At 33.8% G+C, this 72089-nt stretch overlaps 3 protein-coding genes and 8 long non-coding RNA genes across 15 annotated transcripts; 4 read left to right on the top strand and 7 right to left on the bottom strand.

Annotated features, from left to right (window-relative positions):
* The first annotated feature begins 5606 nt into the window (after positions 1-5606).
* On the top strand, positions 5607-6792 carry LOC133843854 (procathepsin L-like). The gene has a single exon (XM_062277593.1). It carries the CDS (start codon positions 5649-5651, stop codon positions 6648-6650), a length of 1002 nt encoding a protein of 333 aa, XP_062133577.1. The 5' UTR covers positions 5607-5648; the 3' UTR covers positions 6651-6792.
* Positions 6793-14276: 7484 nt separating this feature from the next.
* On the bottom strand, positions 14277-14697 carry LOC133843927 (uncharacterized). Its single transcript, XR_009894554.1, has 2 exons — positions 14494-14697; positions 14277-14433 (listed from the first exon to the last, which is right to left on the bottom strand). It is a non-coding gene; the product is annotated as an uncharacterized LOC133843927 (long non-coding RNA).
* Positions 14698-15642: 945 nt separating this feature from the next.
* Positions 15643-17766, top strand: LOC133845431 (uncharacterized). Its single transcript, XR_009894770.1, has 3 exons — positions 15643-15660; positions 15734-16047; positions 16412-17766. It is a non-coding gene; the product is annotated as an uncharacterized LOC133845431 (long non-coding RNA).
* An 807-nt stretch (positions 17767-18573) lies between these two features.
* LOC133844777 (uncharacterized) lies at positions 18574-19562 on the bottom strand. The gene is made up of 3 exons (XR_009894631.1): positions 19536-19562; positions 18805-18942; positions 18574-18745 (listed from the first exon to the last, which is right to left on the bottom strand). It is a non-coding gene; the product is annotated as an uncharacterized LOC133844777 (long non-coding RNA).
* A 165-nt stretch (positions 19563-19727) lies between these two features.
* LOC133845496 (uncharacterized) lies at positions 19728-20043 on the top strand. The gene is made up of 2 exons (XR_009894786.1): positions 19728-19788; positions 19848-20043. It is a non-coding gene; the product is annotated as an uncharacterized LOC133845496 (long non-coding RNA).
* A 1421-nt stretch (positions 20044-21464) lies between these two features.
* LOC133842479 (uncharacterized) lies at positions 21465-21790 on the bottom strand. Its single transcript, XR_009894401.1, has 2 exons — positions 21676-21790; positions 21465-21611 (listed from the first exon to the last, which is right to left on the bottom strand). It is a non-coding gene; the product is annotated as an uncharacterized LOC133842479 (long non-coding RNA).
* Positions 21791-22310: 520 nt separating this feature from the next.
* Positions 22311-22625, bottom strand: LOC133842480 (uncharacterized). The gene is made up of 2 exons (XR_009894402.1): positions 22546-22625; positions 22311-22482 (listed from the first exon to the last, which is right to left on the bottom strand). It is a non-coding gene; the product is annotated as an uncharacterized LOC133842480 (long non-coding RNA).
* A 1168-nt stretch (positions 22626-23793) lies between these two features.
* Positions 23794-24142, top strand: LOC133845684 (uncharacterized). Its single transcript, XR_009894805.1, has 2 exons — positions 23794-23828; positions 23888-24142. It is a non-coding gene; the product is annotated as an uncharacterized LOC133845684 (long non-coding RNA).
* Positions 24143-31050: 6908 nt separating this feature from the next.
* Positions 31051-31799, bottom strand: LOC133842482 (uncharacterized). Its single transcript, XR_009894403.1, has 3 exons — positions 31715-31799; positions 31549-31656; positions 31051-31458 (listed from the first exon to the last, which is right to left on the bottom strand). It is a non-coding gene; the product is annotated as an uncharacterized LOC133842482 (long non-coding RNA).
* An 874-nt stretch (positions 31800-32673) lies between these two features.
* Positions 32674-35251, bottom strand: LOC133842478 (uncharacterized). 5 transcript variants are annotated; one of them, XM_062275578.1, is made up of 3 exons: positions 35142-35251; positions 34839-35078; positions 32674-32898 (listed from the first exon to the last, which is right to left on the bottom strand). In XM_062275578.1, exons 2-3 carry the CDS (start codon positions 35018-35020, stop codon positions 32886-32888), a joined length of 195 nt encoding a protein of 64 aa, XP_062131562.1. In that variant the 5' UTR covers positions 35021-35078; positions 35142-35251; the 3' UTR covers positions 32674-32885. The 5 variants fall into 5 exon arrangements, with proteins under 5 accessions (XP_062131562.1, XP_062131558.1, XP_062131559.1 ...); XM_062275574.1 differs by lacking the exon at positions 32674-32898 and adding an exon at positions 32919-33088 and having other exon boundaries at positions 34952-35078; XM_062275575.1 differs by lacking the exons at positions 32674-32898; positions 34839-35078; positions 35142-35251 and adding exons at positions 32919-33206; positions 34317-34455.
* A 362-nt stretch (positions 35252-35613) lies between these two features.
* On the bottom strand, positions 35614-36083 carry LOC133842477 (holotricin-3-like). The gene is made up of 2 exons (XM_062275573.1): positions 35982-36083; positions 35614-35918 (listed from the first exon to the last, which is right to left on the bottom strand). Exons 1-2 carry the CDS (start codon positions 35991-35993, stop codon positions 35652-35654), a joined length of 279 nt encoding a protein of 92 aa, XP_062131557.1. The 5' UTR covers positions 35994-36083; the 3' UTR covers positions 35614-35651.
* Positions 36084-72089: the final 36006 nt, after the last annotated feature.

Below are 72089 nucleotides of genomic sequence, written 5' to 3'. Positions count from 1 at the left end.
AGCAGCGCAGCAAAAATGCCAAAAAGTTTCCACAGCATTCAACACACAAAATGGCACAAAAAGCGAGCAACAACTGCACAGAAAAAAACAAAACGAAAAATGAAAAATAAAATGGCAAGAAAAATCTATGAAAATGAAAATTAAAGCAAAAAAGACAATGCAAATCTGACAGCGAGCTGCGACCTGAAGTGGGCGAGAATGGGAGTGGCAGTGGGCGTAAAAATACTTAAAATTGAGTAAGGATGAAGCACTCGCTGTCTGCTACTTTTTAAACATCAGCACAAAAGGGATAGAATAACGGGACGAATCTATTTTTGGAAACTAAAATAAATGCATGGCGACCAACTTACAGCTAAACTTGTTAACGAATAAGAAAGGCACTTAGTTCATATAATATTTGTGGAGAACTGTTCAACAATTTGAGAACTTGATAAATATATTGTACTAGTAATATATAAAACAAAATATATATATATATATATATAAATTAGATTTATAAAACAAAAAGAAAATAATTTGTCAATTTCTAAATAAATTCTGAAGCTAAAAACGATATTTAAATCTTATCTCTTTTTGTATGTGAATAATTTTAAAATTCTTAATATAATAATACATATAATTATTTTAAATTAGCGAAATTTTTGAATTATTATGATCATTTATAATAAAAAGATGACTCACAAATATAAAAAAAAAATATTATTTTGAAGTTTCTTTTCATGTCTAATACAAGTATATAATATTTCTTGGCGAAATTCGTATATTATAATTTTAATGACGAATTCATCCCTAATCGATACCAAAGGTTGGGGTCGGGTTTACTTTTTTGGAAGGCACTGTAGCCACTCTTGACGACATATAAGCGATGCTGTGTATAAGTAAGTTTGTTGTCGTTGTCTCGTTGCCGCGCTGCTGTAAATGTTCTCGATGTTGCCTGCCACAATGAAGCGACTTGTTGTTGTTGTTGTTGCCTTTGGTTGTTGCCTGTGTTGTTGCTGTTGTTGGGTCTGGAGTTTCGGTTTCTGTTGCTGCCGTTGCTCCTACGTTATCATTCAGCGTGCAAGCTGTTTGCTCATTGTCTATTTATGCAAACACATACACATAAAAGAGAAGGCATGAATGAAAGATACAGAGAGCCAAATAGAGAGAGAGAGAGAGAGAGAGAGAGAGAGAGATATGAGCACGTAAGCCAAACGCATTGAGGGCCAAACTGAAAATGGGTATTTCACAAGAAGGAGGAGTCGTGTCGAGGGCGGATGAGGGGAGGGGAGCACACACAATGCACGTGTGTTAAACAGACAGTTACAATTTGTATATCAACTGCGACACACACACACACACACGAGGGATATGCATGTGTTAGTGTATCGCAGTGGCCCAAAAGTGTCGGCGGTTTCTCCACACATACACACACACACAATGTTGATCTGTGTATGTGTGTCTGTGTGTTCGTCACGGTAAAACTGAAATTGACAATGCATTTGGTATGCCTTCCCATACCTTCCCCTTTCCCCTCTTCGCACTGCAATGCAACACAAATTTCGTATGCAAACGTTGAGAGGCAACTGAAACTGATTGAGAAACTGCGTTGATTTCTTCGTTTTCCATGGCTTTGCAACTAATGTGAATTATAGACTTGTTATAGAAATCTAAAATTTATTTTAACGTAATACAAATTTTGAGTATTGGAACTTAATAATCCTAAAAACAATTCTATGAGATATATATATTGAACGCTACAGTCGAGGAAATGTGCTCGACTGCGAGTCTCCCGGTATGAATTTGTAACAAGTAAAACATCTCAGTATTATTGCTAAAGTATAATATAATAATATAGCAAAAAATTACTAAACTATTTAATGGCTCAAATCATTTGAGTATATCTTGTTGTTGGGATCTATCCAATCCTTTTAAGTGGATATTAAATTAGTTACAGAGTACATTATACACTAGATTCGTTACACTAGTCCATATTTGGAATTTCTCAGTTATATATTTTGCATTTTTGTATTGCTAATGCTTTAAGATTATACATATCTATGTTATACTTAATCAAAAGTTTAATATTATATAATATAATGAAATATCATAAGCTGCTTAGCTGCTTTGATTCATAATCTGAATTATTTTTGAATTTATAATATATTTTGAATGTAAGAGTATATTGATATATCAAATATACTAATTTATAATATATTAAATTGGTATATTTTAGGAATAATACCGCGCAGTTTTGCTTTTATTGAAAATTGTTATAAGCAGAGACTCGGTACAAGATGCATAATGAAATAATTAACACCACCGATCCCCCCAAACATATATTCTGAACCAAAATCAAGTGCATAGCCGATTTAGCACATCAGCATCCATGGAATATAGCGACATCTATCAGACTGCATACATCTATTTAAGTCGCTATCTCATTTCTTTCTGGTTTTATTCAAATAAAATGAAAAGCATCGATTAATGTTCTTTCATCATTTATTACTGTTGCAGGATTAAATCATTTGGGTATATCGTGGCAACAATGTTGTTGGGATCTATCCCGGTCTCCCTGGGTGGGGTGGCATTGGTCTGGTTGGCCTTCGTCTCTTAGTTTTAGGCCTGCCTGGTCTTTTCCATCCACATTCTCCAGGCTGCACAAGAAGCAACATAAAGAACAAAGCAACAAGAATCAAGAAGTTAATACGCATCTTTACTGAAGAAAACTGTGTGCTGCACGTTGATTTTATAGTAAGCTAATTTACGTAAGATCTGATTTATGGAATAATTATATAAAGAATTTGATATGCCAATCTTTCCACTTGGATGTTAAATTATTTACACTCGATTCTCTACAGCACTTGAAATTTTGAATATCTCGGTTATATAGTTATTATTTGTACTGCGTATTGCCCTTAAATTATATGAGAGAAAGTTTCTTACCTGAAATTTAATAGAATAAAATAATATATTCTAAGCTACACATTTTATTCTGAAAATATACTGACAAAACACTGAAATATACCACATGATGTAAGATTATTTATTTCTATATTTTAAATATTTTTTACAATGTTATAGCTTAATTTTGGCAAATTTGAAATCTTCTTAAATGAACAACAAATTACTATAAAAGTTTGGTATTGATTTAAGGTTTTACCTTTTGGGTTCAACTTAAAGATGCTTCCAGCAAGACTCCAGATTTTATCTTCTTTGGTATTTTTTTTTGCCTTTTTAAACAAAAATTCATTTAAATTTCATAAATAAAAAAAAAAGAAATTATAAAATTAATACTTGTTTTTATATTTACATTTACATTTATTAAAACAAACATCAGAACATGTTAACTGGGCGTTAAAACACATCGACATTTGTAACACAATATTTAGCATCCTCAGCTACTCGAGCAGAGAGCATGGAGCAGTCCAGAGAGAGGGGGCAGGGAGGATGACAGAGGGGAGAGAGACTGTGGCATCTCGGGGTCAGCTTTTATTGCCATCATGACCCGCAAATCGCACACAAAATCCGCATACAAAACTCACAAAAGCCTTGTGGCATCCCAAAAACAGTCTGGGAACAATATGATGCCACCTATGCGATATACGACGAGTGTATATATATGTGTGTGTGTGTGTGTGTGCGTATGTGAGTGTAAGTGTGCGTGTGCGTGTGCGTGTCCTTTGCATGTCCTAACCAATACACATGTTGGTATCTGTGTAAGGATATGCTGCCCTTGTTGATCGCTTCTGTCGTTTCCTACAGCTTCGCTCGCTGTATCTGTCTCTTTCTCTCTCTTTCTCTCTCTCTCTCTCTGTCTCTGCCTCTATTTTTTCCTTCTGTCTCTGCTTGTGTGTGATTTACATTCTTTCGACTTCTGTGCGCCTGGCATTTTGTAAGCAAATTTTTAAAAATTCATTTCTCACATATGCACACACCCACAGGGGTGTGCATGTGTGTGTATGCCACACACACATGTGTTGTTCCTTTGCTGACACTCTGCTGTTGACTCTGTTGCCTTCTGCTGCCTTCTCTCTCTCTCCCTCTCTCCCTCTCTTTTGTTATATCTCTGATAAACCCGAAGCCAACGCAATTTATTCTCTTCGCACTTGCAACACTTGAACATGTGTGTATATGTGTGTGTGGTTGTGTGTGTGCGTGGCATTCTACCTAGCGTGCAGCTTATTAAGTTGTTGAATCTGAAGGCTTACTTCGAGTGTGCTTAGATTAACAATATTTATTCAAGTCTATTTAAATTTGTAATTTTTAAGCTCTTGGTATTGCTCTGAGCTCCTTGAATCCTGTTGAGCGCACTTTTGTGCACAACTTGGTCAGTCCACTGGTCACAAAATTGAGCACTTTTTATTTAAGAATTGTAAATTTATAAATATGTATATTTAATTAAAAATAACTGAAAATTCCATTTTGATAGTCAAAGGATTTAATTAGCTTATTGTAAATAAAATATTTATTTTGTTTCTTTATTTATTGTATAAATAAATGGCACAAGGCTAAAGAATTTGATAAATATTTGTTTGCTTTCTTTATTCTTAGTTTAAAGTATTTGTGATTCATGAGAATTTGACAGCAATCGGATAACAATTTTAGAAGTTAGCTAAGAATTAATTTTTTATGGCAAATAACGCTTACTGAAATCGGGTCTTATCTGCTTTGGCTGATAATCTGGTATATTTTGAGCTGCATGGTATGTGTAGTACTTTATTTATATACCAAATATGACTTTAGGTATATTTAAGTATTCTTGAGTTATAGCATTTGGTATATTTCAAGAATGCTACCGCACTGCACTTTATTGACATACCGAATATGGCGTTCGATATATTTTAGTATATTTGTGTTATATTATTTTGTATATTTTAAGAATATTACCGCACTGATTTTGCTTATTATATAGAAGGAAATGTATGTAACAGGTAGAAGGAGGCATCTCCGACCCTATAAAGTATATATATTCTTGATCAGCGTCAACAGCCGAGACGATATAGCCATGTCCGTCTGTCCGTCTGTGTGTCTGTCCGTCCGTCCGTATGAAACACTGGATCTCAGAGACTATAAGAGATAGAGCTATAATTTTTTTTCGACAGCATTTGTTATGTTTGCACGCAGATCAAGTTTGTTTCAAATTTTTGTCACGCCCACTTCCGCCCCGCAAATCAAAAAAATCAAATAACAAGCGTAATTTTATAACTAGAGTTACGAATTTTGGCATATACAATAATTAGTGTAGTAGTTATGATTTCTGAAAATTTGGTTACGATCAGATAAAAATTGTGGAAGTTATTAAAGAAATACTTTTGTATGGGCAAAAACGACTACTTACTAGGGCTTTTAGTTGCTTTGGCCGACAGTTTGGCACATTGTGCCGTCTATGGTATATTTTGAATGGTGTACTATATCGATATGCCAAACATACCATTTGGTATATTTTTAGTATTTTTAGTATTTTCGGTATATTTTGAAAATAATACCACAATATTTTGCCTTTATTAAAAATGGGTAGCGGGTATCTCACATTCGAGCACACTCGACTGTAACTTTCTTACTTGTTATCTGTGGTTTACGGAGTTTTTGATTAATTTTTTGAATAAATAGATCAAAAGTTGCTTTTGTCGGTGTCAGTTGCAATTCTCTACTCGCTGCAGTCAACCATGAAGAAACTAATATTATTTGTTGCTCTCGTTAGATACGCTCAGGCACTTTCCTACTCCGATGTACTGGAGGAGGAATGGAATCGTTTTCAACTCGATTACACTAAGTTGTATAAGACTGAAGATGAATTATTGCTGCGCAGACAGATTTTCGAAGATAACAAACGGATGATCGACAATCACAACAGAAGATTTATGGCCGGAAAGGAGAGCTACGAAATGGGCGTCAATCAGTTCACGGATTTACTACCTGAGGAGTTCGAAAGTCTAATGCTAAGTCCAATAAACATTACGGAGGCAGAAGGTCTCATCGACTCTAGATACACTGCTCCGAGAGACGTAGTTTCGCCGAGTAGCATTGATTGGCGCACCAAGGGCGCAGTAACGAGAGTGAAGGATCAGGGGAGATGTGGATCATGCTGGGCATTCGCGACAACGGGCACGCTAGAGGGTCAGACCTTTGTGAAGACAGGTCGGTTGGTCTCGCTTTCTGAACAGAATCTGATGGACTGCTCGAATCGTCATCCATACAACAATAAAGGCTGCGCCGGTGGCTCGAGATGGAGTGCTCTAAATTATATTAAGGATAATGGTGGCATCAATACGGAGTCGTCATATCCCTACCAGGCCACAATGAAGCAATGTCGATACGACAAACGGTACATTGGAGCCACTGTTAAAGGTCGTTCCCTGGTAGAAGGCAAGAGTGAAGCGAATCTGGCAGCTGTAACAGCATTACGTGGTCCCGTTTCAGTAGGTGTTGACAGCAAAGGCATGCAGAGTTATAAAAGCGGAGTTTACAATAATCCCAATTGTTCAAAAACAAAATTGAATCATGCGATAGTTGTTGTTGGCTATGGGCACGATAAAAGAGGTGGCGATTACTGGCTGGTTAAGAATTCCTGGGGCACAACTTGGGGTGAACGCGGTTACATTCGTATGGCTCGTAATAGAAACAATCTATGTGGGATTGTAAGCTTTGCTGTCTTTCCGTTGGTGTGAATTTAATCAGCTTTTTATACCTGCTATCTATAAGGTGTAAGGGTATAATCACTTTGTCTGTATGCAAACTTTAAATAAAGAGTGTCATTGGGCTTTCAGCTATTTGATTGTTTTAAATTTTTATTAAAATATGTCAACTCTTTAGGGAGCCGAAGGATCTGTGAACGGGTTAATGTCTTAAATTAAAAAATACAACATTTGAATAAATTAGCTAGTCTATCATACAGCTAAAATTTTATGAAATTTAATATGTTTAATTTTGTATTTAATTTGAAGTTGTAAAATATCTCATTTTTATTGAAAGCCTTCCTAGATTATTAGTATTTGTTTCATTTGTGTAACTCAAATTGATTTTATATTACAACATTTGTTCAATAATATTCATTATTTTCATTCAAGTCTAAGCAATGTTTATAACTTTGTGCCCGCAGGAAATGTATGTAACAGGTAGAAGGAGGCATCTCCGACCCTATAAAGTATATATATTCTTGATCAGCGTCAACATCCGAGACGATATGGCCATGTCCGTCTGTCCGTCTGTCCGTATGAAACACTGGATCTCAGAGACTATAAGAGATAGAGCTATAATTTTTTTTCGTCAGCATTTGTTATTTTTGCTCGCAGATCAAGTTTGTTTCAAATTTTTGCCACGCCCACTTCCGCCCCCGCAAATCAAAAAAATCGAATAACAAGCGTAACCAAACATACCATTTGGTATATTTTTAGTTATTTTCGGTATATTTTGAAAATGATACCGCAATATTTTGCCTTTATTAAAAATGGGTAGCGGGTATCTCACAGTCGAGTACACTCGACTGTAACTTCTTACTTGTTTCTAAAGTATATTTTATTCGATAATTTTTATGTTCTTGGAAGTACCTTCTCCCTTTTTTTTTTTATTCTTAGAGGACATCTCAAAGACTTTCTTTTGTCTTATCTTTTCATTTCTTTTTTTATTAGAAAAGTGATAAATGGAATATACAATATAGTACTTGGTTTGAAGAATTCGTAAATATTTCAAGCCACCTTTTATTTGATGTTGTCAATAATTTTCTGTCAATTTCACAATTCTCGAAGTGTTCTAATACATATATATAGCGATAGAGATGTATTTCTCTGAGTATTAAAAATTAATAACACAAAGTATTTTTTGGACTATCAAAATATTACATTTTATTTAGTTTTTTTTATTGTTTTTTGCTCAAGCGGTCTATAGTTATTTAAAGCCAATTAGTTTGAAGGGCATATCCCAAAAGAATTACCGATTTCGAATGAATGAATTAATTATCGGCATCATCGTTGGCTGCATCATCATCATTAGCATTAGCTGCGTCAGCTGCTCCCTTGTTGGCGAAAGCGGCGCCAATAATGCACAAGGTGACCAAGATTGCCTTTAAATAGAAGAATTATTTATTAGTTCAGATATTTTTTAGCAGTGAAGAGTCAAACTTACGAATAGTTTCATATTTAGATATTGACTGCAAACAATTGCTGACTGACTTTGCTTCGAATCTCGTCTCCTTTTATACGATCTCCGATTGTGCTGCATTTGATGCACTTATTTGTTCCATTTAGTTTTAATTAGCAATTTCATTACGTCGACAGCATTCGTCTCAGTTGTCTAGACAAATTAGGTCACGGGAATCATATATAACAATAATATATAATAAATATTTTGTTTTGTACTTTAAAGGTAACTTCAACTATCATAAAATGTATTCTAAATTGTTATTAGTTAATTCATTACAATGCTTCTCAATTTAAAGCTAAATTTTAGCGTACAAATGTTTCGTATATCTTTTCTTTTTCATTTTGTTTACTAATATATTTAGTAGAAAGGATTAAAGTGTCCTTTTTTTTATTTTTTAATATATTCATATTTTTATACCCGCTACCCATAGGGTAAAAGGTTATTATAACTTTGTGCCGGCAGGAAATGTATGTAACAGGTAGAAGGAGGCATCTCTGACCCTATAAAATATATATTCTTGATCAGCATCAACAGCCGAGACGATCTAACCATGTCCGTCTGTCTGTCTGTCTGTCTGTCTGTCTGTCTGTCCGTCTGTCCGTATGAAACACTGGATCTCAGAGACTATAAGAGATAGAAATTTTTTTTCGACAGCATTTGTTATGTTTGCACGCAGATCAAGTTTGTTTCAAATTTGTGCCACGCCTATTTCCGCCCTCGCAAATCAAAAAAATCGAATAACACGCGTAGTTTTATACCCGCTACCCATAGGGTAGAAGGGTATTATAACTATGTGCCGAAAGGAAATGTATGTAACAGGTAGAAGGAGGCATCTCCGACCCTATAAAGTATATATATTCTTGATCAGCGTCAACAGCCGAGACGATATAGCCATGTCCGTCTGTCCGTCTGTGTGTCTGTCCGTCTGTCCGTCCGTCCGTATGAACACCTAGATCTCAGAGATTATAAGAGATAGAGCTATAATTTTTTTTCGACAGCATTTGTTATGTTTGCACGCAGATCAAGTTTGTTTCAAATTTTTGCCACGCCCACTTCCGCCCCCGCAAATCAAAAAAATCGAATAACAAGCGTAATTTTAAAGCTAAAGCTGCGAATTATGGTATATACAATAATTACTGTAGTAGTTATGACTCCTGAAAATTTGGTTGCGATCAGATAAAAATTGTGGAAGTTATTAAAGAAATACTTTTGTATCGGCAAAAACGCCTACTTACAAGGGGTCTTAGTTGCTTGGGTTGACAATCTGGTATATTGTGCTGTCTATGGTATATTTTGAATGTGGCAGTATTTTTGTAGTATCTTCGGTATATTTTGAAAATAATACCAGTTGAGCACACTTGACTGTAGCTTTCTAACTTGTTAGTATTATTATTAACATTATTCTTAGTTTTATTATCACTATTATTATCTATGAGTATTATTCTTATTATTTTCTTTCATTTCACTTACTATGTATAATAAATTTACTCAATTATTAACATACTATGATTTCTTAACTGCCAATTAAGCCAAGCTGCATGTGATTCCACTGAATTTCACAATTCGGCACATTTAGTGTGGCATTACTTTTGAAATCTAATGTTAGCATTTGTGTTATTTGGGTGAGAAATTCATAAGTGTGCATTATTAAGCAACAATACACAAACGCATAGATATATATGTAGTATGTATATATTTGCCTGTGGGGACGACAGGTGCTTAGGTGAGTCCGCCTGCCTGCCTCCTTTCGCCCCCATTCAACGTTCGCCCAATGCGCCACTTAGCATTTAAGTGGGCGGCATTGTGGGCGACTTTGCTTATGCTTATGCTTGCTATCTCTTTCTAGCGCACATCTTCGCTCTGTGTCGCTGTGAACACTCTCTGCTGCTCTTTGCTAAGACATTTTGGTAAATCTTCTTTAACAAGCGCAAGCAAAAGTAGCAACAACATCAAGCGGCGAGCGCATAAAATGCTATGAAAAAGCAAACGAAGCCGCCAAAACACACAGACACACACAAGCAAGGTGGGGAGTGAGGAAGTGGGGAACTGACAAACTCAAACATAAGTTGCACACACACACACACACACACAGATACACATACAGAGAGAGAGCTGCTAAAGCCGCAGGAGCGGCAAGGACGTTGTGTTATAAATTTTATGAGCTTGCCAGCAGCAGTTCTACATATGTACGTGTGTGTGAGTGTGCATAAGTGTATGTGTGTGTGTGTGTTGGCTCATAAAAATAAGTTGCACTCGTGCCACGCTTTCCACGCTTTTCTCACATTTCGTTTGCCTGCCACACGCTATAAAAAACTTTGCTTGGGTGTTGGCATTTCTCTTTCTATCGCTCTCTCTCTCTCTCTCTCTCTCTGTCTCTTTCCTTGTGTGTGTGTGTGTGGGAGTCCTTGTCTGTGTGTATGTGTCTCTTGGCAGTCAGTCAGTCAGGCATTGTTGTTGCTCTGTATATTTCCTTCAGCTGCCTCCCTCGCTGCTTGACTGGCAAGCGGAAACATAACCAGAAGGATAACGCTATAATGCCCCAGTGGTACAATACATACAAAAACATTTCTCGACTCGGTGTCTCCTTCCCCCCCTCTCTCTCTCTCTCTCTTTCTGTCTCTCTTTCTCTCTTTCACGCTGCCTATATGTGTTTGTACATATCTTCTTGTCTCCGTCGCTTTTGTTAGCCACTCCACTGTTGCCTTTTTTAACTGTTGTTGTTGTTGTTGTTATTGCTACAGCTACTGCTGCTTCTTCTTTCCTACCTCTCCCTACTGTTTGCCCTCTCCTCTACCTACTTTCCTGTTTTTGGCTTTGGCTTCTCTCTCCTCAGTTTGTTATACATTTTTCTATTTTCTTTTTTACTTTTTGTTCAAGTGAAATTCTGTTTTTTTTTTTGTATGTTGCTCTGCTTCTTTGCCGCAATATGTGTGTGTATGTTAACATGTGTGTGTGTGTTAGTGTGTGTATGTATGTGTGACTGTGTGTGTGTTTGCGTTGGCTATGGAAAAGCGCATGTGGTTAACAGTAAGTGAAAAAGGTCCTGAACTCAGCTTTGAGGCAAAATCCGAAAAATTATACTAAACTGTTATTGCTTTCAATTAATTGAGTAGCACTTTTTATTTATTAAATTATATAAAATATTTATTTAAGGAGTTAAAATATAATTATCAGTTTAATTTATTTCACTTACTTTGGCAACTTAAATGCATTTTTTAAATAATATTATGAATATATTAAAATTAGCTTATTTAACGATTAATTAAAATTTGTTGAAAAAGTTAATAAATTTGCTAATAATATGAACTAATATCGTCAATATAATAACAAATTTATTAAGAGAAAAAATACTCAAAAATAAATATAAAATAATTCAAAAATTTAATTTTCAAATAACGTTCAAAGCTTGAAATGCTGAACGTATTTATATTTATATTTAAATATAACCAAAATTAAGAAGGAAATATTCAAAATGTAAATATCCTACTACAGCAACTCATTAATTTTATATCACTTTTAATAAAATATAATAAATAGATCACAAAGAATTCAAACTGAAACTTAGATAGATTCACATTTGGTTCATCTTTTATATATTTAAATAATTTGAAAAATAATTTAGAAATTTAGAAATAAAACCCAAAAGCTTAAAAGTTGAAGAAAAATAAAAAAATATTAAAAATTTTAATATATTAAAATTAATATTTCAATAAAATTTTTATATTTTGGAAAACTAATTATAACGTACATACATACATATTTATAATATGATTATGTATTTTTTCTTTTCTTTTTCCTATTATATGTTAATTTCACAATTGTTTTTCAAATCGTTGCAAATTGTTAATTAAAAAAAATCCTCTTTCCTGTTACTATTTCACCATTTTTAAAATTCTTTTCAAAGTGTTAGGTTTTCCTTTATTTTTAAATTTATAAATCATTTTATAATTTATTCAAATACATAAAAAAAATAATATTTTCAATTTGTATATTTTATATATATACATATAATAGTTAAAATATAATAATTATTTATATAAAATGTATTATAATAGTTTTTTTTATTTTTTATTTATTATTTATATTTTAAAACTTCTCTTTGAAATGCATTAAATAAATTTGTCTGTTTATTTTTCCTTTTTAATTTTGAGCAGTGTGATCGCAAGTCGACTTAATCGCTTGGCCCCAATTTTTCTGTGTTCTCTTACGGCTGAAGTTTTTTTTTCGGTCTCGGTTTTTCCTCTTTTTATTTATATTTTTGCTGATGTTCATTGCGTTGCCTTTGCTGTTGCTGTTGCCTGTCTGTCGCCTCTGTCCGCCTGTTTGCGTGCTGGCTTGTTTGTTACTCTTGTGTGTGTGTGTTTTTTTTTTGGTCCCTCTTTGGTTTATTTTTTGCGCTTCTCTATTATTTACAATTTTCTTTTATGCTTGTTGTTGTTGTTATTCGTTTCGTTTCGTTCCGCATGGATTTCATATAATTTTGTTGCTTCATTCATTGTTGGTTGCATGTTGGTTAAATGTGTAGCTCTCTCTGTCTCTCGAGACTTTTGCCAGCTGAAAGCTGTGAGTATTTCCCTGGGAATGGGAATGGAAAGGGGAAGGAGAAAGGGGGGAGTGTGCGATACATGTCTCTTTCCATTCGCTGTGCATCGCATCACACGCGCATTCAGTGCAGCATTCGACTCTCGCAACTCGCCTTTGGCTGCCCGTAAAAGTATGCTACGAAAAGCGAAAAAAAAAGAACGCATGAAACACGCACACGGCCCCAAAATAGAAAAGTAAACTTGCGTTGCAATTTTATGCAACTGCCACGCCCACACAACACTATTTACCGCCCATGCAACTGCTGCAGGATTTGATGGTGAAAATGATTTCAGTTTGAGCTTTTTTTTGGGTTTTTTTTTCTTCGCTTTTTTCACTTTTCTGCTTCACTCTTTTCTTTTTTACGATGACGCTGCCATTTCGTACGCTTTGTTTTGCAGCCAAGAAAGAGCGGATATGATGATGGGAAGGGGGAGGGGTAGGACAGAGGGAGGAGTATGAGGTGCAATGACAGCGGCAGCAACAACGACAACAACAACAACTTGAACGCGAACGCAACGTGCGCGAAAATGAAATAAACTTTATATGCCAGTCGCTGGGGGAAGTGAGGAGGTATGTTGCAAGGGGAGGGGAGTCAGGAGGAGGTGTGCCTGTGGCGGCGTTAACAAACTGCGCCCTTTTTGCCGACGTCGACGCGGTGACGGAGGCCAAGTTGAACAGGCGAGAAGCGCGTATAGCAAGTGGCAATTTCACGCGGCAAAACGAAGTTCGCCAAAAGCCAAGCCAAACGGTGAGAGGAAGAGTGGAGAGAGGAGAAGAAGGGGATGGGGGGATGACAGCTAGGGGTGTGGGGGGGAAGTCGCAGCGTCGTCTGTGCGCCCAAAAAAACACATTTCGTATTCAGTGCTCGTAAAGTAGAGACTCAGAAACAGAAGCCAAGGGGAAAGAGGCGGCAATTGGGATGCGTTGCAAAGAGAGTGAAGGAATGGGAAGGGAAGAGTAAGAATAAAAGAGGGAAGAAGTAGGAGGTAGGGGGTAGCTTGGCAGCAGTTTCTGCGAGCTGATGTTTTATGCGGTGGGTTTTAAAAATCTTGCGTTGATGTCGTTGCGTGCGCCGCAGTTTTCCATTGTTGTTGCTCTAGTTGTCGTTGTCGTTGTTGTTCCTAGAGTTATCCTCGTTGTTGTTGTTGTTATTGTTGTTGGACAGCTTCCACCTGGAGAGCACATAAAACCGAAACGAAACGAAACGAAACGAAACCAAGAGAAAACGCTATAACGCCTGAAATAGCGAAATGTTCAAATTGCAGCAGTAAAATTTGTGCCCAGCGCCATAAATGAAAAATGAAACTTGTCTCTGCTCCAGCGACTTTTGAAGTGCGCCAGCATCAACGCCCAACGATGAATGCCATAAAACGCTTGGGAAATTTAAGTACAGTCTAAAACTGGGGCTGAACTGCAAAAAACTTGGCCAAGGCGGAGCCATAAATGCATATCATAATGATGCCATATTCTTTTGATCAGCAGCCACAGCGGAGTTGATTTAATAATGTCCTTCTATCTATCCTTCATTCTTTCAATGTTGTACAACACTTTCCCTTACAAAAATCATAAAATAGTTTGCATATTTACATCATATTTATATATCCCAAAACAATGTATAATTTGTATTAATTAATTGTCATCAGCATCGTCGTTGGCATTAACATCATCGTTAGCTGCTCCCTTGTTGGCAAAAGCGGCGCCAATAATGCACAAAGTGACCAAGATTGCCTGGAAATAAAAGAATTCCTTTAGTTTGAATATTTTAAAACACTCAATAGTCGAACTTACGAATAGTTTCATATTTAGATGTTGACTGCAAAAAACTGCTGACTGACTTTGTTTGAATTCTTTCCACTTTTATATACCATCTCTAATTTTATACGCCAATTTGTTCCATTTAGTTTTTAATTGGCAATTTTACGTCTAAAGCATTCGTCTCAGTACGTTAGAAAGCTAAGGCATTATGAATTATATAAGAGGATTTATATAACATTAAATGGATTTTCCACTAAGTATTTTAATTTGAAATGTTTTGATAATATTAATAATACATATGAATACATTTTATTAATTTCAAATTCAACCTTAAAACATATATTTTTTTATACATTATAAAAGGTTCAAATAAAATTTGTCAGCAAAGAATAGCTAATGAAAACGACAAATGCTAGTAAATGCAAGTATAATTTATATCAGAAATTAAAGCAGAGTTCGTCCAAAAAAGGTTGCCAAGGTGGTTAAAGCGACGATATTAATGCAAAACATAATGATTATATATTTTTGTATGTCCCTCGAAATGTTCAAGTTCTTTTCATTCTGCTAAGCAAATATTGAATACAAAAGAAGAGATTGATAGAGAAAAATGTATTAGTGTTACTTTAAAATAAAAAAAATACAGCAAACATAATGTTCTGCATATTTTTGCTAACTTATTCCATTAAATTTCAATTTTCATAAGTTAATTGAACTTCAATTGTATAAATGAGAATATGAATAATAAATAAATATTTTTAATTTGAAATATACTTTGAATGATTTTAAAGAAGTGATGTGAGATGAATAACAATTAAAGTGTTGTTTAAAAAATGGTAAATAGTTGTTCGAATATAAATCATGTTTCAATCAGACACAATTATTTTAAATTTCATTTATAATCAATACCATCAACAATTCCATTATTTCTTGGATTTAAGTTAGATGCATAAATAATAAAAAAAATAGTAATAATTAATTAGTTTTCACTTGTGAATTATATGAAATTTTAATTTATTTTGTTATCATGTTAAATTGTTTTTAAAATGCAAGCAGAAATAATTTATGATTAAATATTGGAAAAAAGTGTCAATAATATTCCGGATAATGTTTTTATGCATGGCAAATAATAAATATTGAAGTCGGAACATGGACGCTCATATTATTCAAGATTAGTCATAAGTGAGCTGCCAACTTGGCTGAGTAAAACACACAAACACATACTTACACACAAGCACACACACGTAGAAGGAGTACAAATATCTTTTCATTTCAGTTGCCAGTCGCTGTGAGACAGGCAAACAAATGCGCCTTACTTCGCCTTGCTAGCTGCAATCGTTCCATGCATTTTTAATAGACGCTCTGCCATGAAAGAAAAACAGCAAGAAGGCGAAAAAAAGAACGAAAATGAAATAGACGAAAAGAAAAGCGAGCGAAAAAAAATGAGAATGAAGCGAAGAAAAAAAGCATATTTGCCAGCACGGCGTATACGTAATTTTCGCATATTGCGTATACGTTGCAGCGCGTGGCAAGAAATGCAACGAATTTCACACTCACACACATAGACACACTCGAGGCTTATGTAAGCGGGTGAGTTGACAGTGGAAGGGGGGAAGGGGGGTATAAGGGGAGGAAAATGAGGCGAGAGGGAAGAGAAATTGAAGCAAGCAAAAAGGCAGCGCTCTAGTGTCAACATTGTGCATGGCGGAAAATGCGAGAAAAGCGAGTGCAAGAGAAACAGTTCAACTCAGCAGAAACGCAAGGAGTGGGAATTGGGAGAGAAGGAGGAGGGGGCGTTGTGGGCGTGTCAGTTTGCAGCATGAAGCGGAAGTTGAGTTACAAAATTAAATTGATAATATTTTTTACTCGTTTTTTTTTCCTTCATGCTCCTCTTGACTCTGCTGCTATGTGAACTCTGCATGAATATGTGTGTATGTATGTGTGTGTGTGAAAGAGAGAGCGAATGTGTGTGTGTGTGTGTGTGTGGCAACAATGGCGACGTCGTCATCGTCATCGTAATGTGCACCGGAAACGCTTGAAGTACATTCACATGCCAGAGCAACAACAACAAAGAAAGGAATCTTCTTGGGATGAACAGAAGCAAGGAAGTTGTCTACAGCTTCGACTATATATATTTATATATAACACACTCTTTCTCTATTTCTCTCTCTCTTTCCCTCCCTGTCTTTCTCTCTGTGTGTGGCAAGGACAACAGACGCCAATGCACTCAGCAGCAACAGCAGCTAAGTGCGCTGCCCGTGGCAAAAATTGCAGCCAGCTCATGACTTTGCAACTACACACAACTCGTTGCAGACTGATGGGGCATGTGGCATGTGGCACGGTTGTTGCGATTTCCGGGGCCAACTTAATGCTCTTGTGGCTTTAAACATCGATGCATCAATGCTGCATCATATTTGAAATATCACTAATGCCCAGCATCGATTCTAGTTTTCCTCCCGATTTGATGAAGTGACAAACAGCAAAATGAAGAACGAACATTGCAATAAAGCTGACAAAAGCAAATAGTAACAGGCCACCCACTTCTCTAGCAACTTTCTCTTTACCTTTTACGCTTTTGCTGCCCTTTCTTTTGCCACTGCCAATTGTCGCTCAACCCACGGCGACAACGCGACGGCTGCTGTTAATATGACAAAAAGCAGCAGCAGAAGAAACGCAAAAGTTTCCTCTTTGCACAAGAAGCTTGCCCCCGAAATGCAGACAAACTTTCTGTCCGGGTATTGCAACGCTTTGCTCCATGTAAAGGACCCCAAACGCAGCAGCAGCAACAACAACAACAACAATAAGGACAACTCGACAAGAAAGCCAGACAAATTTAAAGGCAAAACCAGAAAGCAGCTTCAACGACAAAAGTTTTTCTCTTTCTGTTTTCTTCGTTTTTTTTTTGTATTTTTGCCAAAGAAACTAAATGAAATTTTCATGCTGCATGCAAAAGGCAATGAAGAAAACTTGAAAATGGCATCGCATCCTTTACCACTGGCATAAGTTTATATACCTTTCTTTATATATACATATATAGAAGTATCTCTACTCATACCTTGTGCCAAGTCAAAGTTTATATAATGCTCGGTCAGAGTCACTTTTCGTCTACTTAGAGAAAAACTAATTTTTCACATTCTCGTTTTTTTATTTTTTCTTTGTTGAGCAACGTTGCGTTTTGCTAATTTTCCCATTATGTTCTTAAGTGCATTAAAGTTTTAGCGTAATTAGACGACAACAAATTTAACATAATAATAAAGTTTTATTTAATGGCAAATTTATATATCATTGTGTGAGGATAACCAACAATTTGGTTTTGAGTTTAAAAAACTGGAAAAACACATCTTGTATTTTCTTTTTGTATAATTGGTTGTAAAAAAGTTTTCTGTTTTAAATAGCATAGAGAGAAAACTCAACTAACAATAGACGAATCAATTTTGTATCATAATCTGATCGTATTAACAAAAATAATAAATAATAAGATTGAGAAAATATTAAATAAGTAAGATAGCTACAGTCGAGTGTGTTTGACTCTGCTTCACATAGTGTGGTGTAACATTTAATATTCATCAAAAATACTAAAAAAAAAATATACTAAAGGCTACATTTGGTATATTGACATACATTCAAAAAATATCACTGTGTGCAAAAAATACCAAATTGTCATCCAAAGCAAGTAAGATAACTTCAACAATTTTTCAATCTGATCGGAAATAAATTTTAAGGAATCCATTTAGGATTGAAAAAATTGTAGATATATATAGTTATGTACTATATATAATATGTACCAAATATGTACCAAAAATCGCTTGTTATTAAATTTTTGTCCATTTGCGGAGGCAGAAGTGGGCGTGGCAAATATTTAAAATAAACTTGATCTGCATGCAAACATAACAAGTGTTATTATAGCGCTATCTCTTATAGTCTCTGAGATACAATGTTTGATACGAACAGACAGACAGACGGACAGACGGCTGTTGGCGGTGATCAAGAATATATATATACTTTAAGGGGTCCGAGATGCCTTCTTCTGTCTTTTACATACATTCCCAGTAGCCACCAAGTTATAATAACTTTCTACCCTTTAAGTATAAAAAAATAAATTAAGCATAGCCAAAATGAATTCATAATTGCAAATATTTTAAAACTTGGAAACTTGTTTCATTTTTTATCATTGGCCTTCCTCTAATTCACGTCCTGGAGGTGGATATGGCCGCATACCGTCTATATTATTTCCTCTAAATGGAAACAAAGGAACAGCGAGATAAGTTAGGCACAAAGCGAGCAGAATCTTTGGAAAGTAAAATAGCAATTTTAACACAATATTGGCTTTTAGAACATTTCACTTACAAATAATTTCATATTCACAAAGTGGATTTTAAAGAAATATAAAGTAATCTGTTGGTATCGCCTTAGTTATGTCGTCTTTTATAGGTTAATAGCCATTAAATTAAAATTTGCACGCATTTTTAGGTTATTATAGAATATCTACCAAGACGAAAATAATAAATTCAATTTATTTAAAATATTTTACTTACAAGAGGTTTCATATTCACAAACTGGATTGCGAAGAAATATGAAGATTTATATCAGATTTTATAGAAGATTGGAAAAATCTCAAAAAAAGTCACTTAATTGAAATTTGGACGCATCTTTTTTTGGGTTATTAGAGAAATCTCACAGTTTCTTAAAATTGGCACGCAGTATAACTCGAAGAATTTTCCACATTTTCGCTTGAAATTTCAAGCCGAAATTCGTAGTCAAATTTGTACTTTTTTATTCAAAATCTATACGACATTCTTTATATAGACCGACTTAAATTAAAATATTTTTTCCCCGTCCTGTAAGTTCAAATGGAGGTCTTAGAGTGAAACAAGTCTCAGTGCAGGGGCCATATCGACGCCATTTTATTTATTTTTGTATATGAAAAAATTTTATTTGTATATATATATATATATAAATATATGGTTTACAACATAATTTCATTAATTTACTCCTATTTCTTCTGATCTAAGAAAAATGCAAAAAGCTCTTCAAATACAAAGGTTACAGTGGTGTTACTCCTATTTTTTAACTCTTACGATCGGATAGTAAAGTATGAAATTATTAAAGCAACTAATATTATGAGGCGATTCTGTATTTAGCCATTCCAGTATCTATAGCAAATCCATTTATATTTGTATTATATTTGAAGTGTTAAATCGATTGGATCTATATATAATATAATCTAAATTAAATGCTAATTTTTCGCATTTCTACACAAGTCCTATAAAAGGCAATACACCAAAAGGGTTTCAATCAATTCTAAAATAATCTGCAAAAATGAATCTTTTGGTAAGTTCTAAAATTTGATTATTATTATAGTTAATAACAAAGACTTTATTTCGTTACAGGCGTTAGTAATGGGTCTGTGCCTCATTTGCAGCGTTTATTCCGCACCACAATACCCTAAAGATATCTTTTCTCATGAAGATGGATTTTGGGGTTGAAGTGAACTTGCTTCATAACATAAAGTACAAAACTAATTTGATAAAAGAGCTGTAATTTATTATACTTAAAGTGCGAAATAAACATATGTTAGTTTTGTAATCACTTATGAAGATAATGTGCTGACTCTGGCATCGGCTGTATATGTATATTGTATTGTAATGTTCGTTTATTTGGTAATTTGAGTAACTAGTTTAATATTCACTACAATTAAAAGTTATAAAATTTTCCTAGTAACTTGAAATTATCGTTTAATTTGATTGATAATCATGAATGTAAGACTTTAACAAATATACATATATTACTCAAATAAACTTTTTTAGCCATTTTTATACACGCTGCGCAAAGGGTAGAAAGGTATTATAACTTTGTGCTTCATCCAATTTTATTTATTAGGCAAACAAAGTTTTCTCCGACCCCATAAAGTATATATATATATACATTTCTATATATATATAAAGAAAGTCGTGTTAATTACACTATTTATAACTCAAGAACGGCTTTACCGATATAGCTGAATTGGAATTGATGAGGAGGTAACTTAGAGCCAGGAGAAAGACTTAGGATACCTACCAAAATGGTCTTACGTAGATAGATCATTAAAACAGAGCATTTACTAATTGTTTCGATTCTTTTAGCAGTATTGCGTGGACATGTATGTCAAAATAGAAACGGAACGTTTAACTTTCATTAGGTTGAACCAAGCCAAACTTACGTGCTACATTACGTATATTATATATGTACATATATATAGATTTAGGGGAAGTGAAGTTTAATTACTAATGCCGCGACCAAGACGATCGAATCTTTTCCGAATCTTACAAAAACTGCAATGGAGAGGATTGAAGGAAGGAACAGCTCCGCTTCGAGTTTTTCAGTCATAAGAGCAACGTGAGGCATCGTCTGGAATGGCTCGATCGACAATCGTCGATCGAACTACAGAGCTCAACAAATAGATAATTTGCGACGCAGAATAAGAAATTTATCAAGTGCTGTTTTGAATCGAGCAGCGTTTCGATTTGATTGTAAGCAGCAAATGGACGTTGATTGCAAATATTGTGGTGCCTTAAAGTTTTCCGAAGAAACGAAAGGATTAACATATATGCCGCCTTAGTGGTAAAATGAAATTGCCATTGTTCACTCCGCCATTGTATTCATTGCTGTGTGGCGAAACTCAGAAATATATTGGTTGATTTCAAATGAATTCCTTTGGAGCAGATATTATCGACGAACAATGATTTAATCCGACATTTACGGAATTTATTTATATGTGGTATGTTCACGGCTCTGAAGACCATCTGAGTTGTTTGTTTTTGCTCGTGATAAGAAAACAAAAAATTAGGTACTTAGGTAAAGAGCAACCTATGTACTGAAATGCAGAAACAACAATAAAAGATTTGTGTACTTCAATGAAAAAAATTTATTAATTCGAAAAACGACATATTTATTGCTTTAAGAAAGCTAGTTAGGTTACTCTTCTACCCTTATTGAACATTGCCAAAATGAATTCATAATTGCAAATGTTTTAAAATTTCAAAATTCGATTTATTTACGATGATTTTTTGTTCTTAACCAGCAATACGTCCTGGATATATTGGCAGGTATCGAGTTACTTGTGGTCTTGCCATCGAAGGCACAGCGAGAGAAATAAGGCATAAAGCCATCAGAATCTTTAAAAATCAAAACAGCAATAATAATACAATAACATATTAAGCAATAATACGTTTTACTTACAAATAGTTTCATATTCACAAACTGGAGTGTAAAAAATGCAAACAAAACTGTTGATATCTCCTGAGTTATGTCTTTTATATGATTTTGAAGTTAATTGAAATTATCACGCATATTTTCTGTTATTAGAGTCACTACATGGGTTAATACGAAGCAGAAAATCAAATTTATTTTCAGATATATACATATCATATGTTTATAAATATATATAGCAATATACCACAAAATATTAAAAAATATTATATATATAAATATATATTGATGAGGTACTACATTCAAAACATAGTATGGAGTGCCAAATATACCAGATTGTCAGCCAAAGCATATAAGATCCCTAGTAAGTGGGCATTATTGCCTATACAAAAAAGTATTTCTCAAAGAACTTCGACAATTTTTATCTGATCGCAATTAAATTTTCAAGAATCACAATTACTATAGTCATTATTGTAATTCGCGACTCTAGCTTTAAAATTACGCTAGTTTTTAGATTTTTTTCGATTTGCGGGTGCGTGTAAAAAATTATCAAATTATCAAGTGTCGTTAAGACTAGAGATAACTCCTACCGCCTGTTACATATTATTCCAGTGAAAACAAAGTTAGAATACTCTTTTACCCTTATTGAACATTGCCAAAATGAATTCATAATTGCAAATATTTTAAAATTGCAATATTCGATTTATTTACAATAACTTTTTGTCCTTAACCAGAACCACGTCCTGGATATGGATATGGTCGCATTGGGGGAAGAGGTAGTTGTGGATCTGCCATTGAAGGCACAGCGAGAGAAATAAGGCATAAAGCCATCAGAATCTTTAAAAATGAGAAAAGCAATTAAAATACAATAATAATTGAGTGATAACACGTTTTACTCACAAAAAGTTTCATATTCACAAGCTGGTTTTACAAGAAATATACAGAAATCTTATCTCCTAAATTATGTCGTCTTTTATTGGATTTTTAGTTAATTGAAATTTGCACGCATATTTTGTGTTATTAGAGTCACTTCATGGGTTAATACAAAGTAGAAAATCTACCGAGACGAAAATAATAAATTCAATTTATTTCAAATTTATTTTCAGATATATACATATCATATATTTAAAGATATATTGACAGATATACCACATCAATATACTAAAAACCTACTTACGTTTAATGTAAGCAAAAACCGTTTGGTAATACTTTGTAAATATACCAAATTATTAAGCCAAAAAAATATTAAAATATATCGAAGACTATGTTACATTTGGTTTAGCGATATTATATTACATTCAAAATGTACCATAGAGTACAAAATATATCAGATTGTTAACAAATGAAATTGACAATTTAGAGCAACAAGCAACAAGCAATTATTTATTATTGGCAGTTTTATATATTAAGTGATCTGGACTTGCTAACAAATATTAACAAATATATAAAATATAAACATGATAAAAATACACCAAACTAATATAGCGACAAAATACTACTCTATATTTTGCATTAATTTAGTATAAAATGCATAGAGTATAAAATATACTAGATTTTTCAATCAAAACGAGTAAAAAGGTTAAAGTGCTGTAGAAAAAATCTAAATTATATTTCTTATAGTATCTGAGATTCACTAAGTCATACAAACAGACGGACATGGGTATAACTTCTTAGCCTCTGAAACTGATCTTGAATAAAGATCAAGAAGGAGATGACACCTTCAGCCAGTTATGATACCCTTCTACCCTATAAGTTGCAATTAAATATACATCGTCAAAATGAATTAAACATTAAATAACTTCAAAATTCGATTTATTGATGACTACTTTGACGTGGATATGAGTAGTAACAGTTTATTTACACATTTATTTATTTAAAAACTTAAAAATTTGGCTACTTTTTATAACTACTTACGATCGGATAATAAAGGATGAAATTATTAAATCAACTAATACTATGAGGTGAGCAATAGCTGGGACAGAATCGGTTTCGTTTCTGTACTCAGCCATTCCAGTATCTATAGCAAATCCATTTATATTTATATTATATTTTGGAGTGTTAAATCGATTAGATCAATTAAATTAAATGCTAATTTTCTGCATTAATACACAAGTCCTATAAAAGGCAATACACCAAAAAGGTTTCAGTGAATTCTAAAACAATTTGCAGAAATGAAACTCTTGGTAAGTTCAAAAAGTAGATTATTTTTAGAGTTAATAACAAAGACTTTATTTCGTTACAGGCATTAGTAATGGGTCTGTGTCTCATATGCAGCGTTTATTCCACACGGCATCGCGGTAGATTTGATCCACCGGGGACCCTTCCCGAACTCCCGAATGTCTGGGGGTAAAATTTAAAGTACGAAATAAATTTGATAGAAGTGCTGTTTTTCTATACATAAAGCGTGTAATAAACATATGGATAATTTCATGGCGGAATTTGTGAAACTCTTTACATTGAATATAACATAAACTGAAACAATTTTGAAAATAAGAAACGTTTATTTTTATACACGCTAACCATAGGGTAGAAGGGTATTATAACTTTGTGCCGTCAGGAAATATATGTAACAGGTAGAAGGAGGCATCTCCGACCCTATAAAGTATATATATTGTTGATCAGCGTCAACAGCCGAGAAGATGTAGTCCGTCTGTCTGTCTGTCCGTCTGTGTGTCTGTCCGTCTGTCCGTATGATCTCAGAGACAACAAGAGATAGAGCTATCATTTTTTTCGACAGCATTTGTAATGTTTGCACGCAGATCAAGATTGTTTTAAACGTCTACTTCCGCCCCATAAATAAAAAAAAAATCGAATAACAAGCGTAATTTTAAAGCTAGAGTTGTGAATTTTGGTATATACAATAAGTGGTGATTCCCGAAAATTTATCGATATACCAAATTTACTATTTGGTATATTTGCAGTATTTTTTAATATAATTTGAAAATAATACCGCAATATTTTGCTTTTATTGAAAATGGTTAGCGGGTATCTCACAGTCGAGCACTCTCGACTGTAGCTTTCCTACTTGTTATAGCGCTAGATAAGTACTTTAATTAGAGCTAAGAATGGTTTTGAAATTTTCTTTCTGTTTTGTTTTCTGTTGTGATAATTGCAAAAATTATCCAATTCGTACGCAAAACCAAAAAATGAACGAAATTATATATTTTATCAGAAAACAGATCAAGTTCCTAAAATCAATCTTAGCTTTAAATATAGTGCTCATCTAGAGCTTTAAGAATAAAACTTCACTTATTTTTAAAATTGTTTCAGCTTATGTTATTTTCACTGCAGTGCACTGTAAAAAATCTCGCCATGGAATTACCCATTTGTTAGTTTTGTAAACACTTATGAAGATGATGTGCTGACGCTGTGATCGGCGGTGCCAAAAAATTTGTCAGACTTCTAGATGAAATATACATTGTATTGTAATGTTCGTTTATTTTGTAATTTGACTAAGATTTAAAGAAATATATATGTTACCAAAATTAACTTTTTAAGCCAGGTATTATAACTTTGTGATTTAGCCAATTTTATTTATTAGGCAGACAAAGTTTTATATGCTTTTAAAATTTAAAAATTTGGCTACTTTTTATAACTACTTGTTATCCCTATCCTGAATTTGGAAATGGTTTCCCAAAGGGGCGTCCAAACCTATAACCAAAATCATATCCATTATTTCCCATCGAAGGCACAGCGAGGGAAATTAAGCACATTGTTATCAGAATAAGAAATTAGAAAAGCAACTATAATACAATATTGAGTGATAGAACTTCTAACTTACAATTAATTTCATATTCACACACAATAAGAAGAAAAGTGTTGGTATCTCATGAGTTATGTCGTCTTTTATAGGATTCTTTAGTTAATTAAAATTTGCACGCATATTTTCTGTTATTAGAGTCACCGCATGGGTTATTACGAAGCAGAAAATCTACCGAGACGAAAATAATAAATTCAATTTATTTCAAATTTATTTTCAGATATATACAAATCATATATATACCATATAAATATACTAACAAGTCAGATAGCTACAGTCGAGTGTGCTCGACTGTGAGATACCGGCTACCCATTTTGAATAAAAGCAAAATATTACGGTAATAATCTCAAAATATTAAAAATAAATATGCATGTAAGCAAAATATTACGGTAATAATCTCAAAATATTAAAAATAAATATGCATGTATTCTCGATCGGAATTTGAGCTCGAGCACCACCGACCGTGTGGTTAAAAAAAAAACTTTATACCTTGAGTGTGCTCGAACCCGAGCACCACAACATGCTCGTCTTGCACTCTACCACCTGAGCTATCGCATTGCTTACGAACCCCCAGATACTAATATAGACGAGCATGTATGTACGTATACGCTTACATACAACACATACATAGAAGGCGTTTTTTCCCATACAAAACTATTTCTTTAATAACTTGAACAGTTTTTATCTGATCGCAACCAAATTTTCAGGAATCACAAACAACATTGTTAACATTGTATATTCCAAAATTCGCAGGTCTAGCTTTAATATTACTCTTGTTATTATTGATTTGCAGGAGCGGGAGTGGGCGTGGCAAAAATTTAAAACAGACTTGATAACAAATACTGTCGAAATACTGATCAAGAATATATATTTTATAGGGTCGGAGATGCCTCCTTCTACCTGTTACATATATTTCCTGCCTACACAAAGTTATAATACCCTTCTACCCTGTGGGTAGCGGGTATAAAAAGATCCACTTCACGCCACTTTCAAATTCCAAAGATCAATTAAAATTTTCCATTGCAATTTGAGGACTCAGCGTTAAAACACTAACACATACACAAAACATTACACATATGTTAACTGTAAGTCGCAATAAGAAGTTTCTTGGTCAAACTCAACATATTGTAAAGTTAGTTGTTAAAGACACTTTTCTCACACAAGACACGTAGCCCGCTTAAAAAATCGTTGGTTTTTTTTTATTTACCCTTCGTGTAATTAGTCCATAGAATATATCAATTTGCACAGAATATAGAAATTTGTCTCGCATCAACTTGTTTATATAATTGTGCTGCTATAAAAGCAAAACAGCCACTCGCACAATCAACTACGATTCAGAAAAGATGCAGCTGCATATCCTATTTTCACTTGCAATTATTGCCTTACTCGCATTTGGCTTACAACCATCACAATGTCAGGATAAATATAGGATTGATCCAGGACACGTGCCGCCGTCAGTACGATGGCGTACTACTAGGACGCCTAGCCACTTATGGACCCGATGGGGCCCCCATTTCAGAAAAGTTAATTAAAGAAGAGTAATCAATATCTGAATCAAAATCCTTCTATATTAACATATGACAAACTGTCAATTATTTTCAATGTTCAAATAAATAAAAAAGATTCAAGATTATTTTCAACATATTAAGCAAGTTATTGCAAAATGATTACGGCTGCTTATAAAGAAATAACTCAATAGGTCAGTGAAAAAAAAATATTTAAAATATTCATTTTTCGCTCCCCCCGCGTTTCTTTTGAAATGTTAACGAAAAAGTTCCGTGCTTATGTTTGGTAAATGAGTTCAATAAATGTGAAAAAAAAAACAAAACGCGTTCGTGCTTGGGGAAATTGTAAATTCATGATTCAAGTAAGACCGTTCGAATAATTTGAAGTCAGTTTTAGAATTGTTTTAAGAACAAAATGTTCTTAAATAAAGAGCTGTTGAGCTTAAGCAATGCAAGTGGGCGTGGCAAGAATTTGAAACAAACTTGATCTGCGTACAAACATAGCAAATGCTGTCGAAAAAAAAATATGGCTCTATCTCTTATAGTCTCCAGTATTTCATACGGACAGATAGACAGACAGACGGACATGGCTAAATCGTCTCGGCTGTTGTAGGGTCGGAGATGCCTCATTATACCTGTTACATACATTTCCTACATTTTGCTCGACTGTGAGATACCAGCTATCCACTTGCAATAATACTCTTCTACCCTATGGTTAGTGGATATACAAAATTAAATTAAACATTCACAAAATGAATTTATTGTAGCAACTGTTTTAAGACTTCAAAATTCGATTTATTTACATTGACTTTTTGTCCTTAGCCTGAAGGTGCTGGAGGTGGACGTATGCGATTTCCCCTAATTGCCATAGAAGGCACAGCGAGAGAAATAAGACATAAAGCCATCAGAATCTTTGAAAATTATAACAGCAATTATAATAGAATATTGAGTGATAAAAAGTTTTACTCACAAATAGTTTTATATTCACAAACTGGATTGTCAAGGAAATATAAAGAAAACTGTTGGTATCGCCTGAGATATGTCGTCTTTTAAAGAATATTGTAAAAACATCCACAGAAGTAACTTAATTGAAATTTGCACACATTTTTTTCATATTAAAGAAATCCGTTATAGAATATCTTCCAAGACGAAAATGGTATGTTCAATTTTCCACACTTTTTATAGTTACACAGCCCAAGATCGACTGTGAAAAATAACGGCAATAAAATCTATATCTAGAGATATCTACTACCTGTTTGGATAACGTCTCACCTACTACTAAGGATAATTTATTAATATGCATTTTAAAATTGCAAATAAAGAACAATCAACAAGAAACTTTTCACGACACTCACACAAAGAAAATGATATATTGTGTTGATCGTAGCAAAAATAATTGCGATCATTTTAGGTATCTGAAAAGTAAAGAATACAGTTTTTTATTGCAGTTTTTTTTTATTTTTTTTTTCATATATAATACATGTCAATAGGATCATTCGCTATGTCATTCGCATCAACCAAATTCGAAAACAATGGCTGGCGCTCCAAGCGTAATTCCTCCAAATCCTCCCCCTCCTCCTCCTCCATGTCCACCTCCTCCATGTCCACCTCCTCCATGTCCACCTCCTCCATGTCCACCTCCTCCATGTCCACCTCCTCCGTGTCCACCGTGTCCCCCGCTTCCCTTGCCATACCACGGGTCAGCCGTCGAAGGCACAGCGAGAGAAATAAGACATAAAGCCATCAGAATCTTTGGAAATTAGAAAAACAATTATAACACAATAATAATTGAATAAGAAAACGTTTTACTTACAAATAGTTTCATATTCACAAACTCGATTGTAACGAAATATAAAGAAAACTGTTGGTATCGCCTGAGATATGTCGTCTTTTATAGAATATTGGGAAAACCTCCACAGAAGTAACTTAATTGAAATTTCAACGTATTTTTTTCCATAGAATTCCGAGACGAAAATATTAAATTAAATTTAATAAATTTCGTTTTAGTTATTCACATAATATATTTGTTATATACAAGTATATATACTTACATACACACATGCCCAAAATCGACTGTGAAAAATAACGGTTTAAAATTTGCAATCGAGTGTCCTCGAAAGAAAGATATCCGCTACCTGTTTGGATGACGTCTCACCTACTACTACTATGGATGATTTATTGTAAATAAAGAAAAATCAACAAGAAACTTTTCACCACCCGCACACAAAGAAAATGAGATCTTGTGTTGATTAGCCCAGCATTACGTATCAATAAATTTGCAACAAACTTGATCTGCGTGCAAACATAACAAATGCTGTCGAAAAAAATTATAGCTCTATCTCTTATAGTCTCTGAGATCCAGTGTTTCATACGGACGGACGGACGGACAGACGGACGGACGGACAGACGGACATGGCTAGATCGTCTCGGCTGTTGACGCTGATCAAGAATATATATACTTCCTCCTTCTACCTGTTACATACATTTCCTGCCTACACAAAGTTATAATACCCTTCTACCCTGTGGGTAGCGGGTATAAAAAGATCCACTTCACGCCACTTTCAAATTCCAAAGATCAATTAACATTTTCCATTGCAATTTGAGGACTCAGCGTTAAAACACTAACACATACACAAAACATTACACATATGTTAACTGTAAGTCGCAATAAGAAATTTCTTGTTCAAACTCAACATATTGTAAAGTTAGTTTTTTAAGACACTTTTCTTAGACAAGACCCGCTTTCTTGCAATCCCAATAAAGTTCGTCTAAAAGTAAATTAAAATAAAATCGTTTTTTTTTATTTACCCTTCGTGTAATTAGTCCATAGAATATACCAATTTGCACAGAATATAGAAATTTGTCTCGCATCAACTTGTTTATATAATTGTGCTGCTATAAAAGCAAAACAGCCACTCGCACAATCAACTACGATTCAGAAAAGATGCAGCTGCATATCCTATTTTCACTTGCAATTATTGCCTTACTCGCATTTGGCTTACAACCATCAGAATGTCAGGATGACTATGAGATTGATCCAGGATTCGCACCGCCAAGACAGAGACCCAATTGCGTTTTTCCTGAAAATAATAGCAATTAATCTCTGAATCCAAAGTCTTCTATATTAGCATATGTCTGCTAAAAGACAAACTATCAATTTACATTCAATGTTCAAATAAATAAAAATAGATTCAAGATTATCTTCGACATTTTAAACGAGTATTTGAAAAATGATTACGCCTGCTTATAAAGAAATAACTCAATAGGTCAGTGAAAAAAAAAAATTTTAAATATTTAATTTTCGCTCCCCCCGCGTTTCTTTTGAAATGTTAACGAAAAAGTTCCGTGCTTATGTTTGGTAAATGAGTTCAATAAATGTGAAAATTTCTGGATGAAATTATTAAAAAGAAAAAAAAACAAAACGCGTTCGTGCTTGGGGATATTGAAAATTTTTGATTCAAGTAAGAACGTTCGAATAATTTGAAGTCAGTTTTAGAATTGTTTTAAGAACAAAATGTTTTTAAATAAAAAGCTGTTGAGCTTAAACAACGGAAGTGGACGTGACAAAAATTTGAAACAAACTTTATCTGCGTGGAAACATAACAAATGCTGTCGAGAAAAAAATAAAGCTCTATCTCTTATAGTCTCTGAGATCCAGTGTTTCATACGGACAGACGGACAACCAGACATGGCTAGATCGTCTCGGCTGTTGACCTTGACCTAGGGTCGGAGATGCCTCCTTATACCTGTTAGATACATTTCCTGCCGGCACAAAGTTATAATACCCTTCTACCCTATGGGTAGTGGCTATAAAAACCTACTCATTTTTAATATAAGCAAACCCGTATGATAATATTTTGTAAATATACCAAATTAATAAGCCAAAATAATATTAAAATATATCAAAGTCGGGAGAATATAACCGATACGAAAATATTCACTTCAATTTTTTTTTAAATATTTAGTTATACACGTAATATGTAATAATAGCTATATAAATAAACGAATGTAAAAAAAACGACAACGAAAGTTTCAAGCGAGTTTGCTCAACTGTGAGATACCCGCTGTCCACTTTCAATAAAAGCGTAGTATATTATTAAATATTCCAAATTAAAAAATAAAACAAAAATATACTGATGGTTAAATGTGGTATATCGATCAATTAAAAATATATCATTGCTTACAAAATATACCAGATTTGTGAATCAAATTAATAAAGATCCGGCAGCAACTATCGATTTTCTTCCTTATTAAATTATTTCTTAAATAACTAATACTTAACTTATACTTAATATTGCGTCTACAAAAAAAAAATGACTCTAGCTTAAAACCTTTGATATTTGATGTCTTCAGTGCTGCGTACAACAATAATGTTAAAAATCATGGCTCTATCTTTTATGGTCTCTGAGATCTAGACAGACAGACAGACATGGGTTTATCGTCTCAGTGCTAATCAAGAATATATATATACTTTATAGGGTCGGAGTTGCCTTCTTCTACCAGTTACATACATTTCCAGTTGACACAAAGTTAGAATACTCTTCTACCCTATGGTTAGTGGATACACAAAATTAAATTAAACGTTCACAACATTAATTTCCTCTTGCAACAGTTTTAAGAAAAACTCGATTTATTTACGTTGACTTTTTGTCCTTAGCCTGAAGGTGCTGGAGGTGGACGTATGCGATTTCCTCTAATTGCCATCGAAGGCACAGCGAGAGAAATAAGCCATAAAGCCATCAGAATCTTTAAAATTAAAACAGCAATAATAATACAATATTAAGCAATAATACGTTTTACTTACAAATAGTTTCATATTCACAAACTGGAGTGTAAAGAAATATGAAGAAAACTGTTGATATCGCCTAAGATATGTCGTCTTTTAAAGAATATTGGGAAAACATCCACAGAAGTAACTTAATTGCAATTTGCACGCATTTTTTTCATATTAAAGAAATCCGTTATAGAATATCTTCCAAGACGAAAATGGTATGTTCAATTTACCACACTTTTTATAGTTACACAGCCCAAGATCGACTGTGAACGAGTAAGAAAGCTACAGTCGAGTGTACGCGACTGTGAGATACCCGCTACACATTTTGAATAAAAGAAATGTATTTTGCGGTATTTTTCTCAAAATATACCGAATATACTGCAAAATATAAAAAATACCAAATGGTATATTTGATATATCGATATAGTACACCATTCAAAATATACTATAGCCGGCACAATATACCAGATTGTCAGCCAAAACAACTAAGAGCCCTAGTAAGTAGGCGTTTTTGCCCATACAAAAGCATTTCTTTAATAACTTCGACAATTTTTATCTGATCGCAACTAAATTTTCAGGAATCATAACTACTATAGTTATTACTGTATATACATATATATAAATTCGTAACTCTAGCTTTAAAATTAAGCTTGTTATTCGATTTTTTTGATTTGCGTGGCGTGGCAAAAATTTGAAACAAACTTGATCTGCGTGCAAACATAACAAATGCTGTCGAAAAAATTATAGCTCTATCTCTTATAGTCTCTGAGATCTAGGTGTTCATACGGACAGACACACAGACGGACATGGCTATATCGTCTCGGCTGTTGACGCTGATCAAGAATATATATACTTTATAGGGTCGGAGATGCCTCGTTCTACCTGTTACATACATTTCCTGCCGGCACAAAGTTATAATACCCTTCTACCCTATGGGTAGCGGGTATAAAAATAACGGTTGTAAAATTTCAATAGAGTGTCCTCGAATATAAGATATCTACTACCTGTTTGGATAACGTCTCACCTACTACTAAGGATAATTTATTAATGTGCATTTTAAAATTGTAAATAAAGAAAAATTAACAAGAAACTTCTGTGTCTAGGAAATTTCTGGACAAAGCAAATGCGATATTGTGTTGATTAGCCCAGCATTACGTATCATAACAAAATGTTGCATCATTCGTAGTAAAAATAATTGCGATCATTTTAGATATCTGAAAAGTAAAGAATACAGTTATATTTTGCCTGCAGTTTATTTTATTTTATTTTTTTTTCATATATAATACATGTCAACAGGATCATTCGCTATGTCATTCGCATAAACTTCGTCAAGTGGATCGAATTGGAACACAATGTCTGGCCCTTGAACCGTAACTCCTCCCCCTTTTCCTCCTCCATGTTCACCTCCACCATGTCCACCTCTTCCGAATAAACTTCCTATCCGATTTCCTATCCCCTTGCCATACCACGGGGCAGCCATCGAAGGCACAGCGAGAGAAATAAGACATAAAGCCATCAGAATCTTTGGAAATTAGAAAAACAATTATAACACAATAATAATTGAATAAGAAAACGTTTTACTTACAAATAGTTTCATATTCACAAACTCGATTGTAACGAAATATAAAGAAAACTGTTGGTATCGCCTGAGATATGTCGTCTTTTATAGAATATTGGGAAAACCTCCACAGAAGTAACTTAATTGAAATTTGCACGCATTTTTTTCGTATTAGAGAAATTCGACACAGAATATCTACCAAGACGAAAATATTAAATTCAATTTACTACATTTTTTTTAGTTATACAGTGTATAATAAACATACGCATAATATATTTGTTGTTTAAAATAATAATGTACGCATAGATAAGTATCGATAACTAATATTAGCAGTGCATTAACATTATGTAAAAGCAGCACGAAGTGTTTTATTTTAACGCTTCCGCCAAGACTTTCCTGACGAACCAATTCGTCCAATATTTGTTAGATTCGCACACACGTGCCCAGGATCGACTGTGAAAAATAACGGTAATAAAGTTGTCCTCAAATATAAGATATCTTCTACCAGTTTGGATAACGTATCACCTACTGCTGCAGCTATGGTTAATTTATTTATGGACATTTTAAAATTCTAAATAAAGAAACATCAAAAAGAAAGTTCTGTCTAGCCACTCCTGTGTAGCAAATTTGTGGACAACATTTTCACCACCCGCACACAAAGAAAATGATATATTGTGTTGATAAGCCCAGCATTACGTATCTAACAACAAAATTTGCACCATTCGTAGTAAAAATAATTACGATCATTTTAGATATATAACACTAAAGAATAAAGTTATATTTTGACTGCAGTTTATTATTTCATTTTTGTTCATATATATTCATTCATTTCAAAAGGAGCGTTCGGCATGTTATTATCTGCATTACTCGAATCTCCGCCACCAATTCGGAACACAATGTCTGGCCCTCCAACCGTAAATCCTCCCCATCCTATCCTTCTTCGTTTCTCCTTTCCATACCACGGGTCAGCCATCGAAGGCACAGCGAGAGAAATAAGACATAAAGTCATCAGAATCTTTGCAAATTAAAACAGCAATAATAATACAATATTGAGTGATAAAACGTTTTACTTACAAATAGTTTCATAGTCACAAACTGGATTGTAACGAAATATGAAGAAAACTGTTGGTATCGCCTGAGATATGTCGTCTTTTATAGAATATTGTAAAAACATCCACAGAAGTAACTTAATTGCAATTTGCACGCATTTTTTCATATTAAAGAAATCCGTTATAGAATATCTACCAAGACGAAAATGGTATGTTCAATTGACCACACTTTTTATAGTTACACAGCCCAAGATCGACTGTGAAAAATAACGGTAGTAAAGTTTCAATAGAGTGTCCTCGAATATAAGATATCTACTACCTGTTTGGATAACGTCTCACCTACTAGTAAGGATAAATTATTAAGATGCATTTTAAAATTGCAAATAAAGAACAATCAACAAGAAACTTTTCACGACACGTACACAAAGAAAATGAAACATTGTGTTGATCGTAGTAAAAATAATTGCGATCATTTTAGGTATCTGAAAAGTAAAGAATACAGTTTTTCATTGCAGTTTTTTTTTATTTTTTTTTTCATATATAATACATGTCAATAGGATCATTCGCTATGTCATTCGCATCAACCAAATTCCAACACAATGGATGGCGCTCCAATCGTAAATCCTCCAAATCCTCCCCTTCCCCCTCCTCCTCCTCCACCATGTCCACCTCCTCCATGTCCACCTCCTCCGTGTCCACCGTGTCCCCCGCTTCCTTTCCCCTTGCCATACCACGGGTCAGCCATCGAAGGCACAGCGAGAGAAATAAGACATAAAGCCATCAGAATCTTTGGAAATTAGAAAAGCAATTATAATACAATAATAATTGATTAAGAAAACGTTTTACTTACAAATAGTTTCATATTCACAAACTGGATTGTAACGAAATATGAAGAAAACTGTTGGTATCGCCTGAGATATGTCGTCTTTTATAGAATATTGGGAAAACCTCCACAGAAGTAACTTAATTGAAATTTGCACGTATTTTTTTCGTATTAAAGAAATCCGTTATAGAATATCTTCCAAGACGAAAATGGTATGTTCAATTTTCCACACTTTTTATAGTAACACAGCCCAAGATCGACTGTGAAAAATAACGGTAGTAAAGTTTCAATAGAGTTGTCCTCGAATATAAGATATCTACTACCTGTTTGGATAACGTCTCACCTACTAGTAAGGATAATTTATTAATATGCATTTTAAAATTGCAAATAAAGAACAATCAACAAGAAACTTTTCACGACACGTACACAAAGAAAATGAAACATTGTGTTGATCGTAGTAAAAATAATTGCGATCATTTTAGGTATCTGAAAAGTAAAGAATACAGTTTTTCATTGCAGTTTTTTTTATTTATTTTTTCATATATAATACACTTCAATAGGATCATTCGCTATGTCATTCGCATCAACTTCGTCACCAATTTCGAACACAATGGATGGCGCTCCAATCGTAATTCCTCCCCATTTTCCCCCTCCTCCTCCTCCTCCATGTTCACCTCCTCCATGTCCACCTCCTCCATGTCCACCTCCTCCGTGTCCACCGTGTCCGTGTCCTTTCCCCCTGCCATACCACGGGTCAGCCATCGAAGGCACAGCGAGAGAAATAAGACATAAAGCCATCAGAATCTTTGGAAATTAGAAAAGCAATTATAATACAATCATAATTGAATAAGAAAACGTTTTACTTACAAATAGTTTCATATTCACAAACTCGATTGTAACGAAATACAAAGAAAACTGTTGGTATCGCCTGAGATATGTCGTCTTTTATAGAATATTGGGAAAACCTCCACAGAAGTAACTTAATTGAAATTTGCACGTATTTTTTTTCGTATTAAAGAAATCCACCATAAAATTCCGAGACGAAAATATTAGATTCAATTTAATAAATTTCGTTTTAGTTATTCACATAATATATTTGTTATATACAAGTATATATACTTACATACACACATGCCCAAAATCGACTGTGAAAAATAACGGTTTAAAATTTGCAATCGAGTGTCCTCGAAAGAAAGATATCCGCTACCTGTTTGGATGACGTCTCACCTACTACTACTATGGATGATTTATTGTAAATAAAGAAAAATCAACAAGAAACTTTTCACCACCCGCACACAAAGAAAATGAGATCTTGTGTTGATTAGCCCAGCATTACGTATCAATAAATTTGAAACAAACTTGATCTGCGTGCAAACATAATGCTGTCGAAAAAAAATTATAGCTCTATCTCTTATAGTCTCTGAGATCCAGTGTTTCATACGGACGGACGGACGGACGGACATGGCTAGATCGTCTCGGCTGTTGACGCTGATCAAGAATATATATACTTCCTCCTTCTACCTGTTACATACATTTCCTGCCGGCACAAAGTTATAATACCCTTCTATCCTATGGGTAGCGGGTATAAAGATCCACTTCACGCCACTTTCAAATTCCAAAGATCAATTAAAATTTTCCATTGCAATTTGAGGACTCAGCGTTAAAACACTAAAACATACACAAAACATTACACAAATGTAAGTAATATGTAAGTCGCAATAAGAAGTTTCTTGTTCAAACTCAACATATTGTTAAGTTAGTTTTTTAAAGACACTTTTCTCAGACAAGACGCGTAGCCCGCTTTCTTGCAATCCCAATAAAGTTAGTCTAAAAGTAAATTAAAATAAAATCGTTTGTTTTATTTTTTATTTACCCTTCGTGTAACGCGAAAAACATAAATATATATACATATAAGATAACATAATATAAAAAAATCCAAGATAAAAAAAAACAATAAATAAATAAAAAAATGAAAATATATCTAAATATATTTTTGTCACTTAATTTGAAAGACTTACTCTTATTTATGTCAGTTATTGTTATTTTATATTTATTTTTATTTTGAATAAATATAAAACGGAGAAGTCAAATAAATGGATTAAAAATAAATTTATAATTTATAAATAAGTGACTTACTGTTTGTTATCAAAACAAAATAATTGCCATTTCCCATATTAAATTTAAGTGTCAATCAATTTAAATATATCAACAATACAAATATATATCAAAATGTAAACGGTTTCAAAAATGGTTAAAAATCAAAGAATAATAATAATTGAAGCATTAAATAAATAAATAATATAAATACAATATAAAGTGGCAATAAAATGTATAAATTAATTCAATTATAATCCAAATACAATTTATTTGAAGTGAAAAATATTGAAATTCATTTATCACAATTTCTTTGCAAGTTTTGCGCGCAACTTTTTAATGGAAATAATTGCAATCTTTATGCGCTAACTATTTGCTAGGTTTCTTCGCTCTGTCGCTCGCCGTACTATGTACAATATATTTATATGTATAAATACTTAACAATAAATACCATTGAAAGTTTAGTGGCCTCTCCCATTCTCCATTCTCTCTCCGTCTCGCTCCACACACAGTTGATGCGACGCTGTCAAATTCGAAAATTTTGCCTTGCGCCGAGAAGTATGCAACACAATTTGCGTTTCCTTATTGCTGAAACAGCAGCTGATAGCGTTGATCATGGGAAGAGGGAAAGGGGGGGGAGGGAAGAGGACAGTCTCGGTCGGATTTTGGCAAAAGTTTTTGAGGGGTTTCATGGCTGGTTTGTTTTTGGCTCAAGTCTGCGAGCCAACTGCTCGGCTGGCCACTGGCAGTGGCCATAAGTCGACTGTTAAATGCTACTTACGACTGCTTCATATTCCATAGAGCAACTCACTCCCTCTCTGTCTCTCTTCCACTCCCTTTCTCTTTCTCTTTCTCTCTCTGTGTGTGTGCCTATTACTTTTGGCATAAAACTTTGTCCTCTTGCAGCGTTGACTTGCTTCGTTTCTTTTCAGCTTTTCAGCTTGCCAACTTTTTGGCCAGACGTTCTCTTTGGTTTTTCTTCTTTTTTTTCCTCGAGTTTGCAAGTTTGCGAGTTTATAATAGCGAGTGAAGTTATGTCGAGGTGGCGTTACGTGGGCGTGGCACCTTTAGCGTTTTAATTACGGGAAAAACGCAAAACTTTTCGCTAAAAGCGAATGCAAATTAATCGATATCGTTTAAGTTAATGTTACGCCCACCACACAAAAATACGAAGCTAAGCGAAGCGAAGCGAGACGAGACGGTTTCATTTGATGTTTTTCTTATTTTTAAGGAGCATTAAATCTGGCTCGAATCGAAACTGAAATCGAAACGCGAAACATCTTCAGTTGTCTGTTTATATATGCTAATTAATTGGCCTTAGGCCTCGCAACAAAGTGAAGGGAGTTTTTATGGTGGCATGGAATCTCTAAGCGGAATCTCAATCTCAGTCTCAAAAACCCGAAACTGAAACTGAAACTCAATCGCAAAACTCAACGCGTATCGGCAGCTCTCAATGGACCATAAATGTTAATTTCCAACCAAAGCTGAAAATGATCAACATGCGAAGCGACTGCCAAAAATCGAAAATAACAAAAAGCTAACGAAAAGCGGCAACAAAAAATTGAAAACAACAACAACAGCAAGAAGGTGGCCAACAAACTTTGCCTAATGAGATTTTTCAACTTATGACAAGTTATGCTAATTCAGCGACTGCTGCCAAAACGTTTCACATTAGGCCGCATTGCGGGGGAGCAGAAGTTGCTATTGTTTCGCTAAGTCGTCTTCTTCTCCCCTCTCTTCCTCTGCCACTTCTCCCTCACGTTGCTCATCTGACCCAGTCTATAACGTAATTATCCAATGAAAACCTCTTAAAATTTTAAGTGTGTTTGCTCTTCGCGTCGCTCTTTTCGCTTTGATATCTCGCTTGGAATTTAGGTCTAGCTTTAAGTATTTGTATCTACATTTTATTTATTGGGAACTAATCTATTTTTAACTATTATACATAATTATTACGCAATAAAATTAATTTATTGGGAACTGATACAATTTGTGCGCTAATAAAATATATCAATGTAAGCTGATCGATTTTTAAATTAATGACTTAATAAATATTGTAAACAATACGTTAATTTAGTCATGGAATTTATAAATATTTATATTTGAAAATAAATAAAGTTTTTGAAAGAATTTGTGAGAATTTAACATATAAAATAAGAAGTCATGAACAACAATTTAGTATTTTGGTAAAATTCTATAACATTTAAAATGCTAAATTAAATAAAAATTTCGTTAATTTAAGTACAAAAATTTTAAAAAATTGGGGAAGTAAATAAAATTCTAAACATGTTTATAAATAAATTATGATCCACTTGCAAAAGCTACAGTCGATTTTGCTCTGAAATTATACCAAATTAATATACCACAAAACATTAAAATATACCAAGTGCGATGTTATTCTAAAAATATATCAGATTAACATACCGCACATATACTAAAATATACCAACATCTATATTTCATATAGTTCTACAAAATATACTATAGAGTACAAAATATACCAGATTCAGAGACAAAGCAGCTAAGACCCGAAAGAAAAAATACTGATAGATTGCTCTAATCGAATTTATATTGTTTTTTTATATTTAATATTAAAATATTTTGATTTCCATTTTAATAAAAATCTATCATATAACATATCTATGTTGATTTGTTTCCTATACAAATATTTAACAACTCTAATTAAATTGGTATTAAAACACCTCTAAGGAATTATCTCAATTGTTGTGTTTGCTTTTTTTATTTCAATAAAATAACGAAGCAATTAATTTTAACGACCCACTTATTTTTAGACATTTTGCAAACTAAATGTTTATTTTCAAACACTTAATATAGGTAAAATATTTATTTTTAGTTATACAGCATTCATTCAACATTTATTCAGCATTTATTTTTAGATTTTAAATGCCATCGATTTAAAGCTGCGCCATATTAATAAAGCAATTATAGACAGCAAGAATAAATAAGAAATATGTTCATTCAACTATTTTTAATAGCACAGTGTCTTAACTTTTAAGATAAGCTAAACATTTATTTTTGCATATGACAAATTGATTGTGGAACTATTTTTATATTCGAAATGAAAGTGATTTTAAGCTGCGCAATATTAATAAAGCAAGACTGCAAGAAAATACTTTCTTAAATGAACAAAAAAAAATATATTAATTGAATTGCTCTCAAAAGGCAAACATTTATTTCTGGATATACCAAATTAATTCAACAACTATTTTTGTACATAAAATTCCATTGATTTTTAGCTGCGTCATATTAATAAAGCAGTCATAACAAGCAAGAAAATTGCTACAGGTGAGTGTTCTCAACTGTGCTCCATAAAAGCAAAACAGTGTTATATTATTCTAAAAATATACTATATATATATAGTACCAAAATTTGCTATAAGTTACAACATATAATTTGTATATTGATATACTAGTACATTCAAAATATACTACAAAGTTGAATTTTAAAAATATACCGAATTAATATATCAAGGAGAAATGCTAAAATATACCGATGGCTGTAATTGGTATAGTTTTATTAAAAAAAAAAAAAAATACCGAAAATTCTAAAATATACCAAAGGCTGTAAATTATATAGTAATATTTAAAAAAAACACATAAAATACAAAAATATACCAAGGGCTGTAATTGGTACAGTAATATTTAAAAAATACCGAAAAATACTAAAATATGCCGATGACTATCATTTGTAGATTAAAATATACTTTAGAGTTTTAGTATTCCAAAAATATACCAAATAAATGTGCCGCAAATGTACTACAATATACCGAAGTCAGTAATTGGTATATGGATATACTACTACATTTCAAATATACCTTGAAGTGCAAAATATACAGAATTAATGTCACTAAGTCACAAATTATCGTAATTTAAAGTTTTTTTTAATCTTTTAAATTATATGCAAATTAAATAATTTCGTCGAGTTCGAGTTAATATTTAAAATCTGTTAAGCATTTATTATTTGAATTGACTTAATTAACATAATTATATTTAAAGCTCAACTGCCTATCAATAACTCTATTATGAAAAGCCAGAAAATATTTTCTCAATGAAATCCAAATACGTTCATTAAACAATACTCAATAGCAAATTGTGTTAATCCCTCCAAAATTTGTCGACAGACATAAATCCATTTGACATAATGCAATTTAGCCATAAAGACACAATTGGCTTATTAAGTTGCCTTGTAGACTATTTAAATAAATTGCTAAATAAATGCGCCAACAGTTTGTGGCGAGTGTAAAACAATTTCAGTGTGCTCATACAACAACGAATTTAACGATATTGTTGTTGGTTGTTATTCTAATAAACAATTTGTTATTTGGGCGGGCAAAAGGCGATTACATAATAGCTGTCCGCAGTCGGACAGTTGTTGGCACACAACTTATATGTGCGAGACAGCTAGATATAAAAGATGTATTGCTAATTTTTGGCAAATAAACCAGATGACAAATGTGTGTATGTGTGTGTGCGAGAGACAAAAGCCAAAAATCGAAATACCAAAAAACCGACAACCAAAACGTGTTGTCAATAAAATTCGCCAAAGTCAACTAAAGAGGGGAGACGAGTTGGAGAAGAGGTTGACTCTGGGTCGTGGCATGCGTGGGACGACGCTCTCAAAATCATCAACAGAGATACAACAACAAAAAACTAACATTTAGTTATTTTTCAGGAAAGAAGAAAACAAAAAAACAAAAAAAACGAAACACGACGAAACAAACAAACAAAAACTCGAAATTGAAACTCGAAAACCGGCTTGAAACATTTTTTTCATCTCTCTTTTTGTTTTTGACTTTGTTGTGCTGTTAGTTTTTTTATGATTTTGTGTGTTTAATTTACGGTTGACTGCTTAACGCATTTGCACCCGCAAGCGAGCGCAAAGAGCACGTCACACATTACGTATACGCAACGTTGTCGCCGAGCAGCGTTAAAACGCATTTAGTTAATCGAGCAAAGGCTTTTAATAAATATGTTTGCTGCTTCGTACATTTGTTGTCATAATAGCCAATAAACCAAATACACACACACACACCCACACTCGCACACATACACCCTCTCACACACACATTGAAACACTTGGCAGTCACTTGAATGACACACAAATGTTTTATGGCCACAGCAACTCCTTTTAGCTTTTGCCTTTGGCAAGTAAACCATTCACACTCACACTCGCACTCACACTTATTCACTCTCACCACTCATTCTCTCTCTCACTCACACACACTCACTTGGCCTGCTTCTTGCTTCTTGGCCCCACAAAATGCATTTCTAATTAAGTTAATTGCGGCAAATGCTAAACTTAAGTCACTAACCTAAATTAATAAAAGGCTGCGCAACGGCCATATGACTGCTATTTATATGAGTACGAATGAGTGCGAGTGTGAGTGAGTGCGGTGTGAGTGTTTGGGTGTGAGTGCGATTGCCTAGCAGGTCGTAAGTTGGCATTGTAACTGTTAACTTGTCCCTACAGAAATCGAGCTAAGCGGAAAATTCAATTGGGTTCGATAAGTAAGCAAGCTTTAATGTTAATTAATATTGAAATTTATTTTATTTGATTTTTTTAATGTGCTTAGATACATAAGAATGTAATTTAAATTAAAATTTGTTAATAGGCTTACGTTAATAATAATTTGAATTTTGACTTTTATTAAGTCTAGTATATATCATATTATCTCATGTAATGTACTTTAAACATAAGCTCATAAATGAAAATAATTAAGCTAATACTTCAAAATTATTCAAAAATAATTTTAGCTACACTTTGCTCAAAATTATTAGAAAAAAAATACACATTAGAAAAATCCAAGACTTTTTATTCTATGTACATATTTAATGTGCTTTTAAAATCTCGTAAGTTTTTTCCACTTTAATAACTTTAAAAATATTCATTCTACCATTTAAAATAATTATCTGAACATTTATCATTTTTGTGACGCTTTTTCATTGCATGCATTCATATTTCAAGAACAAAGACTGTAAATTAAGCTATTGATTAATTGTTGTTTTTTTACAAATACTTTTCATTTCATAAATTAACATAATTTGTAGAGTTTCCGCTCTGATTATGTAAAATTTTTAAAATTTAATTCAAAGGAATTTCTCATTGTTTAATGTATGTAAAATAAAATCAGCTTCGGATTAAGCAAGAAAAAATCATGCTTTAACTTAATCAATTCAACATTAGAACTTGATAAACGAATGTTAGCGAAGGACGAAGGACGTTCAGAGCTTTATTTTCTGAGTAACTAAAAAATTATTTAAGTACTTTTGGTTTAATTTGACATATTGCAAAAACAGTTTTAAGCTTAATCAAGAGCTAAAGTTTCGATTCGGATTAAGTGCAAGCTTAAAGCTCTTGGATATTCAGAATTAAATAATGTATATATGAGGGTTTTGAGTGTCTAAGAACTAAAATCAATTTAAAGCTGATACAGAAACTAAAGATGCCTCTTCGATCGCTTGTAGGGTATCAAATGTGGCTGCGTGTTGCGCGTCTTGTTGTAATTTCATTTAATAACTGTTTTGTTGTTGTTTATGAAACATTTGCCGACGGCTGTCGCTTCATTTCACACACCAACAACAACAACAACAATAGGAACGACAACAAGAACATCCCACACACACATATACATATACACACACATAAATACACACAAAACCGGAAGTAAGGAGCGCGCGTGTGTTGTCGGACCGGCAGCCAGGACAAGGCGACATGCGGCGATTGTTGGTCGAGGGGAGGAGAGAGAGAGAGAGGGAGAGGGGAAAGGGAAGAAGAGGAAGAATAGGAAGGCGGGGAGCGGGACAATTGGACGATTGGGCGCCGCCTGCGGTGTCAACGATGCCATTGGGTTTGGTTCAGTTCAGTTCGGTTCGGTTTGGTTTAGTTTGGTTTATTGTTCCACTTTTCATGTCAAAGTTATTGTAATTGTGTTAAGGCATTTCCCGTGTATATCCTACACACACACACAGACACACACTCGCACACACATACACACACACACACACTCTTTTATACGCTGCGAACTTTTAGCTATAAATAAAAATCGGAGCAGAGCCGCGAGCTGTAAGAGGCAGAGACACTTGTTTGACTTTGGCTCAGGCGCCATGTTTGTTGTCGCTCTCCCACACTTGCACCCACAACACACACACACACACACACACACATATACACTCGCTCTCGCTCTCTTTGCGCTGCTTCCTTTACTTATGCCGTTGTGTCTATGTATTTTTTAACGCACATCATTATCATTCCGTTTGTGTTTTGAACCGGCGCTCAGCAGCTGAGAGCAGGCAAAGCACAAAACAGAGAGAGCAATAGCAACTCAGTCGCTCTATCTCGCTCTCGCCAAGGAATAAAAGCTTTCGCCTGCTGTGCTGTCGTTTTGTTTTGTTTCCTTTGCCTCTCTTCTGCGTTTCGCTTCGCTCTCTTTGCTGCTCTTGTTGAATTTTGTTAGATTTTTGTGTGGGTTGCGTTGAGTGGTATATAAGCCTGTGTGTGTGTGTGTGAACGATATGTTTGCATGTTTGTGTGTGTGTGTGTGTTTTCTCTGCGAGCACAAATAACAAAAGGATACAACAAACTCGGAACAGAAAGTTTTGACACTTTTATACTTGGCTTGCAGCGACCCGAAACCAGCCCAATAACCTGCACCCCCAACCCCCTTTGACGCCCTACGTTGAGCATGACAACCCCTACTCACTTTTGTACCCTCTTCAAGCTGTTCTTTGGGGTGTTTAATGGAGCCTTTCGCTTTGTTGTTTTTCCCACCCAAAAATAAAAAAAAGAAAAACGAAAACGAAAACTCAAACACACAAGTTGCTCTCGTGTGTGTTTGTGTGATATAGAAATGGAAATGGAAATGGGTCTATTTGGGGCTAATATTATAGTAACTTATGATATTCATATCGTATTATTGCCTCAAGGCAAAACAAACCTCGTTGTTGTCGCTTGGGAAATGCTCTCAAGATTTTTCTTTGATTGTTCTTCCACATCGTTAGAGCTAGAGATAGTAAAAAAAAAAAAAATAATAATGGGGGACTAACCTTTAATTCGTAACATTTATCTATTTATTTTTATGAAGTGTGCTCGAGTGGGCTGAATTTATTAAGTTATTAGCCACAATTCAATAAAATAATAACATATTATTATGGTATGATTATCATACAAGAGAATGTCAATATTATTGTTTTTTCCCGCATTGAAAATAGCCCGACTCCGAAGCGATTGTTATTTATGTATGCTTATATGATCCTTAATGAAATACCAAACATATACCACATTGAACCTTAAGTAACTCAGAAGTTTCTTGTTCGATTTTAGTAAAATTTTGAGGACACGTCGATTAAAGCAAATTAAATATAATTTTTAAAAATTGTTAGTTTACCTTTTATAGTTCATGAGATATGTACATTTATAGATAATGCAGAAAGTAAAGATTAAGTTTCTTTATGTATGTGACTTTATTACTGGGATAAAAAACACATTATATTAAAACTTTAAGTTTATTTTTAGATTATTCCTTAATAATTAAAATTTCTGGATTATTTTAATAATAATAACAAAGCTAAGTAAACAATACTGATTAATACGGTACGAATAACACCTAAATATTCACTTCAATTAGTTAATTATTTAGAAAATGATTTATTATTATTATTTTTAATATATATTTTATTTTTGTATTATTTATTTATTTACTTTCCAATCAAATACATTTTTCAACTTATTATTTTCTCTAGAATACACAACTGTTTAACTAATAAATTGTAAATTGTATTGTAAATTGTCCTTGTAAATTATCCTTTTAATAATCTTTAAATTTCATAGCCCAATAAAACTAATAAAAACACTTTCAACTAATTAAAAAACGATGCAAATATAGTCAAATTATTCTAAAAATGTCACTGAATAGGAAACTTCGGTAAATAGCAGACAAAAATGTGTACAAAAAGTCATCAAAAAGTTAATTAAAACAATGACATAATAATGTGTCAAAAATAATGCTATGCATAGCACGACTTCCATTAGGGGAAGGGAGTGGTGGGGCGGGGGAGGAAGAAGAAGAAGAGGAAGAGGCACTTATCAAACATAATAAATCAAAATGCAGCGTTAATGTAAATGGTTTATTACGAAAACAAAAGCTAGAGTTGTGAACTGAGCTCAGGTTGCGGTCGAGTGCAATCATTCCCTCCCCCCTCCCATCCTCCTTCACTCCACCACCCCTCTTCAGTCCACCAGTCAACACATGGATCAACAGAGCAAACCACCAGAGACAAGCGACTGCGACGTCAGCAGCGCGACAGGCAGAAGCAGAAGAACAAACAGCAATTCCGAAATGAATTTCATTTTACAAATATATTAACAACTTTGCCCAACAACAACAACAACTACAAGAACGGCAACAACAAAAAGCACAGCCAACATATGGAAATGGAAATACGACGAAGCACAGCGACACTGCAGCCTCACACCGTTCATATGTAAATACACACTCGCATACTCATATGTATATTCGTTTGAGTGTGTGTGCGTCGTCGCCCCATCACACTTGTAGGGCAGGCAGCGGCAGAGCATTTATGCCAGCGGCAGCGCTGTCGGCAAAGCGTACACAACAACAACAAAAAAAAAAACACAAAATGAAAAGCACAAAAAGCGTAACGCGACGACAGCGACGCCAACAGCAGCAGCAGAGCAACAGCAGCAGCGCCACCACCAACAACAGCAACAACAATCAATTGGCAATCTGTCCCACTGAAAAAACAATTGCACAGACCTCTACACACACACACACACGTACACTGAATCACTCGAACTTGCACTCGACTCGACTCGACTCACACACGTGCGCCGTTACTCGTGAGAGCTTGAGAGAGTGTCGTCGACTCGCTCAATTTCAGTGTTGTCGTGCTGCTGCCAAGCAATGTTGCCGTGCTGCAGCGCTCATTCTCACACTCTCTCGCTCTCTCAAAACTGGTCACTCTCTCTCATGCTACGCTCTCAGTGTCGAACTCGCTCATTTGCTGGTCGAGCGACCGCCAGCCAACCAACCAACACCTCCCGATCCCCCCTGACGACCAACGCATAACAAAAAGCCAATTTTGTTACTTAAATGTTTACGCTTGTGTTTATCTTTTGTATTCGGTTTCTTATTAGGTTCTCATCTCGTTCTCATCGTTTAACAATTTGAGATATGATGGGAGCACCAGCAGCGGCAGCAGAGCTTCGGCTCCACAACTGGCGCTGCTGGCAGCGACGTCGACGTTTGTTTGCCTTGGTATGTGTAAGTAAGTAAGTACGTATCGCCTGTGGTTTTGATTTTGATTTTTGTTCTGCTGCCGCTGCTGTTGCTGCTGTTGTTGCTGGCTGGCAGAGGCAGAGGCAGCGACGCGACGCTGTGCGTTGTTGTTTTTGGGGGGCTTTTGCTAATGAGTGTGATTTAGACTTGTCGAGCTGGTTTATTATTTTGCGGTGTTTGCGCTCTTGTTGCTGCTCATTGCTGTCGCTGTTGTTGTGTTGTGTGCGCTTTTGTGTTGTGACCCCTCCGCCCCCTCTTTCTGATGTTGCTGCTGCTGCTGCTGTTGGCGTCGACAGCGGTTGGGCTGTGGTTTTGTATTTAGATTAAACAGTTTTGACAGCTTCCAAATTGTTAATCTAGATTGTGTAAAATCATTGAGTTAATTATTTTTGCAAATTGATCAATATTTTGTAATTCGATTATTATAAGCTTACAGCGATTATTAATTTAATTTGTCACAATTTGCAATTAAAAATATTGTAAAAAAGGAATTTAATTAATTTATGAACAATAATTATTGTACATTATAAAACGCACAACAAAAAAAAAAAGAACACAACAAAATATTAAAGTCAATTTGCAAAATGAGAACGCTTCGCTTGCTTCGGTTTGATATGTTAATGTGTACAAATGTGCATACACAAACATACGCAAAAACACTCACTCATACACACACACATACTCACGCGTACTTGCGCGCATTGTAAGCTCTGTGTGAAAAACATGAATCCAGCGCTTTGCGGTCGACGCTGAGCATAGCACTCGCTCTCTCTCATCGTTGTCGTTGTCGCTGTCGACGGCGCCGCTGTCGCTACAGGGATTAAGCATGACAACGACAACAGCAACAACGTCAACACACAACGATGACGATTGCGATGCCGAGATGCCGAATGACCAGGCGAATGTCGGCATGTGTGTGTGTGTGTGTGTGTTTGTGTGAGGTGAAGTGGGGGCACAAGGTAGCATGCAAAAAGTAATTGGGAGCAGAAAGAGCAATAACAACACAGCAAACTAACAGCGCAGGCAGCGACGTTGGCGCGCAAGGTGGCGGCAGCATTCACAACACGCAACAAGTTCGATGCAACCTGCTGCGAAGCACGCTCTCTCGCTCTCTCTCTGTTTGGCGCTTGGCTCCATCTCACTCTCGTATGCCAATTTGTTGCGCTCTCTTTAGTCGAATCGCTCGGTTCGCTGGTCGCGTGTTGCTTCATAATTTCTGGGCTGTTTGTTTGTTTGTTTGTTTGCGGGACGCGAGCAATTGGGGGGTCATACACACAGACACACACACGCACACATACACACGGACAGAGAGAGGCATGGCGAAGGCACCAACATACTGTCAGTCATTATTTAGCGTACGCGAGAGAGAGCGAGAGAGTGGGTGGTGCTGTGTGGACTGTTGGGTTGGGTTGGGGGGAGGTGGAGGGCACCATGAAAGCTTCGTGTCGCAGTCGTCGGCAGTTGTCGGCTACGCTTGTCTGTTAGTATCTGTGCGTGTGTGTGTGTGTGCTTGAAACATATTGAGCAAACAAGTTCGCAGCTTCTGAGCGACGTCGCGACGTCGTTGACTGGAGATGGGGCGGAGGGCGGCAGTGGGTGGCAGTCATCGGAAGTCAATGTAACAACAAACATGCAAACACTCGCGAGCACACACACATACATACATGAGCATGCATACGTTTACATACTGTGAATGCGTGTGTGTGTGAACGCTCTCGTGTGGAGTTATTTAAGCTCTCTTATTATTTCATTTGTCGCTTTTAGCTTTTGTCTTTCGTGTTGCTGTTGGCGATGTTGTTGTTGTTGTTGTCGGACTGGGTGGCTGTTTAACTGCTTTGTGTGTTCGCTTGCTTCGTTGGCTACAAAAAATGTGGTAATGTGCGAAAGTCCTTTCGTCATGCTCACCGCACGCTGCCCGCTGCGCCTGTCAAAGCTGCTGCTGCTGCTGCTGTCGCTGCTGCAGCGCTGTCGCTGTCGTTGGCGTTGACGTTGACTGCGTGTGCGCTTGTTTGTTATTGCTTTTGCTTGTGAATTTGATTTTGCTTACAAGTTGTTTCTTTTTTTCGCGTATCCCTTGTATTTTTTTTCATCGCTTCTTTTATTTTTATTTTTTTGTTGCCCTGTGTTGCGTTTGCTTTGTTTGTTTGCGCTTTGCGTTTTTGTCGGTTGCCGGCAGCGACGGCTGCGCTGCTTCGACTACTGCAGCAGCGGGCAGTCGTATTAAAATGTGTGTGTGTGTGAGTGGGTGTTGTGTGGGTGATGATGGCGACGGGGGAGACGGGAGCGAAGTGAATATTTGACAATGTTTAGATTGTTAGACGATTTATTATGACAAGTCCTGTTAGCCTGAAGAGCTTTCAGTAGGTAAATTAAGCTTTTTGACAGCGCGAATGCGCTGCATAAATTTACTGTTAAATAAATATGTACAAAAGTGTGAATACAATTGATATTTGTTTGCAAGCGGAGCACCCTGTATAATTGATTAGGTTATTTCAGTTTTGATTTTAAACAGTATTTTAAATGCAAGTCGTGAGACAATTTAATAATAAAGTTGATTTTAAGCAGCAGGAATTCTTAGAAGCACAAATACAAGTGACAATTATTTGCTCAATTACACACCCTGTATACGATAAATCATTTTTAGTGTGCATAACTTTATTGATTCAAGCTTTTTAAATAAATATAGCCAAGTTTATATATTGGTATTATTTATACATAATGAGATACTCTGTTTACTTGAGTAGATTAATTGAAGCTTCCACAATAATTAGTCTATATATAAAAAAAAAAACAATATCAAACAAAAAGTAATATTTTGACATATAGAAAGATATACGATTAAAATTACTTATACAAAAGAGAAGAACAAATACGTAAACCATTAATTTTGAATGACATTTTAAGTAGTTTACAGCACTTGTGACAATTTTGTCCACACACCCTGTATAAAGGTCAAATCTAAAGTTAATTTATTATATTAATAATTGGTTATTGTAACTAATTTTTGATTTTTTGAATATTTTTCTATTCAGTATTCCCTGAATTTAGTTCTTTTGACAATTCCTTTCATCATAAGCGACACCCTGTATGCGAGCTCAGGTGTGATGCGTCACAAATAAAGAAACCATTTATTTTGAATAGAATGTTAAGTAGCTTGTAGCATTTATGAACATTTTCTGCACATTAAAGGACACCCTGTATAATCAAAAATATTATTATTAATATTAGTTGGTTATAGTTACTAATTTTCAAAAAAGTATTTTATTCTGCAACTCTCCGTCTTTTATCATCTTAAACACCGTGTATTTTCACTTGTAACGATATCTCCCACCACCAGCGACACCCTGTATGCGAGCTCAAATCAGGTGTGATGCGGCTTGTAATGCTTCCCCTGCAATGTGTGTGCTCACTCGCACATTTACACTCACACACACACACACACACACACACACACACACACACTGGCACGCAACATCAAATCCTGCGTTTCCCCCTCAAACCACCCAAAAGCTAACCCACAAAAATCTGTCAGATACCACAAAATAAAAAAAAGGAGGCAGCAGCAGCAGGAGAAAAAAAAAACTGTTAGCAAAGCTTTCCACGTATTGTTAACGCATTTTATCACCAACGCGTGGCTGATTGGATTCCAAGGGGGAAGGAGAAGGAGGACAGAGGAAGAGGAAGCAGAGTGGGCATTGTGTTTGTGTGTGTGTGTGTGCGTCTATTGCGAGGGTGACCGATTTGGGGGTTGGGCTGATTGGGGACTGATTGGAGAGTGGTGAGTCGGGGGAGGGAGGTTGGGTTTTTGTTGCGGCAGTCATTTCAGCGGTTTTTGTGGGTCATTTTCTGTTGTTGCTATCAATTTCGCTAGCAGATATGAACACATTCACACAGACACACACACACACGCACACACACAGAGACACGCATAAATGTGTTTTTGTGTATTGTGCTTAAAGCTTAGCGCATGAAATTTGCCAGCTGCGTGGAATTGTTTATTGATCAATTGGTTTTGCTGCAAAAGTACAGGCTCTTAAGCACAGCTTGGCGCTCCACTTGCCATCCACACTCGCTCTCTGTCTCTCTCTCTCTCGTTCTGCTTCTCCTCCTCTCCCACTCTCTTGAGTGCGCTCTCTTGATTTGTTTGCGCTCATTGCGCTCTGTTTGTGGCTGGGATAACAGGTTTTCAAACAGGTCTCTCGGGTCTTCATTGCTTACGCTTCTCTTTCCCTTCTACACCCCCCACACTTCTTTGTCGTGCGCTCTCTGTCTCGCACTTGGCTGCTGTTGGGCGAGATCAGTCGCCGATATTGTTCACACATTTGCTTTAGCTGCCGCTGTCGCTGCTGCTGCTGCTGATGGTGGCAGCGCAGTCGCATCGCTTCGCTTCTTGTTTGTTGGTGTTTACGTTGATTTTATCGCAGGCGTAGCGCGTTGCATTGTCTTAATTTGTGAGCTTTCGTGCGCTGCGCTGCGCTTCGCTCTCATTCCCCTCTCCATCCCTCTCTCTACTATTTCTTCTGGGTCTGCGATGCGTTTGTTTTGATCTTGGCGAGTGCAAAGCTATTTCAAATGCGCCTCTTCTAATGGTCGAACTCTAACAGGTTTGATCCGGCTGCGGCTGCTGCTGCGCTCGCTTGTCTCAAATGACAAATTGCCGCCTTACCAACCGATCATCTGATCATCTGATGATCTGTCTTTGTCTCTGCCACCATAATTGGCAGCCACGCGCCTCTGTCGCAGTCGCTGTCGCCGAAGCAGCTCGTGTAATCGAGCAGAGCTTTTTTTTATGATACCCGCTATTCAAGTGGGTAGAAGGCTACGTTGACTTTGTGTCAACTGAATATCATCCATCTTATATGTGAATGCCAATGAAGTACAGTATGATCTCGATATGTGAGAAGCTCATTAATTAGAAATGCTCTGAATCTTTTAAAAATTGGTTTAAAGCTTAGAATTAAATGAAAGGAATCTTATGTTCTATTTTATAAAGTCAACAAATTCAAGTTATGTGTTACGCTTTGTGATGGATTATTTAAATAAATAAAAAATAATTTATTAAATATTTTTAAAATATGTGTTCATCGTTAAAAAAAGGTCATCAAATTTGAGTTTTTCAGATATGAAAATGACTTTTAAAATACAGCAATTTGCGAGTTTTAATCAAGTCAGTTATTCGTGAAATTCTTTTGTAGTTTAAAAATCTTGGGCAATATATTGTTTTAATTGTATTGGTCACACTTATTTTCTTAGAAGCGGAGAGTAAATATTTTTAAGTCATTATTTTCTAATTAATTCTTTAGAGAAACATCAAGATCAAGATCATCAAGATTCGTATTCCTGAAAAATTCCATTACAATCTTTTAAAAACAACTTTATATACTATATGGTAAGCTTTTATTGCGTTGGTCACACCTCTTGAAAAGGACCGTATTTTTATGTAACATCTTGTAAATCCTTTAAGAAACTAACTTAATTTGTATTTCCAAAATTTTTTTTAAATTATTGCTTTGAGAAAAAGTTTAAATATAAGTAGTTGATCAGTTTTTATTGCTTTGGTCACACTTATTTAAAAAATGGGGACTTCTTGGAGGCGTTTCTTTTTTTGTTAATCCTTTCTCTATATCCGAAAATTGCATTATTTTTTAAGGAACAAGTTCAAAAATCAAATGCAGATGATTAGTTTTTATTGCGTTGGTCACACTTATTTTCCAACTAGAGGGTCGTGAATATCTATTAGTCGAGCACACCCTACGGATGCCTGTAGCTTTCGTGTTTCAGTTGTTTTTTTGCTAGACTGCAGCGTTGCTTAATCAGTTTTGACATTAATTTGAGTGGACGATTCCCTTTTTGCTGGCCATTCATCAGTCTCCTCCTCGATTGCTGTCGCTGCTGGTTGTGCTGCTTCTTATGCATGTCACAGGCTGTAAGATTATCCACTTAAGTGCTGTCCACCCCAAGTGACAATTGTCATTGTCATTGTCGTGGTCTTGGTCGAGGTCTTGATTGTTGCTGTTGTTGTTCTTGTTGTTGTTGTTGTTGTTGTCGGTTGTCGCCTTGTAAATCATTGAATTTGCTGTGTGTTTTGACAGCCCGCCGAATGCTTAATAATATTTAACAATAATTGTCTGAAATTGACTCATAAATTATACGAGACGTCGCCATGTGTCAGATTTTGTTCACTTTATGGATATAAATATGTTTGCTCTGCTCACACACACACACACACGCACACATTCACTTACACAAATGCAACTGCAAATCGCACTGAGAGAGAGCCTTACACGCTCTCTTTCGTTCTCTCTCTCTCTCTCTTTGCCTCATCATCCTTTATTCGTGCACTTGCTGAATGCTCTCTGACAAGGCGCTGACATTTTGTGCTCAGATTCAATTTCAATATTGCCTTTCGTTGATTGATTGAAAAGGCGCAAAAGGCGAACGAGTTGAAACGCCGCGAAGATTGATCATAACCAGTGACAGCGAGAGAAAGAGAGAGACATAGTCAGAGAGAGAGGGGGACAGCAAGTGTGAGTGCGCGAGAATTTTGGCAGATCAATCTATCAATCAGCGTTCAAGTGCTTAATAATGCATAATTATTCATTCAGATTTACACAAATTTGTCATCAATCCGCTTTAGAGCTTCAACTCTTAAAAGTGTTCAATTCGAGTGCCGATAAATTTGTGAACCCTTTCGATGGGGCACTAGAGGGTTAAGGCTGGTAATTACTACAAGTCCCATAGAGCGAATAATGATAATGATGAATACAGGAATGTTTGGAGACAGCTTAATTATTTTTTTTATTAATTTGTTAAGTTATATTGACAGCTGAATTCTTGGTAAAGTTCTTTAATATTCTACATCCATTATTATAAGGTATATTTTAAAGAGTTTTTATTTATTTAATTTGAATTCTTATAATATTATTATAAGGTATCTTTAAAGTACTTTATTACCTGGATTATTTTAGGATATCTTTAAAAGTGTTTAAAAGTGTTTTCAATTTAAATTTTAATATTTAAATTTTAGTGTAAAAAATTTCTTAAAATTTTGCATTTGTTTTACTTTGATTTATTTAATTTAAATTCTTATAATATTATTAAAGTATTTCTACTTATGTAATTTCATTTTCGCGACGAAATTATAAAAAAAATTATTATGTTTTAAATATAGATAGATTGTACATTTTAAAGGGCTTAAATATATTAAATTACGAATTCAGTAATTTCATAAATTTTTAAACATGTTTTATTTTTACTATTTTAGTAAATGGGAAATAAATTATAATGGTAAATCTAAGAAGAAAACTTTTTAAGGAGCTGGGAAAGCTAATGTCGAGATCTTCGGAAGCTTAGATGATAATATTTTATAATATGTACATTAAAGTTCGTTAATTTATTATTTTTGCATAGAGTGACTAAATTATAAAAACATATTTATTTGGTATATTATATATTTTTTTAATTTAGTTGTTTCTCCTAATCCTAAAGATAGTAAATATTATTTATTTTACTAAGTTGAATATCGTTTACAATACTAACTCTAATTTCAAATTCACATCAATTTAGAGCGCTTCGAATGCTTCTTAATTTAATTATATGAAATCTTTTAATCTTTGTTTTGTGTTAAAGCAATTAAGTGTATGTGAAAAAATAGTCAATATATGTATATACTTAATTCTGTTTTATTATTTTCAAACATATATGAAGTACTTCTTATATAGAAATCATTGCTGTTTGTATTTGGTTTGATAACATAAAAAAGATAAGAAAACTTTTATATCTGAGTAGAATTCTTTAGAATATCTGATGACAGGAAATAATTATTAACAGAAATTTTTGTTGATTGTATTTTTGTTTTATATCGTAATAAATGATAAGACAACTTTCATTTGTGATAAGAATTATAATAGAATATTTTGTTTCCTCTCTTTTAGTTACAATCTGTCTATTTTACGAATAAGTAAAATGTATAATTAATCTTATCAGTCGATGGCCTTAATTGCTAGCACTCCCTTTTTTTTAGTTATTCTATTATTTTGTATAATAATTAACATGTAAATAAATAAATATAATTAATATTCAATTAACAGAAATATCAGTTATCCAGTTAGCCCTGCTTTATATGTAAGATAGAATATTGGACAAAATATTAAAATTGAAAAGCTAACTCAATGATTCTGAAAGTAAAGATTCTCCACACTTACTGTAGAGTATTGAAATCACAACTGCGCCTAAAAAAGGTTCGTAAAATCGGGGAAACAATGGAGCTAATGGGTGGAAAACAATGTCAAGCGAATGGGAAACAGACAAAGGCAAAAACTATTGCACAATTGTCAATTCAGAATAACACAATAACAAATTGTGTTTAAGTTCATTTTAGGAGTCGACATCGCGACGAGTTTTTGCGATAATCAGGCAAAAACGAAGCGTGTGGCAAATGCAAATACAAAATTTAAATGATAGAGAGGGAGAGAGAGAGAGAGAGATGGAGAGCGAGGTTAGAGCGAGAGACGATGACAGAGTCGATTAGCGATTAGTCTAAATAGCTGAAGGTCAGAGGAGGGAGGAGGAGGAAGAGGTAACTCATTTAAATGAACTGCAGTTGTGGGCGGGGGGCGTGGCGTGACAACAATCTCACACACGTGCCACATTATGCAAATGATCTTTTGTAGACCTGTCACAAGTTCAACACTTTAGCGCACATTAGCGTCGCAGCAGCCGCCACGCCCCCACCCCATTCGCCTACGCCCCCATTTTGAGACTCGGCCTTGTGTTGCATAAAATATTCACATTTTAATTAAGTGGCATAAAATTGATATGGAAATCATTTACAGAGCAACAAAACGCTTAGAAAAATGCACAAAATATTTATGGAAATAACAAATAAATTAAAATAACTGTAGAAACACGCATGTTATACGTCTGTATGTGTGTGTGTGTGTGTGTGTGTGTGTGTGTGTGGAATATGTTAATGCGGTCAGTACTAAATCATAATTTGTCAACAATTTCATTATGCTAAATAATTTACTTTTGTTTTTTATGCGCTTTTGTTTGCTGTTGTTGCGGTTCAGAGTTTCTGTTTATTGTTATTCGTATTTTATTATTATTTGTCAATGCTCTGGAATTGTTATTAAGTCATTAAGGGGAGTATTATAATACCAGCAATTTATTTGATTACCCAAAAAGTGTTCTATAAAATTTGATTAGCATTTTATTAACTATTTTGTTTGAGAATTTATCCAAAACAATTTAAATACAAAATAATTTATTAAAAAAATAGATATTCTATTTGAGAATTAAAAACAAACCTAATTTAAAATTAAAAAAGCATATCTTAAAAAATTTAATGTATATTTTTCAATAATTTATTGGGAAACTTATAAAAAAAACAAAAATTTAAAGGTATTTATAAGTTATAACCATAAATTGAATTAACATTTTTTTTTTAAATTAAACAAATCATAACATATCAAAGTTTTTCTGTTGAATAGTTTAATAGAGAATTTATTAATATATATTTATATTTTTATTGTTTGATTAATATCATAAATTGAAATAAAAAAGATTTAAGAAAAAATATTTATATTTTAAATCATTTTATTAACACTTTTATTTAAAAAAAAATGGGGAAAAATTAATTTTTGATTTTTATAATAAAGTTTATTATACAATATTTATATTTTCAATAATTTTATAAAAAAATGTGTTTAATAGAATGGAATGGAAATTTATTTGATGATTTCAAAAAATATTTTCTAAGATATTGGTATTATATTCTATTTTTTAGTAATGTAATTTGATGAAAAGTATAAAAGTTTATTTGATAGGTTAAAGGCTACAAAATTTTATTATCTTTTAAGTTATTTTTGTAAAGCTTATGTAAAACATTTTCAATCATAATTAAAGAGTTATTTCTTTAATTAAAGTTATGGTTTTTTTTTCTCGAAATTAATACTTCTATTTGTATGTTTTATATTCAATTTATATTGTTTCAATATATATATATGTTATATGTATGTCTTTACCTAATTTCTGAATTATTAATCTTTAACCTAATTTCTGAGACTTGTATTCCGAATTTTTTAACTATTGTTTTTCTTTAACTGTTAGTTTAAACTACCATTTATTTATTTTATTTTTTTTTGCTTACATAAAATTATTTTTATTATTAATGGATATCTTGTAGTCTTCTACTCCCAATTTGAACTATCATTTTTTCCAAACATTGTTTCGAATTTTCCATTTGGCTGATTGTGATGGTTTTCGGGTCGCTTCTTGTTACGCTCATTTGTTGTTGTTGATGTTGTTGTTGCTGTTGTGTTTTGTGGCTTCTTTCATTGTTCGGTTTTGCAGTTTGTCAGTTTTATAAATTGTATCTGTCAGATACGCGCTCATTAGCATTGAAATCGCATTCATTTGCCCAGCTCCAAATGCAGCGCAAAATGTTATTTTGCTTCCAAGTTTCACATGATCAGCTTGTTTTCAATTTATTGTTTTTAGTTTTTGTAGTTTTATGTTGAATGAATAAAACAAAAATTTCCATCGCCAAATGGCGTGCAGAAAAATTCGAAAACCTTCAAAAACAAATTGCCCGAAATGATTCAAAATGTTATTTTGACACATTTTTAGCTTGTCACACACAAATAGAGTTAATAATAAATAAATGCCAGGCACCAACAACTAAAACAACAGAACAACCCGAAGAAGAAGAAGAAGAAGATGAGCAACCAAAGAAAAGAGCAGAAGAAGAAAAACAAGTAAGAAAGCTACAATCGAGTGTGTTCGACTGAGAGATACCTATTCTCAATAAAAGCAAAAAGAATTGCGGAGTTGGCATTATAACAAACTAAGTTAATATACCAAAAAATAATGAATTATATCGAAATGTATGTTTTGGTATATTCTCAAACAAAAAATATCTTTATGGATCTAGCTGCCAATATACTAAATATACTAAATACAGTATCACTTCAAAATGTATATTTGGTATATTGTCAAAGAACTATATCTTAGAGTTTATCTCTAGTCTATTATCTAGGTGTCAATATACCAACAAATACTGAATTATACTGAATAATATAAAAAATGTTTATTAAGTATATTGTCAAAAAAATTGTATGTACATTTTATACTCTCTGAAATGTATATGTCAATATACTAAATTAGTATACCGAAAAATACTGAATCACACCAAAATGTATATTTGGTATATTGTCAAAAAAAAACTATATCATAGAGTCTAGGTCTGGTCTACTGTCTAGGTGTCAATATACCAAATTAATATACCAAATATACTGAATTATACTGAGTAATATATAAGAATTTTATTTAGTGTATTGCCAAACAAATTATGTCTTTATCTCTTATAGTCTATGGAATCTAGGTTTATATACCAAAATAACTGAATTACACCAAAATGTATATTTGGTATAGCTTAATGGGCGTTGAAGTAAGGCGCAAACTTATAATACCCTTCTGCCCTAAAGGGGAGCGGGTATTAAAAAACATATAAGTATATAGTCGACTGTGCGTTGAGCATTCATTCCCCTCGTAGAGAAAATACCACAAGAAATTGGGACACGTCAAAATATTTCAAATCAAAAGAACTTGAGACAATAAAGAACTAAAAATGAAAGCGGCTCGTTCTTAAAAATTTTTATAAGTATCTATCTATCTATCTATCGCTGATGCTTTTGATGTGTGTGTGTGTGTGTGTGTGTATCTGAAATGATGGCATTATTAATAAAGTGGCAGTTTAACAATTTCACAGCTTCTAAACAAATCTTCACACAACGGTGACATTTTTGTGTTTATTTTGTTAATAATATTTCTCATTTCTATTCGCTGTCTCCCTCGAACACCTGTTGTTCTTATCGTCAGCAAGCAAAGCATCTAAAAATATTCGAATGTTTGTTTGATTTCTCGTTGACAAATGTGTTCTATTTAGAGTTATGGCGCGTGTGATTTGCCACGCTATGGCCCCATCTATATAGATCCGCTTAGATATGACGGATTATCATCTATTCAAAAATTAAATCTCCGTGTCAGATTGCTCTTAATTATGCTTATTCGAGGCGTTCTCTAAACACACAAGAATCGATCATTAGCAACACAAAATTGCTGCTTTGATTTCGAAGGAATTCTTTTGGAATTTTGTGTTTAATTTTTTTTTTTTATTATTATCAATGGATTAACTGTTTCATGTATCAATTAATGCCAAGTTTTGTATATCTGTGTTGTATTACTGAATAATAACAATTCGCTTTAATTTTCCATATGCAAACAATTGTTGATTCTCTTATTTTATATTAGAATATGAATTAAATTTCCATACATTTCAGAATGTTTTCTTTGACTAAATGTAATTGTAAAGATCATAAAGTTCTTCATATAATTTAATGTAATTTTTAAGTTCCAATTCCAATTTTAGGTAATTCTGATCAGTTTGTTAACTACTTATTTTATTTTTATTATAATATATAAGATATTTATTTATTTGAAATATTTTATTTTACTTCAGTTGCAGCAAACATTTAATTAATTAATTTAATTATGTATAAATAATCTTCACGTACTTCTGAGTAATTCAGTATTTATTTTATGTACCGTTAAAAGAAAGAAAAGAAAAATTCGTCAATATTTTCTATTAAATTATTTGTGAAGATTCATTAAGATACCTTTTGATGTAAGCATTCGTAGTACTTTAAGTATTTTAATTTAATTTAATTTAAATTTGTTGTTCTTTATTCAAGATTACAAAACGGAATGCGGATGTGAACATAATAATGTTGCCAGAACATTAATATTTAAATCTTAATTATTCCAACACTCCTTACCTTTTCTAGAATCAATAACAGCTCTATTTATTTCATATATTTTTGATGAAAAAGGTTTCTAACCTTGGATGCAGCAATCTTTTTAGAATAAGAGCTTACCTTTGAGACTGTTCTAAAATAATAATCAATAATTAACTTCATGAATAAGATTGCTAATTAAGATCAAATTATTTCTATTAGATAAGTTTAACAGATTCTTTACTTTATATATATAATATATATATTTTAAAAGAGATTCCATTCCTTCTTTGCGTAGACTTAATGCTTATTAAGTACTTTCAATATTTTATTCATTTAGCTACTCTAATCAATCAAAACAATAATCAATGACTTTTATAAGAATCGAAGTTTTTTTTAAATTATTTACTATATTTTACATTAAATTAGTTGCTTACTTTATTTAGTATTTTAAGATTTCATTTAACTAATTCTGCGTAATTTTGTAGCTACTTAAAACTCACCTTCTATGCTGCTCGAAAAACAATAATCAATGATTTTCATTAGAAGCCTTGGGCGACTTGATTTAAAAAGTAACAACAACAAAAAAAAAAATCGAAGACGCAAACACAAAGTAAGCCAAGTAAGTATCCTTGTCAATAATTCAGTGCAACAAATCGGTCACAAATCAAAATTTCAATTGTACAAAAATTCGCTCGGATAAATGCCCTCCAGGCGCAAGCGAGAGCGAGAGGGGAAGAGGGAGAGCGAAAGAGGGGGCGAGCGCACATTGGATATTTATTTATGCCCCCAATCCACAGACACATGTGTGTGTGTGTGTGTGTGTGTGTGTATTTGTGTGTGCCGCACTCAGTTCTGACATTCAGAGTCTAATTCATAATAGATTCATGCGCTGTGTGTTCGCTGTGTTACACACGGCGTATAAGTAATAAGTTTTATTTGGCACTTGCCTGCCAACTACTCGTATTATTGCTGTTGCTGCTGCTGCTGCTGCTGCTGCTGCTGCTGCTGCTGTTGTTGCTGGCGTCATTTAATGGCTAACCAATACGACATGTCTATATATCAGCTGCCGCTATATCCATAGCCGTGTATCTGTATCTCTGTATCGCTGTATCTAGATACATTTCGGTGTGTATCTGGCGATCTTTGTGCTAAAATTAATTTGTAGAAAAATGCGTGCGCTGCTTGTCGAGGCTGTCGCTGTTGCTGCTGCTGTTGCTGCTGCTGTTGTTGCTGCCACGGTTGCAGGTTCCACCAGCAGTTGCGGTAGCAAATTACGAGAAAATTAAATGTTGATTTAATTTTGAAAAGCAATTTTTCATTTTTAGCGTCGTCGTGGCGACGCAATTGACGTATGTATCTGTATCTGTAGCTTGCTGTTGTCGTATCTGCATCTGTATCTGTATCTGTCGCTGTATCTGTTGCCATAGCTGGGCATTTGCATGTATGTTTGTATGTATGTATGTCTCACTGTCGTTCTCCCTATCGTTGTGTGTTTGCTGCTGCCTGCTGTCTGTTTGTATTTGAGTTACAATTTTGTTTCGTTTCGCTTTCGCTACGGCAATAAATTGCACTTTGCACGTCGTTGACGGGTTCGTTGCCAGCTGCAAAGCGACAACAAATTATATATCTATATATATGTAGGTACACAAACACACACACATACACATATACAGCAATATGCATCTTAATTAATATATAATATTATACAAGTATAAATAAGTATTTGCAGAACAAATATAATTAAATGTAAATGATTTAAATTAGCTGCCCACTTGCAATATTTAATTATAGAAATTGTAGTGTCAATTTAAAATATTAAAACGAAATTAATTCTTGTCTGCAGCGACATCAGTTTGATGAAGAGCCCATCTGTTTTTAACACTTAAGTTTTGGTTAGGAAAATGGGTAGCGTTTTTTTATATGAGTTCTTTGATAGGTGGCTTATAAAATTATACAAATCTTTTTTAAGAAGTAGCCAGAAGAAGATTTGAAAGATGTTCAATTTTACCTTTGAGCAGTCTCTCTCTTATTTTGTTATATATTTTTCTGTTATATTTCTCTGTTAAAATAAATCTTTTAGATCTTTTAATTAAGACATGATTTATACAATTGAGAAAAATTTAAAACATGAATTAATAGAATTAAATACACATTTTTGTATCAAATTGTTTGAAGGTAAGCTTACATTATGTTGAAATAATATTTATGCAATAATTGAAAATTATTTGTAAGTTGAAAACTATGAAACTACCAACAACAAAATTTAATATATTTTTTGTTTATTAAATTAAAAGCTTACTACAAATATGATTGACAGAAATAAGAATTTTACTTGATTATTAATACATATATATAAATATTGAAGCTGTTTGAATTATATTTTATAAAATAATTTATCAGTTTATAATTGAAGAAAATATTTTGTATATAAAAGTATTTTTGTACTTGTTTGAACAATATTTAAAGAAAAATTATTCGGAAATAAGTTGGTCACTTTGATACTTTTTTCCTGGAATCCAACAAAGAGAATTTATATTTAACTCAATTACATAATTGACGAAAATGTAAACTGAAAATGGTAAAAAATGTATTCAATAGCAATATTTGCTAAAGTACTTAAGTTAATGTGTGTAATATTTAATGAAGTAATTGCATTAAATGATTGCAAAATATATTTGCACTATCTATAAAACAAGAAAATAAATTATTATATTTATATATATGATTATTAAAATATAATGTGCAAATGTTAAAATTTTCTTAAATGATAACAATGGAATCAATTATTTTGGAATTATGTTGGTACTCTTTTAAATGATTTTAGTAAAATTAGAATTATTCTTAATTAACTCAAACTTTTTATATGATTTTATTTTAAAAATGTGTCAATTTTATTAAAGTGAAACATTTGTGATGTTTGAATAATATTAATTCACATAATTATTATCATAACTCTAGCTCAATACACATGCTTTACTTTCGTATCTCTAAGCTTATTATTAACATGAACTATTAAAGCACTTTTATCTGAGATACGAGTCGGACACGTGTGTATCTTTTATGGGTAGAAACACGCGATATTCTTTCAAGTTGTACCCAAAATGTTGGCAAGTTGGCAAGTTTTAAGACCAACCACAGTCGCAGAGTTGAGAGCTTCGAACTGTGAGCTGATCTATTGTCGGCTTATGCCGTCAGCTGCTGTTTTGCTGTTGTTTTTGGACCACCGTCGAAATGGCTAAAAGAACCGACTGAGCAGAAACTGTTTTCTGGACAGGCAAACAGCGGATTCGACACGCCCACCTGTGGCTGCTACTTCTGCTGTTGCTGTTGCTGCTGCTGTGTTGCTAGCGGCGGTGGCGGCATCCGCACGGACAAAGTCAAAGGCCAAAAAAGGCAACAAGAGCTCCGGTTTGGCCGTCCGGTTTGGCCCCCTTTTGACTTGAATCGGTGCTTTTTAGAAGTTGTCGGCGGGCCGGGCTAATACCAATTAGTGTTTACGCTGATCCAAACAACAAGAACAGCTAAAAAGACGCCCCAAAAGATTTATGACACCCACGAGTTGAAGACGCGGGCGGAAAACAAGCACAAATCCACACGAAAACATTTGTGCCCGCTGCTGCGGCGCCGTGTGGCAACATGTTGACTCTAATTGGAAACATGTTGCAAACAGTTGCTTGCAATCCACAAAAATTATATAATATGTATCTTACCCTTGCACTTTGACAACTTATCATTCCAAAATAAAAAGCAATTCAGCATTAAGTTCTTCAATGAAATCGGAAAGGGAGAGAAAACAAGTAGGACAGCTTCAGTTGAGTGTGCTCGACAGTGAGATACCCGCTACCCAATTTTACAAAGATCAAATCATTAAGGTATTAGGCTTAAAACATACCAAATTCGTATTCTTAAAAAATACTGAAATATAATATAACGAAGGCTATATTTGGTATATATTACAAAATATATAGAATATAAAATAGTATATATATTTTTAACTAAAAAGCACAATATATTTTTAACTAAAAATATACTGCAATATACCGTATGCTATATTTGGTGAGGGGAACATAGGTTTCAAAATATATAGTATATATAATACTATGTCAGTATTATTCTTTTAAAAAGCCATATTAATATGCTGAAAAAATACTGAAATATACCGTCGACTATATTTGGTAATGAAAACGTAGAGTATAAAATATATAGTATATAAAATATTATAGTCAGTATATTTTTCAACTAAAAATATACCGTATGCTATATTTGGTGAGGAGAACATAGGGTACAAAATATATAGTAATAATACTATACTCGGTATTATTTTTTTGAAAAGCTAAACAAATACTGAAATATACCAAAGGCAGGAGTACAAAATATAAGGTGTATAAAACATGATTGTAAGTATTATTTTTTAAATATACCAAATTAATATACTAAAAGTACTAAATATATATATATCGAATGCTAAATTTGGTATAGAGTGTAAGGAAACAAAATATAAAGTATATATGTATAATATTAATTTACAGCTGGTATTATCTTTTTATACCAAATTAATATACATCAAAAATACTGAAATGAACCGAAGGTTATACTTGGTATTGAGTACAAATACAAAATATATAGCATATATAATATTATATAGACTATAAGATCCGCTATGTATTTCATGCGAACATCAATATTGAGCACTTCAGCAATAAGTTCTTGAATGAAGCCGAAAACGGAGAAACAAAATATTGTCGCTACTTTTCTTCGCATTATTACAATTTTACAATTTCAATTTAAATTGCTTTTGGCAATACAAATGCGCGAATTCTTTATAATATTTTTGCTTAAGTTGTTTTTTTTGCTTCGCCAGCACAGAAGGTGTTTGGATTTGTTGTTGTTACGATTGTTGTTGGTTGGTTCTGCTTCTGGGTCATCGCTCTTAAAATATTTAAATTGTTTTTGCTCACTTTTTGTGTTGTGCGTTTTTTTGCGACGCTTTTGCTGTTAGTATTTGTTGTTGTTGCTGTTGTTATTTCACCTGAAAGTTGTCTTTGGGCTTGGGCTTGGGTCTGACTCTGGCTTTGGCTTTGGCGTTGGGTCTGGGTCTGGGTCTCTTTTTATGCCCCATCCGCATAGAAGACAAGCAGCACCAGCACAAAAATATATTTTCGCATGTAAAAAAAATGAAAAGTACAATCCACTTTTTTCTCTTTTTTTTTTATTGTTTTTTACTCGTTTTTTTTGGTGGCTGGTCGTTGATCCGTTGCTTCCAGCGAGCTCTGAGAGTCCGACGAAATCGGCGCATTTAACTGATTTGACAGCCTCATACGATATGATATGTGCGTTGTTGATGTTCATGTTAATGCTGTTGCCGATGCTCATACTCAGAGTGATGCTGATCATGGTGACAGGCTTCTACTGGACTTCTATTTTTAAGCATTTAATGTGCAAAACAAGTTGAAGGCTGTGCTCTCAGTATGATGTAATTTGCGCTTTTGCCCTCAAGGCACTTTACACACATCTTAACTTGATCAGATACTTTGCTTTATGAAACTATCAACTTGAACGTGAAATTAAAAAAAAACAAACTTATAAACAAATTGAAAGTGTGCTATGGAGTTGTGTTAGTCGTGTAGTTGTTTTTAATAAAATTATAAGTAATAAATTATGATATGCTTTTAAACCTTCAAAAAATAAATAATATAAGAAACGTGATAAAAATGAAATAAAAACAGATTCTTATATTTGTTAGATCTACTATTGTTTATCTGGAAGCACTGTCAATAAGTATCGATATTTCGAAACATTCCCTTCTCTTAAGTTTTGCGCATGGCCCAATGGTCAAAAGTTATAATTTAAATCAAGATCATTGTAAAAGTTTTAATACTTTTGGCTTTAAAAAAACAAACAAGAAAAAATCTAGATTGAAAATTAGACTACAAAACTTAATTTACGATTTTGCCTTCTTGGTTCAATTTTGATATTTCCCTTGAGTTTTAAAATTGAGCAATCTGAAATTTTTGTAGAATTTTGAACTTGATCATCATCTTGATTCAAGGTTTTATTCTTGATTTTAGCACTTTTTTTTCCGCCTAGGAACAACATTAGTTTTCTTGAAATTAATCTTTTTAAGTATAATAGGTCTTTTTTTGTATAATGGTCAGTATGATCAGTTACAAAAGTTGTAATGCTATTTTCTATTGCTATTGTAATAAACCTTTCTAAATATGAATTTTTTATTACATATTTAATTATAATTTTTTAAATATAAGCAAGATCTTAACATCTGTTGTTGACATAAAAATGTATATAAAGTAGTAAAGTATTATATATTTGGGGAACGAGAATAATTACTATACGAACGACTATAATTACTATTTATTCAAACTTTTTGTAGATATGTATGTACATTTATAAATAAAACGATATTGTTAATACGAATATCCAAAATTTCTTTTGAAATTATTATTTTTATGAACTAAAATGACTTTATTGCAAGAAATAAAAATATATATATGTTATTTTCTTAATCTGAGTTATCAGCAGACTTAATTAGATATTCTTTGAATTAAATGTTTTGCACTTTTCATCGTTATTTGCACAGCTAAGCCCCAAAAATAGTCTTTGGGCAAATTGTTGCCTTTTCATGTTGAGCAGTTTGTTTGCCATTGATGCGGAAGCATTGAAAACGGCGTTGACTTCTTGGAAAAGCGATAAACTCTCTCTCTCTCTCTTGTATAGCACCTAGAATGTAGAATCTACACCGGCTGTGGCTGTGGCAATTGCAACAGAGTGTGTGAGTGTTTGTCTTATAAAGGAGGAAGCATTCAACAGCAGAGACAACAGCGGTAGAGAGGAGCGAGGAGAGTGAGAGGAGAGCAGGCGATGCAAGTAGATGCCATATATCATGGCACGGCTGAGCGCGCCAAGTGCGTGCCCAGTTCATTAGGAGCATATGGCAATGGGCAGGCGATGGGAGGGAGAGGGAGAGGGAGAGGGAGAGGGAGAGGGAGAGGGAGAGAGAAGGGATAGAGATGGAAGATGGGAAGCAAATGGGAGGCAGTCGTCAGTTGGTGCTGCTTGGCAACTACTTTGCACTTTGCCAGATACTTAACTTGCAGTTATTTACAAGTCATGCTTGCTGCGAATTCGCTTGAGTGTGCAGACAGCGAGAGGGAGAAGGAGTGAGTGTGTGTGTATGAGAGCGAGAGAGAGAGCGAGAGGAGCTTCCCCCCTTTTGGCTGGTTGAGATTTCGTCGACTTGGCTGCCGTTGATGCTCCTGATGAGGATGATGATGGGCTGCAGCTTCTCAGCATTAAAAGCAGCCAAAATCTGTTGTCGTTTTTTTTTTGCATCTTCTACCTATTTATATTCGCATTTATAAATAAACAACGTGAACGAGTTGTCGTTGTAATAAATATTATACACACACACACACACACACACACACAGTCTGAGAGACTGCTTGACAGACTGAGACTAAGAGACAGGCAACAGACATGCACAAATATATTTATATTTAGCCAATTTTCAACGCTTGTTGACAAAACTGTCAACAAAATGCAACGCACAGCGTAATAAAATTGTCCAAGAACCTGAAGCAATTGAAGCGGCATCACGCGGGGAGATGAGACAACGCATCACAGCAGCAGCAACAGCAACAGCAAACAAAGTTGCCGCGTTTCTGACAGACAACCAAGTGAAGAAGGGAGAGAAGAAGGGATTTTTGTCATCTTCTTGGAATGGGAAACTGCAAAGACAATGGAAAATGGCAAAGTGTTTGTCATATTACGTATACGCACGGTTGCATGAATATGCTGGCACAGGGGAAGACGTAGGCACACAGGGAAAACAGACTCCAGACATTAAGTTATAAAGGCAAAGTTATGAATTCTGCTGAAGGGAAATCGATATGGCTCGTTTTTTCTTTTGTTTGCGCAGATCGCGGAAATTCCTCGATGAAAATGCGATTTATTAACATATTTCAGATACATTTCCTTGCCATCGAATACTCCTTAAATTATATTTATAGTCATTATATTAGTCACAGCATTAATATTTTTGCTATGTATTTCTTACAATCAAATATAATTAAATATAATAAAAATTAAATATTATTTCTTTCGAAAAACATTCCAAAAGCATGTCTAAAGAATATAATTCTTAATAATTTTTAATAAAAACATTTTTTATATTTTTTAATACGAAATTATTCATGGAATTCTTCTCATACTAGAAAGACAAATGTTGTATGAAAATATGATTTATTAGGTTATTTGTTATGAGCTTCTTAAATATATTTTAAATTGGTATAATCTTAATATGTTTTCCAGCAAAATTGGTCATAAGAAAATAAATTCATTTCGTTTTACATTGAATATTCAAAGAATTCTTAAATAAATAATAAACATATCAATTATGTTTTAAAAAATGACAAATTTACATATTTTTATAGATTTTTTTAAAGTGAATATAAGCTAAGTTATTCATGGAATTATTGACATAAGCATGTCAAATTTGTAATATTGAATATATAATAACATTTTATAATATTATTTAATGTGAAATTTTTCTTAAAAGACATGCAAAATTTATGTAAAATATGATTTACTGGGTTATCTGTTATTCATTTTAAACCATCCAATGTGTTTGAAATTACAATATGTAGTGGCGTTAAAATTTTTAATTTTATTTCAAGAGAAATTATTCATAGAAATTTGGCCAAAGAAATAATTTGTAATAATTAATGTGAAAAGAAAAATGGTTTTTTTTTATACGAAATCGTTAATAGAATTATTGTCATTCCTAAAGAATGTGTGTATTTTTTAAATTTCTTTTTCATTTACAAAAAGAATTTTTATTAATGTTAAATGCGAAATTTTTTTTTGTATTTTTGTCATAATAAACAGAAAGAAAATTAATTTCTTGCGTATATTTTTTATGTAGTAAGATTTTATTTAATGAGAAATTATTCATGGAGTTATTGTCATTATAAAAATATGTCTAGTATAATAAAATGCGTTAATATTGTTTACATTATTTAATGCGTAATTGTTCTAAGCATTAATATTGCATTAATCATTCATTTGATAGAATAAATATTGAGTACAAATTGTGATGTATACAGAGAGAAATAAATGTATAATGAAAAGATTGATTGATTAGATTAATTTAAAAAAAATCTTGAAGTAAGATTTTTAGGTTGAATAAAATTTAATAATATAAGAAGATGTAATAAACATTTTATTTATAAAAATTCTTAAAATATGCAAAGTAAATAATTCAAATATATATTAATAAATAATAAGTAGTTTATATATATTAATAAATAATAAGTAGTTTAAGTAGAATAATTATCTAAAAATTCCACCCACAATTAAAATGCTTTAAATATTTGCCAATAAATAAATCAATAAAGCAGCAGCATTAAATGTTTAATCCAATAAAAAGATTCTTTAAATTTTATCTGTCACTTTGTTCAGCAAACTCGAAATTCTAATTCGCGATTCTAATTCGCAGAATTATACTCTTGGGACAGTGTCGCAGAATTCATAGTGAGATTATTGAACTGCTTATCCCGGGCGCATTAATCACACGCAAAACTGAATAAAATGGGGTTAAAATTTATGCCTCCCCAAGAAGAAAACGAGCGCGCAAATAATTAATAGATGATTCTAGGAATTTCGCTTAAAACATATTGAACTTGAGAGGAGAGGAAAGAAATGTAAATGATGCGGCATTAATCATGTTTAGCGGCCACACATTAAACTATTCACAGTGTGACTTATTGCGTGTTGAGTTGACTTAATCACGAGCCAAAATTTGTGTGTCTGTGTGTGTGTGTGTGTGGCGATTAAAGCCCTTCCAATTACCACTTGTGGCACACAGTTTGTTGCTGTTGCTGTTGTTGACAAGCAGCTAAAATCAGAGCGAGGCAATCAGACAGCCGAAGCAGCAGCAGTCGCAGTTGTTTATTAACTCAACTCTCGGCCACTTGACACATTTGGTTAAAAGATCAGTCACCTTGCCAGTGCCAGACAAGCAAGCGAGCGGCCACATAACAAATCGCAACAACAACAACAATATCGAAAAGTTCAAATCAGCTAATAAATTTATTTCTTTAATTCTTGTTGTTGTTGTTGTTGTTGTTGCTCTCTCGCCTCGCCATAAATAAACTATACAAATATTTGGCTCGACGCAGCAGCAGCAGCAAACGACGAGCTCATAAATCTGTAAATAAATAAAATAAATTTTCGTATATATCAAAATGTATCAATAAAAATGCTCAACAAGTTTTAGCGCATAGAAAAATTTACATTTATCATCACACACAGAGAAAATCGGCAAAAATGATCAAAAATCAAGCAGAGCACAGTCGACGCAGACGTCGGCAGCGACGCCAGCAGCGACAGCGACAGCGACAGCGTCTCAGTTCGCTCGCTAATTTGGCGTGTTAATTGAAAGAGCGAAGACTTCACTGTCGCTGTTCTCTTCTCTTGACTCTCGCGGGGCAATAAATTTGCTGTGTTTTGTGGCAGAACGAAACGTTTAAGCCGCGCAAATGACAAACAACGAATTAACAAATTAATAAATTATATTTTTCTTCGCCTTTTGGCGCCGTCAAATGAATATTTAATATTTAAATGAACGGGGCGGACGTGGAGCAGCTGAGCCGCTGAGCCGCTGTGCCGCGTATCTACAAGATACTGTATCTATAACTAATGCGCAGCATAAATTTTCGGCACTTGCTGCGGCCGCTGTTCGCTGAGCGAAGCCGTCGCCACCGCCGCCTACTTTTTGCATGCTTTTGCATATTAATTCAACTGGCGGCAGGCGTTTAATTGCCCACCAAATGGGGCGTGGCCAACAATGACGTCAACAAGTTGCCGCCTCAGCCGCATCGAATCAATTTTCGCCACACTAAGTCGACGCGCCTCGCCTCTCGCGATTCGATCAACTCAAGTGGGCGCCACAGCAGCTGACAAGTGCAGCAAATTTTCCAAAAAAAAAAACTAGTAAGAAAGCAACAGTAGAGTGTGCTCGACTGTGAGATACCCGATATACATTTTAAATGAAAGCAAAATAGTGTTAGGAGTTCATTTTAAAATATACTGCATTAATATACCACAAAATACTACAAATTTAGCAGATTATATATTGTATTAACTTAAAAATATACCAAATGAATATACCACCAATATATTAAAAATATACCAAAGTTTATATTTAGTGCATTGATATATAAAATATACCATAGAATGCAAAATATACCAACAAAATACTAAAAATATACCAATTGATATATAACATTAACTTTAAAATATACCAAAAAATACCGCCAACATATTAAAAATATAACAAGGTTTATATTTAGTATATTGATATATAAAATATACCATAGAATGCAAAACATACCAGCAAAATACTACAAATGTACCAATTGATATATAGTATTAACCTTAAAATAGACCGAACTAATATACCACGAAATACTAAAAATATACTATATTTGGTATATTGGTATACCATCATCAATGTGGTATATCAAAAGATACCATAGAATGCCAAATATTATACATCAGATTTTCAACCAAAGCAACTGAGCAACATAAGTGTTTCTTAGATACAATCTAAAATTTGTATCCGATCGCAACCAAATTCTCAGGAATCATAAAGACAAAGGACAGTATCTTATTGTATTATCTCTCTATCTCTCTCTATGAGACTATAAGTCTCTGCTATCTAGATATTCATACAGACAGACGGACAAACGGATACATT

Source organism: Drosophila sulfurigaster, chromosome 3 (genome assembly GCF_023558435.1).
Source record: "Drosophila sulfurigaster albostrigata strain 15112-1811.04 chromosome 3, ASM2355843v2, whole genome shotgun sequence".
In the NCBI taxonomy this organism is placed as follows: Eukaryota; Metazoa; Arthropoda; class Insecta; order Diptera; family Drosophilidae; genus Drosophila; species Drosophila sulfurigaster.
Note: the sequence above shows the minus strand (reverse complement) of the source record. Positions and strands in the feature narration are given on the sequence as shown.

Coding starts and splice junctions, on each gene's coding strand:
- LOC133842478 (XM_062275574.1), bottom strand. Junction 33,089..34,951: donor ACATGGAGGAGGTGGACATG/GTGGAGGAGGAG, acceptor GACATGGTGGAG/GTGAACATGGAGGAGGAAAA.
- LOC133843854 (XM_062277593.1), top strand. CDS start 5,649: ATGAAGAAACTAATATTATTTGTTGCTCTCGTTAGATACGCTCAGGCA.